The sequence below is a fragment of the Talpa europaea genome (genome assembly GCF_964194135.1).
Source record: "Talpa europaea genome assembly, chromosome: 14".
NCBI classification, from domain to species: Eukaryota; Metazoa; Chordata; class Mammalia; order Eulipotyphla; family Talpidae; genus Talpa; species Talpa europaea.
Window position 1 is genome coordinate 86961775 of NC_140082.1, and position 70629 is coordinate 87032403.

Consider the following 70629-nt stretch of genomic DNA (forward strand, 5'->3'; position numbering starts at 1 on the left):
GAACTGGGGTACAGCGTTTTCTTCCCAGGATGGAGAGAAGCCTCTGGCGTGAGCAGAATTGCCCTAATGCATAGCCCTTGCGTTTCTGTTGCTCCACAGCCCTGGTCTCCCCGCGCCCCTACCCAGCTCTCTCTCCCCCATCCTTTTGTTGCATTTTCACAAGAACTCTGTGAAGGGGTAGCTAGGTGTTGTCTGTATTTTAGAGGTAACAAGGCACCCAGGTCAAAAGGTCTTGTCTGGGTTCCCCTTGGGGACCAGGGGGTGGCAGGCTTCTGGGTCATTTGGTGCTAGAGCTCTTGCCTGGAGTTGGGGTGCTGGTGAGCACAGACACGGCCCCAATTATCATGACAGTGATTTGCTGTCTTGCCACCCCCCTCCCCCTGCTGGAATGGGGGTGCATGATGCTGCCTTTCCTTGAGCCCCATGCTGCCCCGGAGCCTCCAACGTCCAGTCTCCGTGGCGCTGATGAGTCTGCTGATCTGCTCACACTGTCCAGCAGCCCCACCTTGACAACCTCATTTTAGAAAATGAGGGCGCTTTGAACCAAATCAAAGGGGTGCTTTGCAGAGCCAGCCTGTGCTGACTCACGGCAGCTTGGCCTGGCGTGGGTGCACAGTGCTGCCCCTTTTCGATCAGTTCCCAAGGACTGGCTGCTCCCCAAGGGCTGGGCAGTTCAGAGCCACCTCTTGAATACTGGAAACAGTCTTTGCTGTAGTATTGGGGGGTCCTTCTTGACTCAATTCTTGGAACCCCTGGGGAGCCCAATTTCCCACCCGGGCTCTGAGGGATGTGGGGAGGCTGAGGAAGTGGTGATGCTCTTGGTGGATGCCAAGAGGAGGCGCGTGGAGGGAAAGCAAAAGGATGGGGTTGAAGGTGGGAGACGCGAGGGTGTCCGGCAGCCCTGGTGGAGCCGGGTGGGGCAGATATGGGCACTATTCTGGGCATTCAGGAGGCAGCACACATGCCCGCAGCCACCTACTGCCGTCAGCAAACGTGCCGATCCACGCGTCCTGGAAGGGAGCCTTAATTAGGCAGGAAGAGATTTATCAAACTGCAGCCCTTGGAGCTGCTGGTCTCTTTGCCATCTGGACAGATGGTTTCCTACCCTGTGACAGCAGCAGCAGCATGATTTATGAGGCCCCTCAGCTCCACCCCCTGGGCTAATAAAACCCCAAAAGGAGTGAGAATTTTGCCCGTGTAGATGGGCACATGGCCTGGGGTTCACGCTGAGCTTTGCCCCGACTCTGTGAAGGTCAAGCCAGCTCCGTGGAGTTGGGAGCTTAGGATGAGTTTTCAGTTTCCAGTGCCCCGACTATAAGGAAGAACAGAGAAAGCTCTGGAAGGGGGATGAGAAGACCGGGCTGACGACTCTGCCTGAGCCGTGTGCCCTGCTGCTGCGCGGGGCCTCAGTTTTATGATCTATGGGGGGAGGTAAGGATTTCTGTATCTGGCTTTTGGGGGGTTTTGGCGACACTCTGGCTGCAAATTAACCTCCGTAATTATAGAGCCCTGGACAGACATTAAGGATTGAATCCAACAAACGTTTATTGAGCGACTGCTGTGTGCTATGCACCAGCCTGGTGCTGTGATGGACACAGATGAATAAAACACGGTCCCTGCCCCTGGCGAGCTTACAGTCTAAGAACAGCCATCGGACGAGTGCACGATCACTATACTACAAGGCAGAACATGGTAAGCGCCGGGACAAAGGGACAAATAAAGTGCTACGGTGGTTCAGCGAGGGGAGCCCTGGGGCTGCCGATCAGGGAGGGCTTCATGGAGGATGTGGCTCCTGCGTGGCCTTGAAGGAAACAGAAGAGAACATTCCGGGGGATGAGCATGGCCAGAACAAAGGCACAGAGACAGGGAAACCCGGCATCCTGCCTTCCAGGAGCCGTCACTGCTCCGGGCGGACCTGGCGTGATGGGAGGGAACAATGGCGCCTCAGTGGGGCTGGAGTGTCAGGGCGAGGCCTGGGGACACCTCTGTGGGCCAGGGGCGCCTTTGAGGGACTGTGGATGGCTGGAGAGAACATGCAGAGCCAGTTCCGGGGAGATGGAGCCTGGGCAAATGCACGCAGAGGAGATCTGAGAGAGGCTGGCGGGGGATGTGTGGGTGAAGGTCAGAGATGAATTTAGGGTCTCAGGATTGGGTGGCCCAGAGGATCTAAGGGCTTTAAACAAAAAGGAGGCGGGGCGGGAGGTGATAACCTTGACGGTGGAGATGCTGGTGCTGCCAGGGCGGGCGTGTCCAAGGAGCAGCGTGGAGCCGAGCCTGGGCCTCGGGGAGTGTGAGAGACCCAAGGGGGTGGAGGCAGCTGGGGGAGCCTGTGGGGACACAATGAGGGGGTTGGGCAGGGACACCCATGGAGTTAAGTTCCGCCTTGTGAGGCCAGGAGAGTGGGAAATAAGGGTCACAGGTGCTCCTTTTTAAGGTCAAGGTAGGGGTGTCAATAAATAAATCATAAATACATAAATAAATAAATACATAAATAAGTGAGGAAGCGGCATTGGGAAGGGAGGAAAAAAATCTCAAGAACGTGGACTCCTGGCTAGAGAGGGGACAGGGGAGCCAAGTGTGTGGGGAGCCAGGGGAAGGGGGCCGTAGAGCCAAGTGTGTGGACAGCTGGGGCATGGGAAGGGGCCTCTGGAGGTGGCCATGTAGACTCGCTGATCCCCGAAACTACCAGGGGGATCCAGGTAGCACACGGGCCAGGCCTGGTGGGAGGGCGGGAAGGGGCTGCAGGGGCGTGTGTGCTGGTGGACCAGGAGGACTGAGGGCATAAGGGAGATGTTACTTGCGAAAAGATGGACGTTGCCTCCTCAGAAATGGGAGGAAGGAGATCAGGGGATTTTGACTAGAGTCCTTATTCCAGATGGTTCCATGTCTTCAGTGAAGCAGACAGTTGATGGTGGGGGTCGGTTGGGGGCTGGAGGCGAATGGGGGTCTGGCTGGGCTGATGGGCCACCTGCTCTGGGGATCCTGTGACACTGTCATTGCCAGGCAGCGGGTCAGGTTGCCACTAAGGGGACAGGCCCGGACTCTGTGGGCCACCCAGGCTGACTGGGCCAGAGGCCACAGTGGACCCCACTCATACGGAGCTCTAAGAGGGGGGAGCCAGGCTGCCTCCTGACCGCTAGTGCCCAGATGGGGAAACTGAGGTGCCTGAAGCTCCTGCCATCACTGGTCATTGCATTCAGGCAGCTCTGGACCCCAGATCTGGGGAATGGTGATGGGTGGAGAGCCCTGGCTCTCCAACCTTTCTCTGGAAGGAACTGGAAAACAGGCTGTAAAGGCTCCTCCACATCAACTCCCACCAACTGGAGTTTCAGGAACCAAGACCAAGATGAGCCAAAAAGCAAACAGGTTTTCCCTGGCCGTCTAGGGCAGGGTGCTGGCAGATAGAACTCAGGCAAACCCCAAGACCTGACGTTGGGACGCCCCACGGGACTCACCCCTGGAACATTCTGGAACCCAAGGCCTTAGGCCAATCCACCCAGGCCCTGCTGGCAATTCTGCGTGTCCCCCAGGCATGGCAAACTTCGGTAATGAAATGTCTTTCCAGGGCCTTTGAGATCCTTGAGATGAAAGGCTCTGGAGAAGTGTAAAATGTGATCCTAATTATTTCCACTTCTCGTGAGGCGTCCAAGCCACTCAGTTCCCACAGAGGCTGTTAGGGCTGTTGCTTTTTTAAATATTCATTTTATAATGCAAACCCCAAATCTGAGACTTCAAGTAAAAACAAGAACAACAAGAAAGCAACAGATGTAGGGCCAGACTTGGGTGGGGCTGAAGACCTGAGCCGCCTTCCACCAGCTCCACTTGCCTCCCGTGCGCCATGAATTAAGAGCCAATGTCTTGTCCTCGACTGCTGTTGATTAGTTATGTCCGGTCTCATCTGCTGGGGAGCAGATCTTGATGATTTTTCTTAACTCCCATCACCTTTAAGAGAATGGTTTTTTTTCCTTATCTTTCAAATACATTTTAGAACATGGTTATTTCTCAGCTGAGGGGATGCGTCCAGCCCATCACGTCGGCCAAAGCTTGTCTACATGACCTGTGCGTCCAGCCTCTGAGTTACTGGCATCAAGCCCAGATTTCCCGAGGGAGATTATGCCCAGTATTTGATACCACGTTGGTTTTGGATTTACAAAAAAACTGAATATTAATCTTAATAGGGGAGAAAAGGATCCTGCAAAATTTGAAAATCATCTGCGGGAAGGGGTGTGGACACTGGAACCTCTCCCTGCAGAGTCGAAAGCCTCAGTGTTGGAGCTCATGGTGGGAAAGTGACACAAGAGTGACAGTGACACAGGAGTCTGGCCGCAGAGGCCCCTGGTGAGCACAATGCAAGAAGCAAACAAAGAGTGTGGCTGCAGAGAAATGGAGCTGGAGTCCAGGGGCTGCATCTCTGTCGGGCCCCTGGAAAGGCAATTGCGGGTGTTTCAGAAAGGATGACATTTATCTTGACGGTGCCCTTTCGAGCTTTTGCTGTGTCGTCCCTGGTGGCCGAAGGGGACAGTCCAGTCCCTCCTGTGACATTGTAACAAGGCAGGAAGGAGGGTGCCCCCAAGGGTGATATCCCCAGGTCCCCTCCTTCTCAGTAGACTCAGCGGATTTAAAGCACACTGGCCACGGCCCCTCGGTCTGGAAGCTCTTCTGCCTTACTGTGGGGTGGCGCGCTGGCCCTGAACAGGAGGTTGTGATTTTCCAAAAACACGATTTTGAAATACCCCAGCTCGTTAGCATCTTCTGCCTTTTCCACCCCACGTCCTTGGTGGTTCTTGTTAAGCTGGAGTATGAACTGTCCACGGGATGTCTCGAGCCTTCGCGCCACCACTGCAGAGGCCCCTCTGGTCAGGGCTGGCTCCACTGAGGTTCACCCCAGGCCAGTGGACTCAAGTTGGTGGGCCGAGGCCTTCTGTTCAGATGTGGCCCCTGCTGCTTGTCTTGTGCCCGGCGGACGCTCCAGCCTCCCTCGCTCCGTGAGACTTGGGTCAAGTTGTCCTTCTGGGTCTTGCCTCACCCAGAATCCACACACCTCAGGGGCTCGGGGAAGCTGCCAATCATGGCTCTCCATTCAACCACGAGCCCTCAGAGGCCCCCCCCCCATGCGGGAGGCAGCCGGTCCCCCCAAGTCACATGACCGACTTCTTTTTAAGTCCTTCTGCCCGCCCCCCCAAAGATGGACCGAGTCTCCATCCAATGTGGGTGGGTTCTCCACACCTTCTTCCTGTGGCTTATCTGCCTAATGCTAGATGAACACCACACAGTTATAAATACTCAGGTCAATATATATATGCAGGTAGAGATATATATATATTCTGGTCACTGTTTTACACTTGAACAAAGAAAAACCACTAGCCTGCTTGTTGTAGAGTCTGCGCCGCCCCGACTCCCATCTGCCTGTGGTGTAGTCGGCAGGAAATGTGAGCCACCGAGTCCCCGGGGGCCCTTACGTGGCCCCATCACACTGGCCCACAGTCAGTTTCAAGGCCCCCTGCTCGTGCAGGCTTTTGAGGGCCTTGAACTCCAAGGGCATGGTGTGCGGGCTGGCCTGGGAGGTGTAGCCGTACTTGAGGCTGTCGTAATAGTGGTACTTGACGGGGTTCTGGTTCTGATCCAGCGGGAAGGGCCAGAAGCCGTAGAGGTAGATCTGGTTGCAGAAGCGCGTGGCCAGCGTGTACATCAAGAGGCCGGTGGTGGGTCTTTTGATGTGGACCTTGTTGGTCAGCCAGTACCTGAAAAATAAAAGGAGGAAAGAAACCAAAGGTGATGCGGGTTTGTGAACAGGCCTTTGCAGGAAGCGGGACGTGTCACGCTGCCCAGTGGCCACATGCCACGTGGGGAGCTGTGGAGACCAGCTGATTCCTGCTTCCCTAGGGGTGAGGGGGGATATTTTTCTAGAAGTCCTTCCTTTTGCAGGTGGTTCCTTCTGTGGCTCCAAAGGGAACCCAGCCATTCTGGAATCTTAAATCTCTTACAGAGGAGGTGGTAGCCTTTGAATTAGACAAAAGTTGTGGACCTCTAAGAACACACAGAGTGTCTGTCAGTTATGAAATATTTGATATTATGCAATGATGTTCAAGGCACTTTTGCACCCCAAGCTGTCTGCAGGCGGGGGTGACTTGAATCGTCCTTTCAACACTGCTGGTGGAGTAAACAAAAGGAATTGTTATGGAGTTTTAAAGAAAATCGGGGCTGGAGAACTAATCTAGCCTAGAAAATAGCTAGCAGGGGTTATTACTGAGTGAGTCCAGAATTCAGGGATGTGTAAGGAAAATAGACTCCTGGCTTCAGTGTTTCTATGGCAATAGGGAGTGGTGGGGACTATAGCATCTAAAGAGGTAGCCAGTTTTATTGTTGTTGAGTATGATCACGCCGCATTCTCTTATTTTTTCAGAAAATTGGATTGTTATGCAAATTCTCCAAAATTTTAAAGGTTGGCCACTAGTTTAAAATGTGTTTGGACACCTCTCAGATGTGTCAAACAGACCAGGTCTGTGGGCTGGTGAATCTGGGAGGGTTGGTGGCAGCTATTGCTGACACGCCCCAGCGTACACACGCCACCAGCAGTGCCCCTGCATGACAGTATCTCCTTGACATTCCCTCCTTGAGCAAATTCAGCCCTCACACTGGCCGTGCTCCATTTTTGGGGCTTGCGGCCTGTGTCCTGGGAGGCAGCCCTAGCAGAGAAGGCCTTCGGCAATAGGTTTCTTCTCAGGCCATGAGCACACCTGTGCCCAGAGCGGGGTGAGACAACCAAGGAGCTTGTAGGTGGACCTGAGGTCACACACACTCGTGCTGTGCCCTCCCCAGATGTGACTTACCCCCATGTGTCCCCTAGGTGAACACTCCCCTCTCCCCCAAATGAAGCACATGCCTCATGTCTTCCTGGAAATGTCCCTTTGTGCCCCTCACAGCTTAAACTGAATTCATCGCTCCCCCTTATGGTCATGGGTTTCCTTCCACTTCTGTTGTGCTTATCGGCCAGGCTGACATTTCATGGCCTCCCACATGAAACTGTCCTATGGTCTCCCCAGGGTCAGGTGCCCTGCCATCTACACCTTTGGAGGAGGTTCAAAGGCCCCTGGCTGAGTGAGTGGGCAGCCAAGGCAGGTGGCAGAGCCAGGGGCACTTGACAGACACTGCGAGCAGCCCGGCACCTCCCTGCATCGCCTGTAACTAGACTGGGGTCTGTGACCAGCTCTGGCCCATAGACCATTGCCAGAAAGTATATCCCCCCTGCTCTTTGCCTCACCCCTCCTTGGAGAACCTCAAAGCCTCTGGGAAAGGTGGTTTCAGCCTGAGATGGAAAACTGTGTCCCTGAATCACTGGCTGGAAGAGATCCCTGCCAACCTACATCACCCTTTGCGGGAACCTGAAATAGTCTGTTGCTCGGAACCTCGAGGCTGCAGCATGTGGGTCGCAGCACAGCCTGGAACTGGTGTTCGCGACTTGCGTTGAGCTCGGCAAATGTTTGACACAATGGAGCTGAAAAATGGGAAGACGCAGAAAAGAAGCGAGGGGCAGCTAGCAGACAGAGGGGGGCTAGCAGATAGAGGGGGGCTAGCAGACAGAGGGGGGCTAGCAGACGGGGGGCTAGCAGACAGGGGGGCTAGCAGACAGAGGGGGGCTAGCAGACAGGGGGGCTAGCAGACAGGGGGGCTAGCAGACAGAGGGGGGCTAGCAGACAAGGGGGCTAGCAGACAGTGGGGCTAGCAGACAGAGGGGGGCTAGCAGACAGTGGGGAGCTAGCAGACAGAGGGGGGCTAGCAGACAGGGGGGCTAGCAGACAGGGGGCTAGCAGACAGAGGGGGGCTAGCAGACAGAGGGGGGCCAGCAGACAGGGGGCTAGCAGATGTGGCTCCGTGAGGGGGGCCAGCTGGGGCCGGAAGAGACACTCCTGGCCTCTCCAACGGCTGCCAGGCTTTCCACCCGGAATTGCTAGCTGGGAAAGGTGTTAACAGCAAATGAGGCTCCAGAACGAATTGAGAGCTCAGTGGTGTGGCAGGTCCCACTTATTTCCTCCCGGCCTCCACGGGTAAACAGACGCTCCTGAGCGATGTCTGGCAGGGACGCGGGGCGCCAGGGAAGGAGCAGCTTGTAATAGAAGCTGACTGAGTTATGCAGGAACAAATCACTCTCGATTTCCCTTATATCTCCTCGGTTGCTCTGGCCAATTTAGAGACTGTGCGTGGCGGACTTGGAGGCTATTTCTTTCCTTGGGATAACAGCTGGGTGTCGAAACACAAACTAATTAATTTTGCCTTCCCAAATGAGGTCAGCTGGGTGCATCCGGGACATTGTATTGACAATGCACCTTTAATATCCCAGTCTTGAGATTTTAATTAGAAGGTAAAGTAATCTCAAAGAAGGCAGTAATTATTTTTCAAATTGGTTACCCCAATTGCCAAGACGATTAAGCGCTGTATTTTATGAACATGGGCAGCAGTAAACGAGGCTCGCCCAAATCATCTCCAAAGCACATTTCCTCTTCTCCCTGGAATCTAGGACTCGGGACGTGGTGCAGGTGGTTGCCAAGGGGCACCTGGTGGTATTTTCTGCAAGATCAGCAGCAAAGCCGGGCTCCTGGGCCCGTCACCACATCAGCAGCCTTGGCTCCAGCTGGGGGCCCACGGCCTGTGAGGGTCCCGTCTTTGGGAGGACGGCTTAGGGCTCTGGCATTGGGACACATCTTGGCATGAGGCTCATGTTGTGTTAATGGAGAGCTGGGGGCTTGCTCAGAATTTGGGCGGGATCAGCGTTGGTCAAGCCCTTGGGACAAGGGAGGCTGATTCCTGGTCCCTTGGCCTCCTTGCTTACTCGAGCCAGCGCTCTCACTTAAGTGAGTCAAGCTGACTTCAACTACGGCCATACCACAGAGAAATTCCCCAGGGACTCCAAGTCCACAGAGGAGTGTCCAGCGCCGGGGTGGGGCCCAGCCAGCCCTTCAGCTCTGGGTCTGAAATCCATCCCACACCCACACACCTGCCATTCACAACCTCACGCCTGGGGACTTCCTCCAGGATGATCCCTACATCTCCTGGCTGAGGCCTTGTCTTATGCTCTCAGCTTCCCGGTCACCTCCTGCAGGAAGCCTCCCGTCTGCCATGTTTTCTCTATCACAGCATTTCCAGCGGTCCACTGTAATTCCTCATTCGCTTATATTTTTCCTCCCCTACGGTCTTGAATTCTGTGTGCAAGGGGACTGACTTCCCAGACCCTAACGCAGCGCATGCTCAAAGCCGATGTTTCACAAATCTATTTAAAGAAGCCATGAATGAAAACAATCAATCAGAGCCCAGGGCTCCCTTGGGGGGCACTGGTCAGATTGGTGAATGAGCCCCGTCTCACTCTGCACCCAGGGCCTGCAGGGGGAGAGGCAGGCTAAAGCCATCCCAGGCAGCAGGCTGCCAAAAAAAAAAAAAAAAAAGGAAAATGCGTGCTGGTTACATGAGGGACTCCTGTGGCTGTGTGGGGTGGGGGCTCGGGGAGTCCGGGGGGCTGCAGTTCACACCTGGGCATCACCCAGCAGGGACCCCCTAAGGCCGCTGCCTGGGAGTGTAAGCCTTCTGGCTGGATCCTGGAATTTAAAGTGATCCCCTTCAAAAAGGAAAAAAAGGCATTATTTCCAGCCTCATTCACAATTAAAGGAGTGCAATTTCAAGCAACAATCAGATGCCATTTTCCACTGGGTTGGCAAGGATAATAAATGTTGATAATCCGCCACGTTGGCAAGGTTATGGGAAAACAGACATTTTCAATAAGCATAGGTGGGAGCATAAATTGGTCCCCACCTCTAGGGAAGGCAACTTGGCGAGAGCTACACAAATTAGCCACGCAGCGCCCCGGCTCTCGTTTTAGCAGCGCCGCCTCCACACCGCGTAGCCGCCGGGAGCGTGCAGGGGTTTATCCAAGGAGATCACAGGGGACTCGATGACAGTCATGAAAGACGGAAACACCCGCTCTGCCCACCGGTGGCTTCGGCTACATCCGTCATGGCCCAGACATAGCGGGGGGCCAGGCAGCTGGCGGGGAGCACGGGCGGTGTTCACAGGGCATCGCGTCCAGAATTGCCACCCCCCCTCTGAGTGCAGGGGAATTTCAGGAAGGACACACCTAGAAAACCAGTTCTGTGGTTGCCTCTGTGGAGGAGGGCTTGCTCTTCACGGCCAGTCCTTTTGAACTATCTGGATTTTCCTTTTGACTACGTGGCCTGCTATTTTAAAAATATAGAGACGGGCCATTAAAAATGACCAAATGTCAGTGGCTGCTGTGTCCTAACATCGCAGACCTCCCTCCTCTTCTGCTCCAGGGAAGACCGCCTTGGAACGGACTTCACACCTCATGGGCACCCCAGGGACTGGACCTCAGCCCCTGGGACTGGCCCCAAGGGGTCCCTCTGAGGATCTCAATGGGCATGTCTAGGAGGGGTCTGCCACCTCCCCCAAATCTCATGCTTTCCTCTCAGCCCGGGCCTGCCCTCGAGCCCTTCTTTGCCAGTCTGCTGCTCAAGCTCTCACGGGGGTGCCCGCTGGGTCGGTGCCATCCTCAGACTTAGGCTCAGCACTCCTGGTGCCTCATTAAGCTCCAATCAAAGGCTGCCTGTGTACCAGGCCTCCAGCGGGCAGCTGAAGAGCCCAGCTTTCCTGCCCCGGGGCCGCCTCCCCATGGGTCACCGCCTTGCCCATTGTTGAGACTGAATGGGAGCCACTCACTACCAGCTGCTGACCACTCCCCGCTTCCTGCGGCTGTTGAGGGCGACCAGGTGACCCTCTGCTCTGGTGCAGCCCTTCCTCCCTCCCAACAGCCAGCCAGGGCGCCGAGCCACTCTGCAGGCTGGCAATGCCCCCTGGAAGGGCTGCTCAGGCTGGGGTAGGAGGCGGGGAGAGGCGAAGGCTGGCCTTCTGCTCACACTCTGTGCCACGCTGTCCCCCCTACCATGCCCAGCCCATACCTGCCTCAGAGGGTCAAGAATCTTGAAAAGTCTTCTGGGTAGACACCCCCACCATGGATGACCCCAATTGTCAGGCATCCCCTCAAAGTTCACATGTAGAAGTCCTAACCTCTAGTACCTCAGAACGTGTCCTCATTTGGAGATGAGGGTCTTTACAGAGGTCATCAAATTAAATAGGTGGGTCCTAACCCACTATGAGTGATGACCTTACAGACAGGGATGTGGCCACAGACCCAGCACAGGAAGGCCACCGAGCGCGCAGAGCCAGATGCCAGCGCGGGAGGGCGGGACAGTTTCTCCCCCAGGGCTGCAGACTTCGCTGGGACACAGTGTCTGTATTCTTGGGGTGTACCCAGCAGTGGGCTCGCTGTTTCATAGGAGTTTCTATTTCTAATTTATTTATGAATCTCCATGCTGTCTTCCATAATGACTGCACCCGACTTTAAAGTAAGGGAACAAGATTATTCCGCAAACCGTTGGACTTCAAGGCATGTATGACTAAGCCCCTGGCTCGGACCCCAGCAGAGTCCTTCATCACCTTGAACCTCCTTGTCCTGACCTCCCTGCTCTTTCGCCTCTGCGCCTGTTTCTACCTCCCGGGGCCACAGCACAAGTCTGATCCCACAGGCAGCTCTCCCCACAGTCGGTGGCAGCTGCCACGGTCACAGTAGCTTAGGATGGCTGGTTGCCTGTCTCTCCTGTGTGGCTGGCTCGGGCTCCTGTTCTGATGGAGGTAGTGTTCCCTCGGGTAGAGACAGAGCAGGGCAGAGGGAGACGAGCTCCTTGCTCAAGGCTTCCTTGTGAGCAGTGGAGCCGTGACCTGAACTAGGTGTCCCTGTCCCCACAGCCCGAGGGTCTGGTGCCAGGACACGCTGTCTCTGGACTCGGTACTCCCCTCTGCCTACCGCTCTGCTCCCAGTCTTTTCTCATGTGGTTTGTTCCGCGTCGCTCACCGCTCACCCTTCTTCCTCTGGCGGTGGCAACTGAAACCTCTTGGCCACCAAGGCAGGGGAGCCCTTCCTCCCACTGCAGGGTCCACCCATCCAGACCCGCACCTCACCCAGCAGAGGGAGAGGCCACTGCAGAAGTCCATGGCCAGGCCCTGGCGCCCTCCACCCCCCCAGGCTAAAAGTAGAGCCGCCCTGGGCTCGTCTCTGGAAGTATTTCCTCGTGGGAGTTCCTGCAGAGGAAGATGTTACCATCTCAGGATTAACAGCCTGTTTGTTTAAAGGGCTTATTACTGGTGCCTAATGCTATTTTGACAGATGAAAGTGAGTCGATTATGGCTGAAAATAGAGCCGGCGGCTTACGTTTCCGCCAGGTGTTGCCCACTCCCCACCAGAGGGACTGTTCCTCTCCTTACCAAGGAGTCTCCCCTTCTCTGGTCTCCGCTGACCCCAAACCATGGGAAGGCTTTACTCCTTCCAGAAAGAATCATTTTAGTCATGGAGCCTAAAGACAGGAGGTGGGGGTGAGCAGGGTGGGTGGGGGCGTAGGCCCACTCTGACCCTGAGGGAGGGCCAGGATGCCAAGGGAGTTCAGACACTTCTACCTCCCCGTGAGCCTGGTCCACACAGTACCGCTTACTCCATCAGCCCCACACTTCTCTGTCTCTCTAGATCTTTCTTAGGGAGCCCAGGTTTTTGTGTCGATACCCACCCCAGTGGACCAGTGCTGGTCATAGGTGGGGGTGCCTTGAAAGTCACCTTTAGAAGGCCAAAGGTCACAGGTGTTCTGCTAAGGCCCCCATGAAGGGCATCCCAGGGCCTTCGGGTAAGTGAGGAGTCCAGAGTGGGCTGTCCTGTGTCCCTGGGGCAGGGCTGTGATGCCAAGTGGCTTGAGGGGAACTGGGGGGCAGGGCTGGACCCTGTGCTGGGCGGTCAGAAGCGGGCTGGGGCACCTCACTGTTCACATGCCCCAGATAGTGCTCTCTTCCTTCACCTCCCCAACAGGCCCGTGCTTCTCCCAGGCTCTCCTGGCTCTGGCAGGGCACCAACCGCCCAAGGGCTTGACCCGCCATCCAGGACGCTTCTCTTTCTCCACCCCTGGAGGGCCTTAAACAGAATCCACCGGCAAATCCTGTTGCCCTTAGTCCACACTTTACAGCAAGTCAGAATGAGCACAGCCCTAGTCTGAGCACAACTGACACTCCCCGGACCACAGCGACAGCGGGTCTCACGTGCTCCCAGCACGATTTCCAGCTACAATCGACTCACTTTCATCTGTCAAAATAGCATTAGGCACACCCGATTGCCTGACAGCGTATTCTCGGGGAAGGCCCTCTCGGCACAGTTCTCCAGGCAGGTGCTACCGCCGGGTTAAAACCCACCAGCCAGAGGAAACCCCTTTGTCCACCCTCCTCATTTCTCCGAAGCGGGGCTCAGGAAGGATTTGGTGAGTTGGTTCAAGGAGTGAGGGGTGCAGCAGGGCTAGACCAGGGTAGGAAAGAGACGCTGCCACCAGGCCCCTCTTGCCCCAGCATCCCCCCTGCCAGCTCACCCACGGACAGCGTGCAGCAGGCGCAGAGACGGGTAGGCGGTGCGCACGTTGACGTGGTGCTTCAAGATGAGCGCGTTGACCCACTCGACCCGTTCCTTGCCGCCCCTGGCCATGAAGGCGGGGATCCACAGGATGCTGCCGTTGAGGCTGTGTAGCCGCTGCAGCAGCTTCTCCCGCCACGTGGCGTTCACCAAGTCCTCGAAGGCCCTCTGGATGACCGATGGGTTCATGGTCACCAGGTCTGTCTTGAGCCCCACATCCCGGGCGTACTCCTGCACGGGGGCCAGGTTGCACCTGCCAGGGAAAAAGGCGACACGGTTCTGGGGGACCACCGCTTATATTGAACTCTACCCATCCGCTGCCTCTTTTTCTTTTTTCCTCTGAGAACAAGGACTCAGAATATCTTCCTGTACCTGCCAGTCCCTCTGGTTATCCCCCCTTCTCTGCAAATATTTACAGAGCACTGAGCACATACACAAAACTTCGGCACCAGTGGAAAACACCTGCCTCCTGCAGTTTAGGATCTAGTGGGGGAAGAAGAAGGAAGGAAGGCAGCCCACAGCGAACCAAAGCATGAGGCTGTTGGCAGGTGCGCCTGGCCATGCCCCTAGGTTCAGAATTCAGGTGTGAGGCTGTGTGATACTGGGCGACCTCCTCAGCCTCTCTGTATTTCCTGAGAGCTTCCTCATGGATAAGGCGTACCCGCAGCACAAACTTCCTTAGCCCTGATAGAGATCAGATAGCAAACCCCACCCCACCCCGGGAATTAAAAGAGCCACTCCATGCATAGAACCCAGAAGACAGCTGGACCACAGTATGAGCTCAATAAATATTGAGGTGCTCTGACTCTACCTGGAGGCAGCTGTGCCTCCACCCACTCCCCCTGCCACCTCCCACCGCTTCTCATCAGACAAACCTGCTCACCTTTCCTGGTCTCCGCCCCTCTCCCACTCTGTAGACTGTAGCGTTTTGAAAAAATGGGAACTGAGGCACGAGATGTGCCTGGCACAGGCAGGACCTGGCAGAGGGCAACAAAACTAAAACCACCTTGACTTTTCCATCGCTATGGATACAGAGTAAATACACAGTGCGCTCCCATGTCCTGAGACTTGGGAACTCTACAGAAAGGCCAGTTCCCAGAGCCCCAGGACAAGGCTCTCTTTGCATCAGAGACAGTCCCAATAGAAACCTGAGCTGGGTGCTGTTTGGGATGAAACTGGAGGCTCTGTGTGCCCTACTTTGACCAGGGAATAGCAAAGCCTTGTTTCTGAGTCTGTCTGGGTTGGGGTGGGAGGGGGTCAGGTAGCAGGGCCATGGGTAACTGTGCCCAAATGTGTCTCAGGGGACCGGACAAGAAGGGCTGAAATAACAGCAAAGCTGATGGTCACATACAAAAATCTGTTTCTTCCTTAGGAGCAACATTTCCAGGGAAATCATTTTCCAGATTTTGACTAACAGATAATACAGTTACCAGTAGAGTAACTTCCAACCCATAAGAGTTTTCTAAGTGTGGACCAACAACCGGTCCATCCAAGAGATTTTCTTATAACCTTTTGTTATAAACTCTTTTTTTAATATATTTTTATATTTTGTATTTTTATATTTTATATTTTTTAATATTTTTAATATATTTATATTTATATTATATTTATATATTTTTGTTATAAAGCTTTTTTGTAATATAAAGCTTTTTTTTTGTTATAAAGCTCTTTCTGGGGGTTAGCAAACTTTCTCCGTAAAGGAGCAGATAATCTGTGTTTTTGACTTTACAAGCTGTGCACGCTCTCATTGCAATTATTGAACTAATTCAACTCTATGTAGTTGTGAGAAAGCAGACTTTGAGCTTATGAAAATGAATTGCTGTGCCTGTGTTCCAATAAAAGTGTATTAAAAAAAACAGGCAGTGGGGGGTGTGGTTGTGTTCCAATAAAACTTTATTCAAAACACTAGTGTAGGGTAAGGAAAAATGTCAGGCTTTTCTGCCCTCCCGCCATCAGGATAGATGATGGATCCTTGCGGTCCTGAATGCATGCCTGATGGCGGGCACCTGGAGTAGGGTGTGGGCATAAGTAGATGGGATTCACCTGGGTTAAGACTGGGCTTTTAAGGGTGGTGTCACGGGGACGCCAGCAGAAGCCGAGAAAGAAGCCAGGAGCAGAGAAGCCAGGAGAAGAAGAAGAGAAACAGGGAGAATGCCAGAGAGCCCAGAAAGAGTGAGGATTTTCTGGGGGCTGGGAGGCCTCCTAGCCCCCCAGCACCCCTGCCTGCTGTGTACCGGGTAAATCCCAATAAAAAGACCTGCAAAAAGCCACTAAGGACTCTGATTCCTCCTTTACCCAGTCTGCTGGATCATAGGAAACCTGCTCAGTGACCATTCCTGCCCTCTACAACTAGGCTGTGGCTTTTGACTGTGTTCCTATAAAACTTTATTTATAAAAAAATAGGCAGTGGGCCTTGGCTGCCCAGGTTTGCTGCAGAGCAGTGCTGTTAGCCTCGTGGCTGCACGCAGGTGTGACTGGCTCTCTGAAATACACTCCCCCCTCCCTTGCGCCCTCCCCCCCTGTGATTGAGTTGCTCCCAGGTGCTGTCTGGACCTCAGGACTCTTGGAAGCTTCCCAAGCAATTCTAACACGCAAGCAAAGTAGAGAAGCGGGGCCTGCACTTACCTTATGACGAAGCTGTGCGTGTCGATCTCCCGGCCGCAGCCGCTGTTGAGCAGCACCCCCGAGTTGCCCACGATGGCGCAGGTGGCGAAGTGTTTGTTCTTCAGCGGCGAAGTCCGGGGCAGCAGCTCGTAGAGGTTCTGGGACACGTTCATGGTGCTGTCGCGGTCAAAGATGTAGTGAATGATGTCTCCCGGCTTCAGGGTCCCCTTGAGGACAGAGATGTCCTTTTCGGCATCCAGAAACTTGAGGATTTGCTTCCTACAGAAACCAAACACATGTGAGAAGAAAAACGTCCCGTCGCAGCTGCCCTCTGCTGCCCGGGGGTCTCGTGCCCGTCACCCTGGGCACCGCCCGGCCCTCAGGCGGAGCTGAGCCCGACCAACGGCTTCTGACCCTGGAGGCCATGTTGGTGATGGTGGGGCATGTTTGGTCGCCTTCTTGATGCTTTCTTCCTGTGAGAGGTGGTCTCTGCTGCGAAGGGACCCCATTAGGACACAAGGTGAGTTCATCAAGGACGGCTGGTGAAGGGCGGGCCAGGACTGCCTGGGCTTTGCACTGAAAGTCCCAGCACGGGAGACCCCTCAACTTGAGGTAAACCCAGACTGGTCCCGTGACTCCCACTTCCTCTCTGGGTGGGATTCATGGCCACCATGTCATGGGCTCCTGAATTTGGGACATGAAACCAGATGCTTTGTCTTCTGTACCTCATGCCTCAGTGGCTGTTTACGGCCATGGAAACCCTCCGGGCACGGGGCCTTCAGGGCGTGAAAGGGAGTGTGGACACTGAGGTGTGTGACCCACTCTGCTTTTGAAAAACTGAAAACACAGCCTGCTGTGGGCGAGCTGGGTTGTTTGTGGGGTATGGCTCCCTCACCCCCCAATTGCTGTCTAGTTTGGGGTTTTGTAAATATTTAATAGTTCTCCTGTCCCACAGGCCAGGGTTCCTTTTTGATGTTTCAGAACAAAGGCAATCAAACATCATTCCAGCTCTCCGGGGTGATTTTGATTTTGGGTGAAAGTTCTAGACTCGCCTAGCAAAGAATACAAATGGGATGATGTGTGGTCAGGATAAGGATGGGTGTCCTCTCAGAATCAGCAGTGGGACTTTACTCAAACCAGGCAGACCTGCCGCTAGGAACCTGAGGATCCTAGGTAGAGGTTTTACTTCTAGAACTATCCAAATCACCCCACAGATCTTCAGAAATGATTCAAGTCAGAAATCCGGTACCCAGATCAGCTGAACTTAATTTCGTTTCCTGCAGTGAGCCCCTATCTAGAACACAGTGAGGCTAGTCTTTTCCACAGAGCTCTGGAGGGACAGAATAGTCTAGTACTTTGCAAAAGTGAGAATTTGCAAGATGGCCACCCCGTAGAGTAGAGAGTAACACTGTTGCCTGAACACCTATGGGGTCTGAGATGTTCACAACCTGCGATTCCTCTAGCAGGATGTGTCAGTCACTTGGGGGACTAGAAAGAATTCAGGTTCGGGGTTGACATCTGAGAAATCCTGATTCTGAGAGAGGCTGGGTCTCAGCTCACCTTTGAAAGCTCTCCAGGTGACACTGCTTTGTGTGGGGCCTTGGGCAGAGCAAGGGGCTGCCAGAATGCTTGGCAGGGCCCCAGGCTCTTGTCTGCTCTTCACGATGGGCCTGCGGGAGAACTATCCTTGCTGAGGGGTTTCTAGCTCTTAATGGAAAACAAAGGCATTGGCTTTATTTACTGTGGTTACCAAGGATCCTGCAATTTGACGAATGAATATATTTTGGAAATTGCTGAAACCTTTGTAATTACTCACCCCAAAGTATTTAAGAGCAAAGAGAGCCCCCAGAAAGCCCATAAATAAATACCTCTGAGAGTAAATTAATTTCTAACTAATTATGAGAAATTACTATCAATTATTAAATTAAACATCATTCCAAATCACTCCCAAAGCCTTATTGTGAATGATATTGGTGATTAATTGGCAGGAGTTGAAGGAAATTCTTTTCCCTCTGGGGGGCGGCACAGTGCTCCTCTGTTGAGGGGGCTGTGTGCATGCAGGCCCCCCCACAAAAGCTGTCGTCTGGTCTTCTCTGAAAGGTGGGGTGGGGTGCCCCTTTCTCCACCTAATAGCTGGGCAAACGGTGAGTGGGGGGTGCAGGCAGGTTTGTGTGGGAGGGAAAATTTCACTGACAGGTGGTATGGTGGGGTGAATAGTAGCCCCTCAAATATGTGCCCATCTCCTAGCCCTTGGAAGCTGGAATGTGTTTTGCATGTGTGGTTGAAATATCTTCAGATGAGGTCATCTTGGGTTAGCTGGGTGAGCTTTAAATCCAGTGACATGTGTCCTTGGAAGAGACAGGAGGGGGGGCATGGACAGTGGAGAGGCTGTTTAAAGAGAGGCAGAGATGGGAGAGACGTGGCCACAAGGCCAGGAGCGCCTGGGCTCCCCAAAGCTGGGAAAGGTGGGAAGGAGTCCCCTCTGCCTTCAGAGAGAGCGCTTGGGCTTGACCCCAGAACTGAGAACACATGTCTGGGTTGGACCTCCACGCGGGTGGGCATTGTCACACCGTCTTTGGACGTGAGTGCGGCTTTCCCACTTGCTCTCGGGGCCTCCGGTCAGAGGTCTGTGATGTAGGCCTTTCAGGGGTATCTGGTGAGGGTCCACCAGAAGGCCCCAGAAAAGGTGCTGGCAAAGTGGTGGCAGAACAGTGGCACCTCCCTGCTCTGGACGTGACATTTTGGTGGCCGTAGTCAAGGTTGACCACTGTGTCCTGGCCCCTCCCCCCAGGTGGTCATGGCCTGGGAGGGTGACCCTGACAGGCAAGGCTTTCCCCATGCAGTCCTGGCTGTGCTGCCAACCTCGTTGCCCCCACTCCCCACCTCCGGCTTTGTGTTCCAGCAACACTGAACACAAACAGACCCTGCAGGCAAGAGAGAGCTGGCCATGCCTGCGAACTCCTACTTATCCTCCAAAACCCAGGGCTTCTGGGGGTCCTTTCCTGGCTGTCCTCTTGGTCCCATTACAAATTGAAGCACCGTTTCTTCCTTCCCCCCCCCCCCATTTATCAGATGCAGCGCCATCCACATGTGTACCTCGCTTCCCTGTCCTGTCTGCTTGCTCTTGCGTCAACCCCCAGCACATCTGGCTCATGTCAGCCCCCAGAACAGTGCATGGAAATGATGGGTTTTTCTGGCCAGCTGTGACCAGCCATGCCACCGACCCACCTTGGCTGGGTAAGTCAAGGCTCCCTCAATGCCAGGTGCCCAGACAGCTGACAGGGGTGATCCTACTGCATGGTCGCCCATGGTCACTGCCCACAGGGCACTGAAAACACAGGGCAGGAGCTGCGCTCCGGCAGCCAGACCTCGCCCTTGGCGGCCAGGCATCACGTCAGCTCCCAGCTCACTGGGCAGCTCTAGGGGCAGCCCTTAAGTCACCAGGAGGTGGCAGCTCTCCAAAGACACCCCTGCCCTGGCTGCCGCCACCTGGAGAGTCTCACCCCTTCCCAGCCCATCTGCAGGTGCTCCCGCTGCCTCCCGTGGAGAATGGCCGCTACACCTGCTGGGCGCTGGGCTCCTCGGGTTTTTATATCCAGTTGATCACTTACAGATGAAACCCACCTCAGCGGGAGGTCAACCTTTTATTTCTATCCTGATTTCTTTAGATGATGAAGAGCGGCAATTTGCCAGCTTGTGCTGCAGAAGGCCAAGCCTGCCTCTTGTCCTATAGGTAATTACCACTACCTGATCCTCAGAGAGAGAGTCTGGTTGTGTCTCCACTTGGCCGAGGCCGGCTGGATGTTGTGCTTCATGCTCTCATTACTTCTGTCAACAACAGCTGGTGATGAGGAGCCATTTATTACAACTTCAGCTCTGGAAGGAAAAAACAGAGGACAAGGGTAGACATGATCTGTTAGCATGCCAACGAGACGCCTAATAGTTTTGTTTTTGCACGGACCTGAATGTAAACTTTGTCGGAAGAGCAAAATTGCAGTTATTACCGAGAAGGGAAGGCAGTCTATTTATCTTCCAGAATGCACAGACGCTCTCCCTCAGGTATAACCTACATCCATTCTTGGAGACAGGACGGGGCGGGGGAGAGGGCCCGCATGTGATTAAATGGTCTTTCTCCCTGCCCCCGCCCAGGGAAACCTAGCAGAATAGTAATACTTCTTCAAGCTATTTTTGCAAAACTACAAATAGCAGTTGCATAAACAACCAAGTATCCTAGGCTGGTTTACAAACTCAATAAAGAGCAAAGAACACCTCCCCCCAGGGCAGTGCCACATAGCCTGGGCTTCTCCCTGGTGCCCACACCCTTGACAGTAGCCATCAGATTCTACTTCCAGTCCTGCCCTGTTCCAGGCAGTGGGTCTCCCACTTGCCTATAACTAGGGGGTGTGCCCTCCGTCTTGTCTGTTCCCCGGTGATCTCACATAGCAGTGAAATACAGAAGCCCCTGCTGAGACCCCGAGGGGGCCTGGTGTGGGAGAAGGAGCCAGCCAGCTGTCTGCAGGGGCAACTCAGGATTCTGGGTGCACTCTATCTCCACCCCATTCAGGCACACCTGGCATTACAGGACCAGCATGAAAGTGGCGGTCTGGAATCTATGCTAGTAGGTTTCTAAGAAACTAGGTTACAGTGACATCTCGGGAGGCAGCGGCGGAGCCAGCCTGCCCCTGCCGGATGCACACAGATGCATGTGGGCCGCGCCGGTCCCTCTGCGCTGACAGCAGCCTCCCGGTTAGAATGACAAGTGGGTTTGTGATGCTGAGTTCTGGAGCCTTCAAGAACTTGAGCCACGCATCTACCTCCTCTGCCTTTATCTTGAAATAGCCAAGTTAAAAAAGGTGAAATCCTGGCAATGCAATCTCAACCCAATGCCCCATTTTGCCTTTTGGGGGTACAGAAGAAATTCATTTTGGGGTGCACATTCTCCCTGCCTCCTTCTTCAGTGTTCCCGACTTGTCTGGCCGATGCCTTGGATTCAGATAGCTGTAACTTCTGCAGAGAGCAGACTTTTCAGGAGGGTGGGTGGATTTTCCTCTGGCGCAGGCTGGAGGGAGCCTTTGAGTGGAATGAGAAGGCCTGACCTTCAGCTGCACCCAGAAAGGGGGCCCACTGGAAAGTTTTCCCAATTTGTGCCACCACTTTGAGCCTCCATTTCTCCATTTGTAGAAAGAGGGTCTCAAAGAGGAAGATGTCTGGCTCTAAGTTTCTAGAATTCTCTAAGAACCACCGAATTCTCCTGGCCTCTCCCTGACTGCTGACTCCTGAGGCCCTGCTCGTGGCTGCATCCCTAAGGCCCTGGCCGTAGTGGTGACCCTCAGGAGCAGGGATTCGGCTGCTGCGCTCTGAGTTTCCAAGCTTCTCTGCAGCTTGCACCGGTAGGTTTATGTGCTAGAAATGCTTTAATATTTGTGATGAAGCACTGTCTTCCTAAGATCTGGCTGATGTTCTTATCAGGAATCAATGACTGGCACCTGGCATCTTGTGGCATCAGGTCGAGTCAACCTCAGGAGCTTCTTTCAGAAACTGGGCATGTGGGGCACCCCAGGCTCACTCAGAACAGAAGGTTCTATAGAGGAATTCCATGGGCGCTGGCAGAGGAGACTTGTACAGCATCCTGCACAGGGGTTTCCAGGCTTCTCTGGGATACTCGTGGTGGAGACAGGTCAGGGCAAGAGAGAAATGTTGGCCAGGATCACCACTTGCTAGTGAAAACTGGGCAGGACTCTACACATGGTCTTAGTGGACTTCAACCCTGGGGCGCATGGGAAAGGCACTGGGCTTAGATACCCCCAAGGCCACCTCGGTGTCCTGGATGTCCATGCCGGTGGCTGAGATCCTCCTCTTCATGAATGTGCCCTCTGGTCCCGGCACTCCCTCCACCCGATGACACTAGAGCCTCATGTCAGCCTTAAGTTGCCATGCCTACTTAAGTGGTCATCTTCTGTCGCCATGGATACCTCCACAGTAATAGTAGCGAGCATCCTTTGAGAATTTTAGTAGATCAGGCATCGGGCTAGAGCCTTCTATTCAGTAGTTCTAATTCTCGAAACATCCCTTGAAAGGGGGTTGCGTTATTGTTCTAATTAAAAAAGGAGGCTCAGAGGGGGGAGATAACTTGTCCGATGCCCAGCTCATAAGCTCGGGGACTGAGCACGGGTGTGTCTGACTCCCAAGACTATTCTTACTTCTCTTACTTGATGCCAATAAGACCATGCCCGCCCCAACCCCATGGTGCCATGGGGCACAGGGAATCCTGCTTCAGAGGAAGGGTCTTCTTGGGGGCATCGTTTTGTGTTGAAGAGGAACGTAGGGACCCATGGCCTTCTGTGTTATTCACGCCACATCTGCATTTCACCGGACATAGCATAAGCTCCATTTGAGGCTGTAAGGGGGCTGAGGTTGATCTGGAAGCAACGATACCAGGACAGAGGGGGCACTTTCCCAAGTCAGTCCTGTAGGGTCGGGACTGGACCTGTGTGAGGGACTGGACCTCATGTGGCTGAGAGACCTAAACGAACATGGAGGGGCAATTAGCAGCCCCCACGCCAAGCAGGGAGGCCCTCTCCATTCGCAGCTTGACCAAAATGGGACATTAAGAAAGTAAAACAAGGTTTTCACTTCGAGGCGTGGCCTTTCTGTCAAATAAATGGTATCTGCTTCTCCCGTCTGTTGGACCTTAAGCTCAGGTTCATAAGACTAGAGGCCAGAGCTATGGGCCAGTTGTTACTGGTGGAGAATGTGGATGCAGGGGCCTGGTCCCTCCGCAGCCAGTGCGAAGCCTGGGTTTGCTGGCTTGCAAGCATTTACTTGCCCCCATGCATGAAGCTGCAGCCGGCCAAGGGCGCTCATGAGGAAACGCCAGGATGTAGAGGGCACGTTCCAGTCAAGGTTAATGTTGCTGAGTTGATTCTATATATGTACACGTATGTAAGGAGTCTCAGCAAGGTCCTTGAAATGCTTTATTTCATCTTAATCTCCTGGACAAGTCACCCACTACAGTGAAATAGGGCGAAAGTTCTGGTTCCCTTCAGAGGCTCCACTGCTCAGCAAAAATGCAAGTTATGCATGAGCTCATTGGTGGCCCAAGCGCTTCGAAATGGGTGGGCTCTTATCCAGAAAACGACTCTTTCCCATCTGATTTTTCCATCTCTGCAGCCTCTAGACCTTGGGCCATTTCATGGGCTGTTCTATCGACAGATTCCCTCCCCGCCCCCAAGTGATTAGGGAAATGCAAAGCCAAAGTGAAATGAAACAGATCTATTTGCTAAGTAAGAAGGGCACCATCCAGCAAAGAGGAGAAGCAGATTAATAGCTGCCTTACAGCAAAAACAAATGAACACAAAATCTAATTTACAAACCTATTAGATTTGCTATGTAAGCTGTTCACAGCTGATCTGATTGTACCTCTGCCTCCAGAATTCCTGCAAGACAAAGGAAATGCATTATTTATAAACCACCCAGCTCTTGTTGGCAAAGCCCTCTTCAGTGGCCAGGAGATCCTGCAGCCCATTTGGAGCACTACAGAGGAAGGTGAGCTCTCTCTCTGGCCTCTGCAGAACAGGCATTGTGCTGGCCCAGACAGGAACCCAAGCATTCTGCAGATCCTCCCTTGTGAACATTTCAGTTCACCTTAAGGTTTTCACCTGAGTCGTGAGACAAATGCCTTTGGGATTCATCACCTATGGTAACCCCACAGCATAGCATGTCTCAGCATGATTCAGCATTTGCTCCCACGTGCTTTGGCATGACTCAGCGTCTGCTCCGGCCTTCCCTTTAGCTCACATGTAGCAAGATATTGTCACAGTTCACACCCTCTCCAAACTCGAGACACCACCAGAAGTTCAACAGAGGTGCAAGGTTGACTCATGAGGGCTTCCAACCAGATGTGATCACCATTTGCTTTTTGGTGGCAGGAGAAGTGACAGTAAATGCTGTCACTTTTGGGGGGAGCAGAAGGTGGATGAGTAATGTGGTCTTTTGTTCCATTTTTTGGAGGTTAAAAGTTCTTGGGGGTGAAAGCATACTATGGCCCTCTGTCGCCACACCATCCATTCAATTTTGTGGAATTCTGATCTAGAAGGGGCACGGGCCATGTGGTTCCTCACCCACCTTCACCAGCTTCCATCTGCTTCTGGTACCCAGCTCACCTGGGGCCCTGTGTGTGTCTTTTAAAAGCTGAGGTGAGATTAATTGTTTTTATTAAGTCATTCCCCTCCCTGCCCCCACCTGCCACCCCTTTATAGGATGTGTGATTTGCAGAGGTGTTTCGATATACAGCTCTCATTTATAAATGTTGGCTAGCCAAAGTTAAGGTGTTTATGCACTCCAAAAAACCAGTTCAAATCACTGAGAAAGCTGGGTGTTTGCAGGAGTCCTATGATTTAATGAGAACTCTTTGGAGCAGTTAGTGCCCTCTCTCCATTCTGCTTTGAAGTCTGGATGTTCTTTTTTTTTTTTTTTTTAAATTAAAAGAAAATATTCCATTTCCCCCTCCCCCCACTACCATCACTTCTATCCCCCTGTCCCTAATCTCAGCCATCACTACATCTGCTCTGTAGCAGTTTTTGTAAGTAAGCCATAACAGACTGTCAGATCGTCTGTTATGTAAGTGACCCGTGTTTGGCTGTGTCACTCTGACTTGCTTTACTAAACATCATTCCCTCAAACTTCCTGCATTTTGCTGTAAATGGCTGCATTTCATCTTTCCTCAGGTCTGAGCAGTATTCCATACTGTGGCTAGACCACATCTTGTTGTGGATGGGCATGTGGGCTGTTGCCACGTCCTAACTATTGTGAATAGTGTCACATACCTGCTTTGCATAGGATTAGCTTACTTGTAGATACAACATTGTGCATTTTTTTTCTGATAGACTGAAATGTCTTTCAATATTATTTGGCAGCAGGCAACATTCTATCCTTTGACAGCCTTGAGTCATTCAGTTCAGGCCTCCAAGGCCCCCAGGACACGCTGCTGTCCACATGTCACTGACTATTCACGTCCCTCCCACCCGGCTCTACATCAGCAGTCCTGGCTGGAAGACCTGCTGGGTCAGACAGCAAGTCAAGCGCAGTGACTAAAAGTGCATTCATAATTCACGACTAATGAAAAGCTAATGGAATAAAAAAGAACACTCAGAAATGTTGCATATAAGACTTGATAGATGATTTTAAAAATCACTATCAATGAGAAATTCAGTAAGTGCTTTGGAGTCGTCAGTTAATAATGGGGAGGTGAGTTTGGGGAGGGGGTATCAGTTGAGTGATACTCTACTCAAGATAGCAAAATAAACTTCAAATAAATTTACTAGTGCTCCCCAAACTCCAGGAAGTCTTATATCCCTGTCACCAGCTTGCTACATTTGTTTATCACCCACACTAGTATTCAATCAATTTAAAGAAATTGACTCATCTTTAAAAATGTAGCCTTATCCTAAGCAATCCTTTCTCTGAAAATGCAGGTCTGATAACGTGATGATGTACTTATTTGGGGAAAAAAAAACCACAGCCACTAACCCCAAAATATTTATCTGCAGAACTCCTAAGATCGTCGTACATGATCACCACTAATACTTGTAGCAACCTCTGGAAAAGGCTGAATTAATAGTTCAGTATTTAAAGAAGGCAAGCCCTAAGAAATGGGCTTATAAAAATGATTGGAAGAGAACATTTATCAAACCTTTGATGAGACATAGGAGAGCATGTGAAGGGTGTTTAAAATTCAGGGGTGGATGACGAAATCATAAGAGAAAATGTAGCAGATTTGACTTCACAATAATTTAAAATTCTGCCTAATCAAAAAGCAAACCTCAACAAACCCTCTTCGGCATCACCAGGAAATCCCCGAGGACCCAGGTGAGGCGAGCTCTGCGTCTGCTTTAATTTCATCTGAGGCTGGGTAAGGACCAGCACCGGCAGCGCCTGGCCCCCTGCATCCAGGAGAGCATAAGTCTGCGGTTCCCCGCAAAACTACACACGTCTTCATCCTCATCCTTCCTCCAACTCAGTTTTTCCCAACTCAGCTCTATAAATACTTGGGGTGCTGTTTCTCTGTTGGTGGGTCGGCTGTGTGGACACCGCAGGTCAATGCCAGCAGCTCCCCTCGCTGCACCCCGCAAGCTGTGCTGACCCAGGATATAGAGCCATCACCAAGTGTGCCCTCGGGCAAAACTGTCCTCACGGGAACCTCTGCTCTCACTTTGTCTTAATTGCAGTAACATAGTCTATAGTGTTACACAGGGTTCAGGTGTATAAACTTGCTCTCAACACCTGTGTGGTCTACACCGTGCTCATCGCCGAGAGTCCGGTTTCCATTCGTCACCTTACAACTGGCCTCTTTGGCCCGACTGATGCACATTGATGCCCCCTTCTCCACCTCTCTTGTTCTTGGCCTGGTGTCTGTGGGACAGTGGAGCCTCCTCATCCTTCTCCGCCACCACCAGCCCACCTACATCACCCTCCAGGCTAACCCCAAACCCAATACCGGTGCCTCCCTGAAACCGTCCCGATCATCCATTCTCAGCTACTCTTTCCTTCTCCTTGAGTATTCAATTCTGTTAACAGCATTTGTCTTCTTATTTAATTATTTCATGGAATCCTGGGTGGGAGGTTTTAAAGAATTCTTGCCATTTGCGTAATCTAAACTGTCAAAGAAGTCTGGAGATTTGGTTCGGGTTTCAGCTTCCTCGGGCTGCACTAGATTGCAAGCCCCTGGAGGGTGTGTGTTAACCACAGCCTTAATTTTCCCTGTTCTCAGGGCTTTGCTGGCCCAGGAGGGCTGGGCCTCCTGGGGTTAGCAGGTCCTGAGAGAGAACAGCCCAGGCGTGTATCTTTCAGATGCAAATCAAACAATCCAGAACCCTCATCCACATCATCTCTTTTATTGGGGTCTCACACTCTGGGCCACCATCTACCTGTCCTAAGCACGCAGAACCCAGGGCCAGACAGCTGGGACAGGCCCTGCGCCCCGGAGCCTGCTGGGTTATCCAAACTCACCAATCTTAAGTCTGCTTATCCTGCCCCACCTCCTGTGGAAGCTACAATCAAGGCTCTTGCCCGATTTCTACATTTTCCTCTGCTTCCGAGGGACCTGGTGCGTCCCTGTGTGTTCCTGGTGTGCTGGGTCCCATCCTCTTGGGATCTGGGACACAGCAAATGATCTTTTCAATGACAGTCATCTTTCAGCCTCACTGTATCACAAGAAAACATTAAAATGGGTGGAGGCTGCCTTGTTCACCTGCTTAGCTTGTACAACTTGGACTCAGTGAATCAAATCAGACTCCATGCTGTGGGGCTTCCAGAGATTTCCCTGCAGTTTGTGCACTGTGTCCCTATATATTATTTATATATGGAAAAGACATGATTTCATCTTTCAGAGACCCTTAGGATGGAGCAGGCCATCATTCAAAGAACCGCAGAATGCAAATATTTGGCTCAAAGTGAACCACGTAAATTGACAAGGGATTTTTTTTTTTTTCCTAACTAGGTTCTGCAGCCAATGTTACTGAAATAAGCTTACCCTCCTTGTGATGGAGGAATGCTCATACCTGCTTGGGGGAGTGACAAAAGAAGATGATCAGGTGAGAAAAGTCCACAAAGATAATTTGCAAAGTGCTGAAATCCTACATCTAGATGCCAAGATGACCCACACGTGAACACATACGGGAAAGCTCTCTAGACAGTGGGAAAAACTCCACCAACAAGGTACAATGTTTGTAATAGAAAATGTCCATTTGACCCTGCTGAGTCTTCTCAGCAGAGGTTGGCCATCCTAAAGGTCTGCGTTCTAGAATGCCAGTCTCCTTGTCACCACTGACAGGCAGAGTGTCCCCATTAAGCTAAGACAGTAACTAAGACGGTGTGTGAAAACAACACTGTGCAGTCAGATCTGCTGTTAGTCAAAAGCAATGAGCAAACCTAAAACCTGCATTTCTGTTTAGCCTTTTCATCCGAGCCCAATTATTTCTAGGTAAGATAACAGCCAGTGTGTTGTGCTCTCGGGGCTGCGTTATAACCTCCCACGTTCTTGGGTTCTCGCTGGAGAGCCGGGCTCAGGAAAAGAACTCGCAGGTGCTGACAACTTTAATGAACAGTCTGAATCCAATTGAAACAGCTGATTAGTCTTGAGAATAGAAGATAAAGTCGTACCCAATTTGTGAATTTGCAGAGGGTTCTTCCTTCATTGTTCTGGGGTGCATACATTTGTGCCTAAAAACCACTGGGGTTCCTGCCTGCTGACACCGCGGGGCACACTCCATGGCTTCTCAGATAGGTGGTGGGTAGAAGGACAAGAAAAAGGTGGACTCGAGGTCATTCGTTCCCATGAACAGAGTTGGGATTTCAACAGGGCTCAAGGATGGTTTTATTGAATTTTTCTAGAGTTTTAAAAAAATGTGGTAAAATAGCCATAACAGAAAATTTCTATTCTAACCCCTTTAAAGTGTACAGTTCAGTGACATTAAGCATATTCAGTTTCTACGGCCGTTACCACTGTTTAGAAGTTTTCTCTCACCCCACACAGAAACTGTACCCATTAAACATAAGTCCCTAATCTTCCTCCCCTAGCCCCTGGGCACATCGATTCTAATTTCAGTGGCTGTGAATTTGCCTGCACTAGCTGTTTGGGGGAAGAGGGATGACACAGCACTTGTCCTTCATGTCTGGCTGCTGCTTAGTCAAGGGTCCGTCCACGTCGAGGCGGGTGGCAGCCTGGCTTCCTGCGTGGCAGTTCCGTGGCAGCTCCGTGGCAGCAGAATGTCACAGAGCCGGGAGGAAAGGCCCCTCCCAGGGGTTTATGTCTGGCCCCCAACCACCTGTGACTGGAACAGGAGGGGAGGGGGCCTGAGGGGGGTGGGAGGTAATATGGCAAGGGGCCCAGTCTTGGTTGAGCCAGTGCAGAACCTCACCATGAGGCTGGCAATGGACGTTCCCTCTGGCCCTAGCACCATGGGAGAAATGGCACCCCATCACACTCCCCAAGAGGCTCTGGTGGGTCTCCGTCACTCTGAGTAGGGGATGGCTCCCTGGCTTGAGGACCCTGTGAAACCCCCAGCCACCTGGATGCCATCTGTGCCAGCTGAGAGCTGCTTCTGCCCAGTTCCCTTAGCCTAAGGCCTTTTCAGTAGATGCCACTGGACAGTCCTTGATGAAGGACTCAGGCCTGTCCACCAGGGTGGACAGCTGTTGCTTCCACATCACTCAGCACCTTTTAAACTCAGCAGCCATTCTGGTCCCATCCCGCGGCGGCTCCCGCGTCTGCTTTCTCTGCAATACGGGTTGGCAACCTTTTCTTCTACAGGACCAGGCAGCGAATATTTTAGACTTTTGCCTCTTTTAGACTGTGGGGAAAAATTGAAGTTCTCATGTAGATGCAGTTGCTTAACCAATGAGAGCGAGAACAAATATCCACAAGCTGCTTATTAATGAAATTAAAAAATAATAATAAGTGAGCACAATAGACTCCTGTTACCCAGATCCATTTCCTTGGTGTCAGTTACGGACTGTCGACCACGGTCTGAAAGTATTACGGTCAATAAAGGATCTGAGAGAGAGAGAGAAGCTTCACACAACTTCATTATAGGATATTGTTATAATTGTTCTACTTTATTATTGTTCTTGTTCATCTCTTATCGTGCTGAGACTATAAGTTAAACTTCAACTTGGGTGTGTATGTACATACTGGGGTTCATTACTCTTCAGACCGCTGGGGAGCTTGTAGTGTACACCCTGTAATGTACACAGGGGTTCTCCTGTGCTTTTTTTTTTTTTTTTTTGGTAATAGGCCTATTGAAGGTATAGTTCTTTTTTTTTGGGGGGGGGGAGATAATTGTAGCTTAATTGTAGTTCAAAGTGAGTGATGGGATGTTCTGTTGTCACAACAGAGGCTCCTGCAAAGCCTCCCCTCGCGTCTCTGAATCACTGTCATCTTCCCTCCGAGAGCCTTTGGGGACGGGTTTCTTGAAGCTCTCCCTTAGACCTACGCTCTGTCTACCCTGCAGTGCTGGGGAGCCTTTCAAGTGGCCGAACAGGGTAAGGGCGAGAACTCTGAAACGAGCCTCCCTGGGTCTGAATGCCAGTGGATCTGATGGTTAGTGATGTGAGCTTGGACTATTACTTAACCTATCTAGAAACTTCTACGTGTTTCCTCATCTATGAAATGACTAACAGTACTAGGTCACATGGTTGATACCAACAAATAAATGCAAGAGTGAGGACAGTGCACGCCATCCCGTAAGGTGCTGCTACTCCTGTTACACTTCTTTTTTTTTCTTTTTTAAGATTTATTTATTTATGCATACAAGAGCTGGGTTATAGACCAGAGATGTGGGGCAAGGGGTGAGAGGATTCACCTGAGACAGAGCAGGGAACAGAACAGGCAGACTGACTGAAATATACTGCTGAGGGGAGCAGCGGGCGAGACAGGAGAGGTCTGCTGTGCCATGTGGGTAGCTCCCTGGCCAGCTGGGGATCGAACTCGTGCTGCAGAGGCTACTGATTTCTTCATAGTGGGGTGCTTAACCCCTTGTGCCACTAGGGAGGCCCTGTTATGCTTCTTTTGATATGCTCCCAGCCATTAAAAACGTAAGACCATTGCTGGCTTCCGGTGAAGAGCTAAGAGCAGAATGCCCTCTCCCCACGTAGCAGGCATCCTCGCTGTGTTTCTCCCCAGAGCATCCTTCTAGCTGAGCTTGGCCTCTGCACTCACACTCGGGGCCCCCTCTGAAGCCACGGCTTCGGCAGTGAGGACCACACTGTGAACACCAGCGCACCCCCAGCAGGACCACAGGGCACGGCACCTCATCACTGGCATTCAGTACGCGGTATGACTGTAGGGGGCCCCCAGCAGCAGCTTCAGCTTCACAGGTGGCAGGCAGCACTCGGAGTGTGGCGTTGGCACCCAGTTTAGATTCATTCCCTGGGCTGCCTTGTCTGCCGCTCTGCTCCGGTTCCGCCCACTCAGCTTCTTGGCATCAGGTCAGGCTAACAGCTTTCCTGACGCGCTCAACAGCTTCTGTGCTGTCTTGTCCCGTAGAGAAGTCTTCTCGTTGCATAGGAGCTCCTGAAGCTCAGACACTGAGGCGCCAGCGGGCCCGGAACTCTGAACAACCCTCGGTGGTGGCGTTTCCACAATGGCACGATGTCTGGCCCTGGGCTTCTGTGGGAGCTGTCAGTGTTAATGGAGGTGGGAGGCCACGCCAGTGAGCTCAAGCTGTTTCTTCTCCACAACTCAACTCCGTTCTCTGCTGTCTTCTCGTTGTTCATGTTAAATATCAGCATGATTTGACTTATCCATTTTGCTTTGATTTCGGCAAACTTTTGCTAGTTAATCAGCTTCTGACAGTATCCAGACAGGAACCAGCTCACGCTAGGCTCCTCCTGTTGCTTGACTTCAGAAAACATCCCTGAGGACTTAGGGCTTTGATAATGTCCCAGCCACTTTCCCTAGTGTTTATGGAAAAGCACTTGTAGGCATCTGCATATCAAAATCCAGGTAAACAAGTCGCTGGATGCCAAGCATTTCCCACCATTCTTGTCCCCACCTTTTCTCATCATGAAACTGGCACCTTGAACCAGGCATGACCAGGCCATTTACATCCAGATCAGAACACTTTTGGAGTAAACAGAGGCACAGGCCAGAGGGGAGTCACCACCCAGGCTCACCAGTGCCTGCAGCTCATTGTCCTCCAGCTGCACACATTTTATAACCCAGGGACTTCTAAGAAATGCTGCGTCTCTTAGACTCACAAACCCGGACACCAAAGCAGCTAAAACTCAGAGGCAACCAAATCTGTCCTGCCAGTTGAGCTGGACATGGCGAGAGCGGTCAGCAGAGCACTTCCTCCTTGAGGCCATGGCCACAGCGCCTCTTTGGAGTCCCCCGCCCTCCTTCTGAAGACCCTACCTTACCAGAGACAGCACCCCTGGTCCTGCCAACACGGAGCTTCATCACCAGGACCCCAGACCCTAGTCAAGCACAGCACTGGGGGCCAGAGCATCTCTGCATTCCAAGGTGTGGGTGGGGTCCTTAAGAGGACCACTGGATGAATGAAGGCATCAAAGAGGGACAGTGTCCTGTGCCACAGAGAAGAGAATGCAGCTTCCAGATGCATGACTCGGGGCGGAAGGAGGGAAACCCGAGTTTCACTCCCAACCCCTCTGCCCACCTACTCACACCCACCAGGTGTGCTCCAGGCCCAGGGCCTTTGCACTGGCTGCCCCCTTTCTTCACTTCCCCTTGCTTCAAATCTTTGCTCAAATGTCCCCTTTGCCAAGACGCCTTCCCTGATGGTTCCATCTGAAAAGGCATCTGCTGTCCTACACCCCCAGTTTGCCCCCCTACAGCATCTCCTGTGCCTTGTCCCCATGTTCATGGGTTAAATGCACCACCTGCCTCTGCCCCTGGAGCATGGGCTCCGATCTGGAGTCTTGTGTCAGTCTCCTGGTTGCTGCACCCCCAGTGCTGAGCCTGGTGTCTGGACACAGTGAACGGCCAATGAGCACCTGCCTCCTCCTGTCCCCCGCTACGGCGGAGTGGCCGGCTGTCCTTGCAGCCAAACCAAGGGCCCCGCCTGTGCTCTGTTACATCCCTTCCTGCCTTTGAGTCTTGTTCTACCAACCATCTCGTCTCGCTTCCATGTACGCAGTGGCGCTTAACGACGGGGACACCCATGAGACGTGCGTAGTTAAGCGATCCAGCCCTGCAGACATCACAGAGCGTGACTGCACCTGCTAGATGCATCTCGGCGTGGCCCCTGCGGCCCCGAGGCGTAGCTGGTCCGTCCCTGCCGGAAATGACACTAACTGACACGTTTCTGTAATAATTCTGATACCTGGACCTAGGACCGTCAGGCCCTATTCCACAATCATACTCGCTCATTCAAGCCTTACAATCGCCCAGAGGTTGAAATGACGGTCCCTCTCTACAGGTGGAGAAGCTGAGGCACAGAGAAGGTGAAAATCTTACCTAGGGCTGCACAGCAACTCAGTAGGGACACCAGGGTTTAAACCCAGCGGGCGGCTCAGGAGTCTAACTCCTGATTCCTGAGCCAGGGTGCTGCTGGCTCATGCTGGCAGCATTTGTATGTGTGTCCACTGTTATCATCTGAAATACACACCCCGACTGTAATTCCGTATTCCCCTCAGCAGCTCCTCTCTCTGTCTTCACTTTGCAAACATTTTAAGGTCTCATTGCACTAAGTGGCCCTGTTCCCTGGCTTCACCTTCTCTCTCTGACACTTCTCAGTCTCTCTCTTACTGGAGCCATGAATGTTTGACCACTTCTTCGAGGGGAGGTCAAGTTGGGAGTTCCTGAGTCTGGGCATGGGGTGGCCCTGGACAGATCTCCTTCCTCTGGGGACGGGAGGATATGTTGGAAGAGGCACAAGGGATGAGCATCCCGAGGGAAGCAGAGAGGGGTCAGAATCCCCAGGGCAGCTTTCGGATTCCTCCTAACTCAGGAAATCCGTCCTTTGAAGCCGCCACTTCCTCACAGCACTTGAAGGTTCCATTTACAGTGACATAAAAGCCCTCCTTGACTCTCGCTGCTCCCCTGAGGTTGCCCCCACTTAAAAATCTCGATTTTTCTCTCTTTACATTTAATAGCCGGTAAGATCTTGTCCAGCATTAATTCCACGGTTTTTCTGACAAAGCATTAGTTTTATACAATTTCCAAATACAAAATGTTGTCGAATGCTTTTACCTCCCAAATGAAATAGGCTCCTGCCTCTCATAAAAATTTACCCTGTCAGAGTGACTCCCCCTCCATCCCAGGTGACGGTCACTGTCCAGACGGGCAGCTCACGACGTGTGGCTCGGAAGGTGGCAGGTTCAAGAGACCAAAGAAAAATATTCATAACCTGCTGACTCAAGCTCACCTGGGCCAGGCACAGTACTAGGGGGTGCGTTAATCTTTGTCTTCTTACTCGGTTTTAGAGGTAGGTTGCACAGACTCAAAAAGATCAAGCGACTCGCCCAGGGTCCCCTAGTGAGTACCCTGAGGTGGGGGAAGGGGTCCGCATGTAGCTGCGCCTCAGATGCTGTGGCAAGCTGGCCCCGTACCTTGGCGGGTGGGGACTTACCATCCAGTCGGGGAGGTGCCATCCCACCCCGTCCCTCATGCTGCCACCTGCGGACTCGCCAGGCCTTGAAAGGCAGTTTCTGGAGTGTGGCGTCAAAACTGCCTTTGAACATCAGGCTGTCTCAGGAACCCCCTCTTCAGTTTCCATGTGCTTACTCCAGAGATGAAGTGCCATCCCAGGTCATTCCAGGCCTAATCTGTACGGGGGCTTGCACAATTCTAGACCTTTGCACAATCAGAGGCCAGTATTTAAACCTCAAGGACTGGTCGTTATGGAATATCTACATTTCTGGCTTCTTTTGGACAATCAGAAGACCTGTCCAGTACTGAAGTTGGAATTGGTGAGGCTGAGAAGCAGCTGCTTTGGTGGTGTGGGGACGGGTTAGGAGAGTAGTATATGTTACTTTTTCCCCAAGTCCCCACCACTCCCTGTTGCCTTACTCTGAGCTGCTTCACTTGTTTATGTGACTGCTTGAACACGCAGGCATTCGAGTTTGTGATCCCACGATCAGGTTCAGCAAGCCTGAAGGTCCACAGGCCAGGGGTGCCGGATGCTCATTGATAAGACCAACCTCAAAAGAGGACCATCTCCTCCCCCAATGTTCAGAAAACAAAAGAGGAATCTGGGGGGCTTGTTCTCTCTATAATACAGTGTAAGGCTGCTTAGAAGGGCCTCAGTGCCACGGACTTGCAGTGAGGAGGAAGCTGGAGGCCAGATTTTGAAGCCGGCTCTGTCTGAGAAATTGTCTCCACATCAGAAACTGGGTGCAAGAGTGGGGCTGTGGGAGTCAAGCCTGAGCTGAGTCAACGCGAGGCCTCCAAGGAGCCAGAGGGCAGGGCCAGTCAGTCACCTGGGTCTCTATTCCTCACTCCTGATGGAAGAGGAGGGTCACACCATGTCAGGACAAGGGGAGAGCAAGGGGCCTGGGGGGAGGTCCCATCCCTCTGCCTTCTACCCCCCTTTACAGCAAGGTTTGGCCCTAGGGCTTTGAAGTTCCCAGCAGCTTGATAAGAAATGCAGGCATTAGGGAGGGTGGGAGGGGTGGAGGGATAGTTGGAACAGGGAGCCCCCTCCTTTGCTCTCCCTCCTGCCAGAAGCATTAGCACAGGCTCCCAGGGTGGGCTGGGCTCGAGGGCCTGGTGGTCATGCACCTATCTGCCTCTGGGGTCTGGGCTGGGGGCTCTAGACAGTGCCTGGGCAGACTGGCTCAAGGTGTCACTCGGGCTTTGTCTTGGGGGCCACCTTAGAGCCTCACCCTCTCCCCATATCTGCCATGTAATTCCTGTGGAAAATGACAGGATATGGGGCTAGGACAAAGGGTGCAGGCCTGACACCGCTCCCCCCACACCCTGACTTGGGGTTTAGAATATCCAGCGGCAGAGAATTCTCTCCCTGCTGGCCTCTCAGGTGACCACTGTGGTGGAATAACAAGTGGCCAGGAGATAGACTCTTTCCTTTATGTTTACTCTAGAAATTTCTTTTAATTTTTTTTTCTTTTTCTTTTTTTTAAAGATTTATTTATTTATGCATACAAAAACTGGGGTTCAGGCCAGAGATGCAGGGGGTGAGAGGATCCACCAGAGACAGAGTGAGGAACAGAACAGGCAGATGGACTGAAATACACTGCTGAGGGGAGCAGCGGGCGAGTCAGGAGAGGTCTGCCGCGCCATGTGGGTAGCTCCCTGGCCAGCCGAGGATCGAACTCGTGCTGCAGAGGCTGCGGATTGCTTCATAGTGCAGTGCTTAACCCCTTGCGCCACCAGGGAGGCCCTAATTATTTTTTCTTGGTTGTATTATTTCTTTATTGAGGTAACATTGCTCTGCAACACTGTATATGATTTAGGGGGAGAGGGTCGCGTCTCAGATGTGTGGAACGACACCCACCACCAAAGAACCCACCATCCTCCACCACAGTCCATTGGGCCCGGCCTTTGCGCTCCATCTCCCACTCTCCCCCTGCAGTAGCCTTAATTCTACAGCCAGATTTCTTGGGTTTGTTTTGCGCTGTTTCTTTGTTTTGTTTCTCTGTGTTACACATATGAGTGAAACCATCTGGTATCTGTCTCTCTCCTGACTTATTCACCGAGCACCGTCCCCTCCCGTTCTAGCCACGTTGTCCCGAATGGCAAGAGTTCATCTTTTCTTTTTATGGCTGAGTAGTATTCCACGGTGTGTATAGACCAAGCCCCTGTGTCCACTCATCGTCGTTGGACACTTAGGGTGTTTCCATCATTTGGTGATCGTAAGTAACGCTGCATTGATCGTAAGAGCGCAGGCATCCCTCGAATGGTGCTTTTGCATTCTGTGGGTAGGTCCCCAGGAGGGGAGTTGCTGAGTCGTATGGTTGATCTATTTCTGAATATTTTGAGAAACTTCTGTACTATTTCCACAGAGGCTGGACCCGCCTACATCCACGCTAACAGTATGTGAGGGTCACCAGATCCCCGCTTTTGGAAAACCCTGGCACAGGTAGGGCTGTGCAGAGCTGTGCCAGATGGGGAGCTGCTGGGCAGGAGTGGGGGCAGGGCAGCAGCCACCCCCCTTCTGGCAGAGGGGCTGGGAGAGGGAGAGCAAGTCTCTAGTTTCTTGACAGAAATGTCTCTGGGCCTAACACTGTCGAAAACTCAAGTAGCCAAAACAGAACCTGGCTGTGGTATGAGCCCCCTTCTGTCTTCACGAGGAGCATTTAAAATTGAGCTTCTGGGAGCATGCTCAGAGAAATAAGCCAGAAAGAAAAAGAAAAATACCGGATGGTCTCACTCATAGCAGGAATCTAGAAAACCTAAATAAGGGACCAGGAAAAAGAATAACTATAAGAAAGAAAATATCAAAATCAACAAACAACTATGAACCAGAGACACACTATTGGGGGGAGGGGCGGGGAAAGGAAGAATAGGGGACAAAATAAGGGGGGTGCAACTGTATGGGGAATATAAAAATAAAAAAAATTAACAAAACAAAACTGAGCTTCCTCACGTCTCCAGTGAGTAAACTGTGAAGCGTAAATGAGGTAATGAATATGACTAAACACTTGGCAGGTGCTGTTTTTATTATTGTTCTTTTCAGAACTTTTCCGAGAGAGCAGGCCCTGGCTGGATCTCTGTCTCCCCTGCTTTTGTTCCCTCGGCGCTTAGTGAGCCCTGCTGCGGGGTGGGCAGGCCTCAGGGATGAGGGCCCAAGACAGGGGGTCTCCAGTTCAAAGGACACAGGAAACATGCGTGCAAGAAAGACAGCCCCAGCAAGGCAACAGCCACGAACAGCTGTCCGCGCCCTGGGTGGCGTGAAGAGAGAGGAGACAAGGTGACGGAGGCTGACATGAGGGGGTGAAGGCATCCCCAGGAGCGGACTGGGGAGAGCTGTCTCAGAAGCCGGTGTATCGTAGAATCCCAAAAGAGACTTCGTGCCTGTGCTTGACATCCCGCCGTCCCCAGAGCACTCTCATTTCTCCTCTGTGACCACGACCCCCCTCTGCTCTTCCTTTCTGTTTATACCCCCAGCTCAGTCCCCCCCAGGCTGCTCCTGCACATGGTCTTGCTGGCTCCCCTGCTCCTGCTCGGAGGAGCCCTTTACAGTGTCTGCACGTTCCAGTGCAAAACATCTCAAGAGTCCCCACTGTCCCCAGCAGCTCCTCTCAGCTTTGGGGATTCCTTTAAGAATCCTTTAAAATGTATGGATCCTTTGCCCAGGAAAATAGCCACAATTTTAAGAGCTCCTGGAGCTCCTGAAACCCAACACAGACTCATGAGAGGTCTTAGGCCCGCAGGGTAATCCAGAGCAATACCCACAGGGTCAAGTGTGAGTTCCCTCACCCCCACAGCCTGCCTGAGCTCTATGGCTGACCTGGTGTTCCCCACCTCCAGTATCCCGAAGCCCCCTGCCAGCCAAGTCACGGAGGTGGGGACAGCGCCTGGTGGGGCACCCAACCTCTTTGCTGTGGGCTGGTCTCCCCTCTGGATCACCAGTCTCATCCTCTTTCCAGTTAAATCCACGGACCCTGCCTTCAGGTTGCACCCCGAACCCAGCTTCTCCAGAAAACATCTCCCTTGTTCCCAGCCCTTTGGTGCATCCATAGCTCAAGCCATCACTTCCATCCACACCATCTTGCACGCTGCTCCCGTGACCCAGGGGGCTTGTTGCTGAGGACAGACACTGCCCCTCCCGGCACCCTGTGCACAGGACGTCACTTGGGGTCATGGATCTTCCCTAAAGGTGAGGGAGAAGGCTTCCCGGGGCCCCCGATTCAGCAGTGACCGCTAGCGGCTTTCCACAGTGTATTACACACACTCTTGTGCTTTTCTCAAACACGGACTATTGAGCATGATTTATGTGGAACACCAGTCCTGCTGGAACAGAGCGACTCTCCAAGTGAGAGGGAAGGAATCATGAAGCTAAGGAGGCTGTTTTGCAAGTTTATCGAGAGGATGCAATGAGGTGAACGTGGCTCCCGCCGGGCCTGCATGCTCAGTATGCTAGTCTGCCCTCCTCATTCCTCAGACGGGCCTTTTTTCTCGTTCATGTAGAGCAGGTGGTAGGTGAAAATAGATCAGCACCTCTTTATTGTCAGGCTCTAAAATTTCAGGCAGGGGATTTTGAGGCATGGCAAAGGATTAGCTATTTCCATGGAGCCTAGACCCCAGAGAGCAGGGAAACCATGGAGGGACTCGCCCTGTGAGTCCACTTTAGAGCCAGAGCAGGACCTGCAGGTTGGTCTCACCCCCGTTTTGCAGGTGGGGAAACTGAGGCCCAAAGATCTTGGGGCCTCCCCAAAGGTCACAAATGTGGGTGGCAGACCTACCCCCAAAGCCCAGCTCTCAGAGCTCACTTGCTCCAGACTCAGTTCTCATCACACAGGGACTCTCTTCCCCCGAGACCACGGAGCCAGCTTGTGTTGGCCACATGGTCTCACAGGCCACAGAAACCAGGCCCCGGGGAGTGTCTTGCTGTCCTGTGGGGGCCTGTAGGGCCTGCTCATTGGGCTGTTTCTGCACCGCTGAGAACAGTGTATTCTGGCAGACTGGCCCATGGCCCAAGGGCGCTCTGGTTCCCCCAAACACTGCATTTGAGAGTCACAGAGCCTCCTCCAGGTGCGTCTCTGGGCACCGAGATAAAGGGGACAGGAATGGATCTGGCCTTCCAGGACAATCAGCTTGTGGAGAGGGAAAACAAGAACAAAAGTAAGTACACCACCACCTCGTCCGCATAGAAACAGTCCTCTCCAGTGGCTCGTCTCTGCCTATTTCCAAGTCAGAAAATAAAAACGCTACACAATGGGACTCTGATGAAGACTAAAACCCTGAACGTCAACACATTTTACTTTATTTCATCTCAATTGATCTCCACTCCCAAATGTTGCAGCTTCAAAAGGTAAGATTAGGCACCATTAAGCCGGCCGGCCCAGCATTGATCTGAAAACCCTCCTCCACGCTCCAGGACACGGAGGCTTCGGACCCTCATTAATCTTCCTGCTATCGGCCTGATCTCGACCTGCCAGCAGCCAGCTCACCTGATTCCCCATTCTGCCCACATCCCACATCCCTCCAGTCTGCTGGCGTCTGTGTCCAGGCCGCCCTGATGCGCCCTGCTGGGAACCCTGACTTTAACCCTGGGCTGGCCTTTCTGGAATTCCTTTCTGGCCTTCCAATTCCTCCCTGGAATTGGAAGAGGAAAGCGGTCTTCTGCAAATAAGATGGCGCTGGGCGGATTTCACGTCAGACGCTGTTGCAGGTAGCTCCTATGGGCCACAGCCATTTCTCTCCTTGGCCGTGGAAATAAACAAATGACAGCAGATGGGGGTGGCAGGGATCTTCCTCAAGGGGCCAACCCCCTTCTGCCCTCCCTTTTCGCCCTGCCTTCCCCAATTGCATCCTCTCCCTCAGGCACTGTGCAGGGAGGCCAGCCCGGACTGGAAACTATCCGTCTGGCCAGTGGCTACACGTGGCAGGCCAGGAAGGGGCCCTGCAGGGGCGTGGAAGTGTGAGGAGAGAGCAGCGGGCGAGTGGGGTGTAAGCTGGAGGTGCTGCTGGAGGTGGGGCTCTTGGGTCTCAAGCAGCCCTAGCCTATTGGGTCAACCACGAGATCACTTCATTGGACGACGCTTCCCTGTGCATGGGGCAGTTTACCTGCTGATACAGCGAGAAACTGTATTTGCAGCCAGGTGCTTTTTGGAGGATTAACTCACTTACTCCCCGTGAAGTTTCCCATGGACCTGGCGAGGCTTTGCTGCTGGGGGTGCAGTTACCCAAGCGCATCGTCACCGCAAGGGCCCCTGTCATGTTCAGGGTCTGCCTTCCTGTGAGCTGCTAATTTCACTTTATTGACTTCATACTTTCCTTTTAATCAACTCACTTAAAGATGTAAATGAATTTATCATAAGAGGAATGTTTGTACCACTACCCTAAATAGAATACTAATATCCCTTGCCTCAAATAGAAAGTCATGGCAAAAATAAATACAATTAAATTCTTGGCCTCCAGCCTGGCCGGAGGCTGTCTTTATCTGAAGAAGCGGATTGGTTCTAAAAGGCTCCCCCATACTTGCCTTTGGTCACCCCTAGAGGCCTTGCCTCTCCATCATGCTGCTTTTTTTATAACTGCGAGTAGAATGTGGAATTGGATGGCAGGTTGGGCGGGCCACCAAAACCACTCAGGACCCCCAAGAAATCTGGGGAACTGTTAACCACATGTGCAAACAAACTGTGAAGTGGAGCCATTTGTCGTGTGAATGAGCACATCCTAGCCAAGCTCGAGTGGGGACCTCAATAAAAAATCTGGGGGAGATGGAGTGCTCAGTGCTGCCGCCTTCCTGGTCAGTGCTGCCGCCAGTGATGTCCCTGCCCAGGCCAGGAAGGACACACACCGGGGGTACTTACTGGCCCTTCATCTGAACTAATCATTCAATGAGGGTGCATTCAGGCACCATCCAGAATCCACTGAAGGCCACTCCCAAGTGTCCAGCCCCGGGCGGGTGGTGCAGCAGGAGGGTCCTGGCTGCCGGCAGGGGTGGACCAGTGAGTCACCTGCCCTGTCCCTTAATGGTTCATTTTCTCCGCATGCGCCGCCTCCCTTCATTATTTAAACTCCACTGGCATTTACCAAGAAGGAGTGAATTAATCCTGGGTGTCGCTCCTCCGAGTACGGCCGGCCACTGCTGTTCTTGAAATTGGACCTCGGGAAACCTGATAACCAACCAATTCTCGCTGGGCAGAGCCCGGCAGCCTGCCCTCGCCCTGTGCCCATGGAACACTGTGCCCAGCGCGGCGGCCCCGCTGTTTTGGGGAGGCTCGTTTGACTTGTGAGTGTTCCTAGAGTCTCAGACGTTTCCAGGTTCCCTTTCACAGATGATTTGTGTGGTATGGAGCAGGGGACTGAGCACAGGGTGCAGGAAGGCAGAGCCGGCAGCTGCAGGATCCTGGGACCTGAAAGGATTAGGAGTAGCCTGGGCCCAGGAGAGGCCGGCCTGCTGGACCTCAGCCCCTCCTCTCCTCCTGTGTGCCCTTTGCCAGTCCTGGAGCCCCGCTGGGCCTCTGTGTCCTCATCTGTAATTGTGTAAACAGCTCTTGGCACAATGGCTTGAATAGGGTCAGCCCCAAGAAAATGGGGACCCCTGGCACTTGCCAGCTCCCTGCAGAAGCCCACCCCATCCTGGCCGTCCCACCTGGACAGGCCCATCTTAACCGAGGAAGAAGCAGACTTCAATAGCTCTTGTCTTTCCCCAGGAGTGTCCTCCTGGCCTTAGTCGCTGGTGTTTCCTCTTCCTCAGCGTCTCTCGCTGTCTGTAGCGAGATGGTCAAGCAAATCCCGTGCTCTGGATTCATTCTGATGAGACTGGGTGGGGGCCAAGGAGGCAGCTGGAGGGGAAGGGAGGCTGGGACAGAGAGCCCCGTCCTGATTCCACAACAAGGTGACTGGAGCTGTGACCCTGAACCGTGTGGTTCTTTGGGGCGCTGTGCCCCACCGGGCCCTGGCTTTGGCACGCGTCCTCTCGTCTCCTTCCGCATTGCTGCTTCCCACATTCTTTCCTTCCACGGGCCTTCCGGTTTCCAAGCTTTGCCCTTTGGACATACGAGCACACGTCTGTCCCCAGGGGATGTCATTTGGGACACCATTTTGGACAGTTCTCCTTGTTCCTTGGAGCCTGGGTTCAAATCCCAGCTCTGCAACTTACGTACGGTGTGACTTTGAGGTATTGAACTGCTCTGTGCCGCAGTCTCCGCTTCTGTAAAATGGAGACAGTAACTTTGATTGCACGGGACTGTTGAAGGCCACAGCGGCAGGCAGAGCTCCCATGCTTGGGAAGGTGTTTAACTCAACACACACGTGCAAAAACACGACGGTTGTTCTCCTCTGCTGGCGGGCCTAGCGGGGCGCTGTCTCAGGGCAGGGATGTTTCCGGAAGCCATCCCCTCGCCTGCTCTTCAAGGTAAACTCCAACCCCAGACTATGAGATCGCCAGGATGGGGAACACTCCTGAGAAACTGGGGCTGGGAAGTCCTATGACCAGCCCCTTCCAACTGAAGGGAGCTGTTGCCTCTGCCGGCTACTGTCGCCCTCTCTCAGGAAAGGAAAGCATCTTATCACTGCAGAGGGAAGTCGCACGGTGTCTGGGAAAGTTGGGGGGCTCTGCTGGGGACATGATGACGTGAAAGCAACATGCACCCTGGCGGCATGGGCCATCTCTGCTTCCTTTTGGACGACCACCCCTCTTTGGACGATCACCAGTAGTCCCTGGGCTGGTCTTTCCAACCTCTGGCCTTTGAAGGGCAGGAGGAGACACGATAGGCCTGGGCCTTCAAAAGGGACCAGGAAGCAGAGCTGAGGCCCTCCTTGTGCCCCCACCATCACACAGAAGTTACTCCAGCTTCCTTCCACTCGGCCATCCCCACTCAGCCACCCGCTGAGGTTTCTACTGTGGCAGGAGGGGCCTCCCAGCCACGGTGACACTCAGCCCTGTCTCTCCAGCTGGTGTGGCCCCCTTCGCCACTCTGACAGCTGAGGCTGAGAAAAGCCTGAGGCCAACAGGTCCAGCCAGGGCACCGCAGCCTCTGAGCTGACTGACGAATCGCAGGCGACTGGGGAGAATTTAAAACCATCCCAGCTGCCACCCGGGAGAGTGACTAATCTCCACACTTAAGGACAAGCCCCAGACTGGCAGTCACTCAGACACTGGGGACTGCTCCTGGGGTGCAGGCGGCACCCAGGCGACTCCCCCGAGGCTTCTTCTGGGGAGACAGAGCCTGTTTTGTATCCTGGCAGGAGAAAGCCACCTGCCACTCCGGGCTGCTGGCCTTCCTGTCCTGCCCCTCCCTCGGTGTTTTCACCGAATCTTCCCATCTGTCTCTTCAACTTGCTATTGCTCGAGCAGCCGAAAGACAAGAGGTGGGTGAACTTGTCTCGGTTCCTGCAGCCGCCCCGAGTCTTAACCATCCATCACTCGTCCCTGGCTTGACCTGTTTCAGAGACAAAACACCACTGCCAAGTGCTTGGTGAGGGAAATCTCTGACACCACGCGGCGCATTTCTCGCCCCCTCAGTGTTGCAGGTGGACAACGTCGGGCACCCTTTCTGGGACCCGCCCTGGAAGGAGACACCTGGTCCAAGTCGCTTTTGACCCAGCACTGAAGCCCCGGAGGTGGCGAAGATGGCGGAGCGGCCACCTCCTGCTCCGCAGAGGATGGCGGAGGGCACAGTGGCGCTGTGGTCAGTGGCAGGCCACACAGGGCTCTCTGGAAAATAAAAGCTGGACAGAGGCGTGGAGGGGGCTCCACATTTTTGCTTTTATGTGAACCAGGAATTGGAAACACTGCACCACCACCCCCTCACAAATTAGGGAGGGCCTTTTGATTCTACCCCTTCACCCCCCAACGTTCTGACCATGTGCCCTTCACTGTTCTGTCCCCTCCACATCAGACCCACGTGCTAGGAAGCCACAGGGCTTTCTGAGCCAGGCGAGGGTCTTTAACTATTACTAGAAAGGCACAGACCTCCGGGGGCAGAAAGCCCAGATATTGATTTTTGCCAGGCCCTGGTCCTCGTGTGCCATTCAGAGATTCTTTATGGGCTTCGTTCACTAAACCATATGCTGTTACTAGGGGCTGGGGGTGAGGAAAAGGAGGCATAACTGGTGAGCTCATGTCCACAGGATACGGGCATGATGGGGTGTGGGGCTACACATGGGGGTCTAGCTGCCTCAACCTGTGGGTGGAGGGGCATGGGCCGGGGAATGCTTTGCAAAGGAGGGGATTCTACCTTGAAGGAGTCAGAGGAAGGAAGGGCAGTGTGTGCACGGAGCTTGTTCCAGAAAGGAGCCGGGGGAGAAGCAGGTGCAAAGGCATAGGGGCGGGGAGTCACACCCGGCATGGGGCCTTGAGAGCCACACACAGTGGCTGGAGCCCAGGGCAGCTGCCGCTGGGCATGGGCAGAGCACGTCCTGCCGGGACGCTGTGCTAAAAGCAGCCGCAGCCTTCATGGAATTCCACTGTTGCTGAGAAATATTTCTAATTTGCAAATGTACCACATCCCCAATTTGTAAACCTAAACACTTTGAAAAGCTAGCAACCCTGCTTTACAAGGGGAGAGAGGCCTTGAGTGGTGACTATGGTTGGATTATTATAGATGAGTATCTATTTACAATTTAAATGTGATGCTAGGAACAGTTGGCAACAAGGACTTGGAGCGAGTAAGTTAAAACCAGACCTTTCTCTCCTGTTTTATCCTCCAATCATGTTTACACTTGAGTGATTTACATGGGGACCGGGGAGAGGAATGGGCTTCCCCCCAAGTTACAGAGTCCTGAGTGACTATGCATGCTCTTTCAGGAAGCCTGGCCTGCCACGCCCCAAGGTCACGGTCTTTCATACCCCCCTGGACTTAGCACTCAGGGGCACACCTCATCTTACCCTGGGCTGATGTCAGGGGTGGCTGCCTGCTCACCGATCGCATCTCAGCTGATGATCAGAGCTGGCTCCTCCGGCCTAGTCCCTTCCCAGATGGGGCCTGATGTCTGGCTGCAGTCTGCCGGGACCCTCGGCCATGGCGACCACCCACTGGTTCTGACCAGTCGGATGCCATTCCACCAGGTTGGTGTCCAAGAGGGACCAGATGTTAAATATCTGAACTGTCAGCCCTGGCCCAGGCACCAATGCCCAGTCGTGTGCTTGTAGAAGTGGCAGATGCTCTGGCATCGAGTTGCTTGGCATTGCTTGGACCAGAAGGATAGTTGGGGGAGTTGAGCTCTGCATTCTTCCCATCCTCCTCATGGGCCTTCTCTCTTCTAAACTACGGAGGGGGAAACTATGAAGGCAGAGCAGACTCCCTGGAAAGTGGGTCTTTGGAAGAATCCGGGGAATGAATTAGGCAGGCAGGGGCAAAAGAAGTCAGAGGACACCGCTGTCCAGCAGAATCTTTGGCTCCTTGTGGAGCTGCATCACTTGTTTCATCCCTGGCAATTGCCACACCCTCTCTGCGCCTCAGTTTTCTTGCCGATAAACTGGACTTTGACACATAGCCACTGCCCCCGCCCCCGGGACTGGCGGTTTGGAGGGACAGCGCTGTGAAGTAGTATCTGGCACGCAGCGCTCAGCTGTTGGTGGCCCTGGTAGGTGCCCATTGGGTCACCACGGGGGTGTGATGCATTAAGGTCTACAAAGCACTGGGAACAGCACTTGGCTCAGAGCAAGTGCTCAATAAATGCCAAAGATGGCAGCATCTTCATCCTCACTACTGTCGTGATTATGGTTTTTATTACTAGTCACTTTCTCTTTAACCAGAGGCCCTAACCCTTATGGACCAAGGCGTTGGTCACAGGTGAGGAGACCAGTGTTCGCTCATCCTGTCCTTCAGTCAGTGTGTGATCTTGCATACGTGATGTGACTTCTGGGGTCAAATTTATCCTAATTGTACCAAGAGGAGGTTTCCTGGGGGGGGGGGTCTTGGCTCGCTCCCCTTCCCAAGGTCCTGTGAGCCTCTGTGTCAGGGTTCAGAGCTGCTGCAGGGGCTGGACAGCCAGCCCCACATTCCTTCTTGGGGCTGCACTCTGCTAAGGCTCCCGGGGACAGTCTGGGACCTTTTAGCTTACAGCTTGGTCTGAGGATTCTCAATCTCGGGGCATAAAGACACGGGGCCATTTTCGTACCTCCCCTCTCTGTAGCTGAGTTGGAATATGAATTGGCTCCTCCTCTGGGCCCTTTGCAGAGAATTGTCTTTTTACATTTCCTTTTTGCATTCAGCCTTAGGGAGGCATTTCAATAAACAAGTAAGTGAGAAAGGGAACTTTGAAAATCATCCCATGAGAGAGGGACTGTCCCTCAGAAGCAGTCCCTGGAGGGGCGCCATGGCCTCCCAATACCTGAGCAGACATGAGGCAGAACCTGCCGTCCAAAGTCTCGTTGTATAAGAAAGGGACTCAAGCCCAAGAAAAGTGAATCCCAGTTTTGTTGCTCCAGAGAATACATGTAATCCCCTCTTCTACTTCTCATTCCTAAATTTGGAAAATTTACTCCAAAACAAGCTTCCTCCTCCTTCCTAACAGATCTCAGGGCCTCCCAGAAGCAACTGTCCTTCCCTAAACCACCGTTTTCTCGCAGGGGCTGATGCTGGCAGGTGATGGGCGTCTCCCCCGCACAGGTGGGCCTCTGGGAGGGGCAGCTGGGCAGGGCTGGGCAGGTCACCATGGCCTGGACAGGACCCAGGGCTGCCAGGAGGCATTCAGTGAGTAGACAGGGTGCCCCTTCCTGGCCACTGTTCCAGGCCTCCTGAGCCCTGGTTGGCTGCTCAAAGTTGGGTGGCCCCCAGGATCAATTAGTGACTCAGCTTGAAGACTCGCTGGGAAGCAGATGGAGGGACTGTTGGAATTGCCACCCGCTGCCCCGTCCTGCCTCCCAGCCTTGGGGGATCCCAGACATGCCTCACTCCTCTGAGTTAGACATGTGTGCGCCAGAATATCGGTGAAACCGGGGGCGTGGGGTCTCATGTGGTCAACATAGGGGAGAACCTGAGGACAGTGGCGCCAGAACGGTCCGTGTCACAGATCACACATTTGGCTTTTTGGACAGTTTTCCCCAGGGTCGGCACAGGCAGCCCGGCCACCCCATCCCATGGAACAGGTCCCGGGCACACCCTTAGTGGTAGAGTTCTGGCATTTCAATATAGACATCACCACCCTGCTTAGCTCAGGTGTGGGCGTGCATTCCTGGGAACCCCACTGGAACAGCCTAATGTGGGGCCGGACCTGGAAAGTGCAGCATTCAGAGCTAAGTGATTTGCCTCTTGAAAAGTCCTTGTCCTGTGGCAGGTACTGGATAAAAGTTCAGGGACAGCAAGGGATGTGAGCAGCACTGGTGTTTTCACAGCGCAGCGATGGGCAGCTCTTGGTCCTGCCCTCCCACATGTCAAGGTCAGCAAGTGGTCTGGGCCAGGCTGCTCCCACCTCTGGGAGAACACGCAGAGGCTCAGTCCTCCATGGCCCCCACACCTACCCTGCTGGCTTTTCAGTCCCACCCACGTTTATTTAAGCAAACAGTTAAAGAAAGTAGCGAGTTTCTCTCTCTGCGCGTGGGAGCCGCTAGCAGGTTGTGTATGAATGGAAACGTATTTGTGAAAGTTTTCTGAGCTCTTGGGGAAACCCAGGGGGAGGAGGAGGCAGCAGAGGCAGAGAGCGGCCTTCTGAAGCGCCCTGGAGTCCACAGAAGGGATTCCAGGGTGGCCGAGCTGGGGCGGGGGCGGGCAGCGAGCGAGACCTCACCGGCTTTGGGTGCTTAGGGCCTTAGCATCTTGGGCCCAGGACCCGCGTTCCCTGCTTCGGGGATCAGAGCACGGCGGGTCCTCAGCCTGCGCTGGGAACGCATGAAATAGGGGACGCGAGAAATAACAAATGGGACAAAGGAGGGGCCGCGCGGCGCTGGACTCGAGTGGGGCGCTTGGGGCGCGGGGCGCGCACTGGCCACAAGGAGGAGGGCATCTTCTGTTCCCTGTGTGACCTCACCTTCCCCCTACCCAGGTCAGGACGCTCTCTTTGGGGCCCTCAAAACCTTGGCTGGCTGCCTCCCCACCTGCCCGCCGCCAGTTGCAGGCTCTTTGTGGCGCCTCCGTGGAGAGGAGCCGGGCAGGGCGCACGCAGCCTTAGCCCCCACCCACCCCACGGCTGGCTGGCGCGTCCCAAGCTGCAAGTACCAGCTCGGGCAGGTCTAGCGCCAGGGCAGGGGCTCGCTGTCCCCCCTCACCTCCTGACAGTGCCCCAGGAAAGCCAGGGGAGTCTGCGCGCCCAGGGGGGCCCCCAAGGCTATTGAGAAGCGGTAGGACTTTGCCAGAAAAGGCTCAGTCTTCGCACCGAGAGTGCACGGGAAGGAGGGAGCCCCGCGGGATCCACTGAGTGTCCAAAGCTGGGGTACGGCGAGGTGGAGGGGTATCTCAGCTCAACCCCACGCGCCCCGCCTCCAGCGGTGCCAGTCTGCGCCCCAACGCCAGGCGCCCAGGCCGACCCGAAGCGAGTGGGGGTGTCTGTTATATTGGGGACACTCCCCTCCCCGGGGGCTCGTGCAGAACCCCCCTCTGATCCGGCCTGGGGATCCCCTCCCCCCAGCGCAGAGCTCCCCGCGCGCCCCCTGCCCACTTTGCCAAGGCGAGAAAGCGGCCGAGCAGGAGACAAAGAAACTCCTGCCTCCGCCACTCTCAGCCCCTCCGCCCGCCCCGGACACTCCCCGGCGCCCTCCCTGCCCCCCCCGCGACACCCCGCACGGACGCTCAGGGGCCGGGGGCCAGGGTGGGAGACGCAGCTCCCCGGCGCGGGACAGCGGGAGCTCGGGGTGCGCCCGCCCCGCCCGGGATACACCGAGGCAGCCGCGCCCCCGCCCTGCGCTGCGCTCCCCAAACAGTCCCAGGCCTGGACACCGCCGCCCCCAGCCCAAACCGCCCCCCACCTCTCCAGCGGAGTGTCGGGGGGCGCGGCGCACACAAAGCAGGGGGCGGGGTGGGGGGCGAGTCCCCGGGAGGGCGAGATCCCGCCGGGCTCGGCGCTGCCCGGGCGCAGCTATTTACCCGATTTCTTCTTCGATCTCGGAGATGTCAGCGAAGATGAGGAAGACCACGAGCAGCGTGAGCGCGGCCAGCATCCAGCTCCGGAACTGCAGCTGCATGGTGGGCTCGTGGCGGGTTCGCGCCCGCCGCCGGGACCGCTCGGGCCGGCGCTTGGAGCCGGGCTGGGGGCGCAGCGGCGGGCGCCGGGGCCACCGCGCGGGGGGCAGACACCCTGCGCTCCGGGCGCTCCGGCCGGCGGCGGCGGGCGGAGACAGCGGCAGGCAGGGGTTGCTCAGGCGCGGCGAGCCCGCTCGCTCCCTCTCGGCTCCCGCCTGCCCCTCCCCTCCTCTCCCCTCCCGTTCTTTTCTCTCCCCTCCCCTCCCCCCGCCCAGCTCTTGCTCTGGCTCCGCGCGCAGTTTGACAGCTTTGCTCCACGCCTCTGCTCGCCCCCTCCCTCCCCAGTCAACTCCAGTGTCCAGCAGCCCGCCTCTGCCTCTGCCTCTGCCTCTGCCACGCCGCCCGGCTTCTCGCCGCCGCCGGGGTGAGGCGGGAGCCTGCCACTCCCGCCCGGGAAGGCCGGGCTGGGCACCGCGTGCGTCCGGGTGTCGAGCTCACCCGCCAGGGCAGAGCGCGCACGGCCCCGCGCGCCCTCCCCGCGCACTGGCGACCGCCCTCCCTCGCCAGCTCTTTGTCCAGCGCCCTGGCTTCTAGCAAAGTTTTCCCGACACAAAGACCAACACCTGGGGACCGGGACAGCCCCCAGCGCGCGCGAGGAGGCGCCTTCAGGCGGTGGAGGTTGCCCAGGTTGGCCAGTGGGGGCGGGAGGTGGGGGCAGAGGACAGGGGAAGAAACATCCAGGCCCGGCCAACTTGGATGGAGATGCCGATTGCAATTTGTGGGCAGGGTGCTCAGCCCACGAGTGACGGTTCAGCCCCCTCCAGGTCTCCATCTGCACACTCGCGACTAGTCCCAGAGGCTGTCGAGTTGCCCAAAATCACGCCTTGATGCGTGGCTCCTGCCCACAATGGCAGGTTCAGCACCGGCCTGGCCCGGGTCCTGGCGCGCTCCTCTGGGCCAGCTTTGTCTCTCAGGTCTTACCCTCTCCTGGCAAAATCAATACCTCCAGACTCCTCTCTTGATCCAAAGGTCTTCTAGAAAATCCAGGCTCACATGGGGTGACGACCCCCGGCCGGATACTTCCTAGCCTTAGAAAATTTTAACACAGCTTAGCCTGGGCTGGCAAGGGCCCGTGAAATTTTGCTCAAATTAGACCATTATCTAGGATTTTCTTTTTGCACTAATAGCCCTGAAATCAGGAAATGTAACTTCCCAGCAATATTCATCTTGTTTATTAAGGGTCTTTGGGGCTTGAGTTTGGGGGGGGGAAAGAGCTTCCCGCTCAAGAAGCTCTAGGGAATGCCCCGATTCCCCAAAAGCACTGGCCGGTGGTGGAGAGCCCCAGGGTGCTGGCTGGCCAGGCCCTCCCTTCCCCAGACCCGGGGCAGGTAAGAGGCCTTTCTGATTTCTTTGTTCCTCGGCCTTTTTGTGTATAGGAAGGACGGACAGGAGGGAGGCTTCCAAGCGGACCACTCTTGTTGACGTGGGGAGCCAGGGTGAGCTCTCCCCAGCAGAAGGCGTCCCCATCACTCTGCCTGCAGAGCAGCTGATAGATACAGCAGAGAAATGGGCACGTTCTGAGTGTGGGGTGCATCTGCCTCTTCCCCAGAGGAGGCGTCTGCACATTTCTTCCCCAACCCCTTGCAAAGTCCCTGCTCCCCGGCTCCTTCCACGGCAACCGCTCCAGACCAACACACGCTGTTCCTGGGGAGAGAGACTCGGATGCGGAGCAGCAGGTTGGAGGTCACTCCCTGTCCGTGCGAGGTGGGAGAGACCCCAACAACGGTTGCCCACCACCCATCGCCACATTTTCTGAGTGCTTCGATCTTTCCCTGTGTCTTGCTGGATGGTTGGCTTAGGAGTTGTGGGTTTTTTATTTTTTTAATCATGTTTTCTGATGAAGGTTGGGGAGTGGTGAGGACATGGCACTGGCACGCCTGTCCCGGGGCTCGATATTTCAATCACTCATCTTTCACCCTGTCACTGGGGTGACATTTATTGAGCACCTACCCTGTGTGAGGAGCTAGAGATAGCAAGAGGAGAGAGACGTTTCCTGCCCCCTAGTGGCTTGGGGTTTGGGGGGACAGACTATGCACGTGGTGGGTCGGGCTCCAGCAGGGCTGTGGACTTCTGCCCAGCTTCTAAGATCACTCAAGACAGCAAGAAGGACTGGCTGTTGGCTCTCCCTTTGCTTCCCTCCTGACTGCACTCTGACTGTGCAGAACATCGGAGGAGGTTGCTGTGATCCTAACGCAGCCCAGGTCCGGCAGCCCTCGTGGCTCCAGCCACTGTTACAATGAAATCTCCTTCCGTTTCCTGTGAGGTGACCTAAGTGATCACCCCAGGCTCGGCACCGTCCTCCCTTGGGCCCACTTGAGACGGGTCATTCCGAGTGGCCAGAGAAGTGGAAATGTATAGAACAATCCTTTTAGAGTGCCCTGGAGACCAAATCCAGAGTGCAACATCCGTCAGCTACACCTGCTGGGAGACAGAGCTGCCTTCCTCCTGCCCAGGCGCTCCTTGCGCTCCGAGTCGCAGTGATGGGGTTTTATTTGGAGGTGATAAAAAATAGGGGGCCCCAGCCTGTAAGCACTTGGGCTGGGATCCCCAGGGTCAGCTGCTGCTTGGGAGTCAGCTTGCATTCCCGGCTCCAGGCAGCTGCCTCTGAAAACTGGGTTTGCTCCCGGGATCTGGGAAGAGGGTGATGGAGTTCGCAGGCAGTGTCACACCTATGGCACTGGAAACGGCCACATGGACTCAGACTGGGATCAGCCCCCTGTGCCACCCCCATTCCGCCCTCGCCGTCCTGATGCCTCTGTTTAATGCCTTGGTTTTCCAAGAAACTGGAAGGTTCCACATTAATCACTTCTTTTTTTTTTTTTTTAAAGATTTATTTATTTATTTATACAAGCACTGGGTACAGTCATAAGCGCGGGAGGGTGAGAGAATTCACCAGAGCCAGAGCGGGGAGCAGAGCAGGCAGAAGGACCGAAGCACACTGCTGAGGGGAGCAGCGGGCAGCAGGAGAGGTCTGCGCGCCATGTGGGACCCTCCTCCGGTGGTCGGGGAGCAGCCGGGGATCGAACTGGCGCTGCAGAAGCTGCGGGCAGCTTCGCAGCCCAGCGCTCAACCACTGCGCCACCGGGGAGGCCCCCGCATTAATCACTTCTTTAGGCCAAGTCATTAAATGTTTGGGTAAAAGGCAGGAGTTCTGTGGGAGTGGCAGCAAGTGACAAATCATTCCCACTCATTAACATTTTCACTCAAATTAATAGAGCATAGTAGCTCCCCAGGCACTAACCAGGCCCCGGGAGGTGTGTGTTAATGAGGGTGAGAGGAGCAAGAGCTGCAGAGCCCTGAAGGGCCCCCCCAAGTCACACCCAACCATCGGGCAGCCCTTTCTGGTCTCTGACACGAGCTAAGGGGTTGCTCCTCCTTTCAGAGCTGAAACTCCTGGAAATCCCAAAACTGTACCTCACGTTTACACATCTAACCAACCCCCTCTCCAGAAGCCACCCTGGGGCATAGTGAGTTAGGAGCACCCTAGACATGACTTCTTGGGAGTGATGAGAAATCTGGCAATCCTTCCATGAGGCACTGTCACCTCCATATTGCAATTGAGGAAACTGAGGCGCCAACGAGGCTGAATTGCCCTAGATGGCCAGTGGCAGGAGGGAATTTTAATTTAATCATCACCCTGGGGCTCAGTGACTTCCAGGGACATGGGGTCACCAAGGTCATTCGGCACTTGGGGATCCCAAATGTAGGTGTAAACAGGCACTGCCTGTGATTCTCACTGTATCTTCTTAGTTCTGCATGTCAGGATTCAGGGAACAGATTTGTCTTCACTCTCTGTACACCCTTATCGTTGGCAAGACTGTGATCACAAAGCTCAGTTTTCATCTTTCCACGTGCAATAAGACTAATCCTTTCCATCCAACCTTTATCTTAATAAAAAATAAATTTCTTGTCACACATTCCGACTTATTCCCCAACATCCACCCTTGAACTCGCTCGCAAAGCAATTTAGAATATTAAAAACAAAATAAGAGGGGTCTGCCTTGCTTTTCCCTCATCTGGGGTGGGGGAGCCGGGGCGCCTCTGGGGTGTGTAAGGACTGGGGTATCACAGCCCGATGGCACTAGCAGGCTCTTGCGTTTCTGCACCTCCAGTAACTGAGGGAACCACAGTCTCGCCTGAAATTACACTGAATTTGAGTGTTCTCACAAATGTAAGGTTCACCCCTTCAAAGTCAGAATCTAAGCTGGGAACAATGTGGAAAAGTGACAGGGCGCATTTGCATTCCATTTGTAGCTTTTGTAAATAGCAAAATTGTATATTAGCCAAAGAAAGAAAAGAAACATCCCAGGCAACTGCTGTAAATGTTTCCGGGATTATCAGCAGGAGAATGTTGGGAGGGACCGGCTGGAAGGCCACAGTGATAGCGGACAAGGAAGGGAGAGGGTTGGATTTCTTTTCTGGGACTTTTCCTCCTGCTTCAGGCAGGATTAAAAGTGGCTTTGAACCAGAGCATGAAGTCAGGTATCAGGTGGCCAAGATAAAGGCAAAGGAATGTCCCTTGTGACTGTCACGAGAGCTCCGTTGAGAGTGTCCCGCTGACCTGAGTCAACACGCCCACCTGCACCCGGAGTCAGCCTGACGCCCTCCCGCAGCACCCCAGGAAGCTGGCCCTGAGCCTCCCACTCTTGACTCAGTCAGTCCTTCTCAGCCTCTGTGAGAAGGTAGAAGGCTGGGCAGAGAGGGCGTGCGGGTCTACCCATTTACTTATCCAGGATAAGTCACCTGCGTGGTCTGGAATGATGCGGGGGGCCTCCGTTCCTGGGGGCAGGTGGGCAGTTTCTGCCCTGTGGAGCTTGGGGTTCAGTGGAATTTGACACATGCAAAGCCCTGGGGACCCGGAGACCACGAGACTTCCCACAGCCCACCGCTGGTGCTGAGCTGAGGACAGGCCCAGCTCTGCTGTCCCCCTCCTGCTGGGGGTCCGTCTTATTTCCTGCCCACTCACCACTTCCTTGCGCTTTTCATGACCCTTCCTTGAGATAGCAAAGGCCCAAGGGGTAGGCACCCCCTTCCTCTTTGGTCCCACACTATCCACCAGGACCAGTCTCAGCCCACCACCGTCTAGTCACTGAAGACACGGCTGGGGCGGGGTGTGCCTGCGCCCGCGCAGCTGCAGTCTCGAGGACATGTGTTGTGGACACGGCCTCCGAGGGCAGGCCATAGTGAAAGGTGGAAAGTTCGGTGATGGGTGCTGCGTGTGTGCTGCCTTTGTTTTTCCTCTAATTAGTCTAAATTTATAGGCTGTACTGGCGGCTCTGGTGAAGAGTCAGCACGGGCCGTGTCCAGGGCACCAGGGGTCGTGTGGCAGGAAGCCGCCGTGGTCGCCACGGCTGTGAGCATGCTTGGGTTTTTCTAAAGTGAACTCCAGGTGGCCTGGGCTCTGGGTCACCGCAGCATTCACCAGAGGGTTAACGCCCAGGGGCTCAGCACAAAACGAGCTCCCCTGCCCCAAGGCCCCAAGTGGGTTTTTGTAAAATGTTCCTTCGGGGGGAACCCCTGGTGGTGCAGCAGATTGAGTGCAGCGCTGTGAAGCTGTCCGCAGCCTCTGCAGCACGGGTTCGATTCCCGGCCGGCCAGGGAGATACCCACATGGCACGGGAGACCTCTCCTGTTGTGCCCACTGCTCCCCTCAGCAGTGTGTTTCAGTCAGTCTGCCTGTTCTGCTCCCCACTCTGTCTCTGGTGGATCCTCTCACCCTCCCGTGCCTCTGGCCTGCACCACAGCTATTGTGTGTGTGTGTGTATGTATGTATGTGTGTATATATATATATATATATATATATATATATATATATATATATATATATAAATCCCTTCAGGAAGCCTCTTTCTCCCAGTCAGGCTTACACAGCCAGCAGGGAGCACTGCAGAGCATCGGGAGAGCAGGGGTTTTGGCTGCAGGAGTGTGTTAGCTTGGATGAGGTTTAGCCCAATGCCAGTGACATATTCAACATGGACGTCTCTCTGATGTGCGAGTCCCCAGGCAGCAGCCAGGGCGGGCTCAGCCAGGTGCTCCCTCCCAGCCTCAGCATTCAGTGCCTTCAGCTTTCCTCTCCACCATCCCTAGTGCCAGGCCTTGTCCCCAGGACCCATCATGTCTGGTTCCAAGCAACAGCAGGGAGGAAGAGAAGATAAAGGATGAAGGAGAGTTCCAGAAACCTGCCTCACCATGCTGTTTTGTACACTGCTTCCTCGAGTACGCTGTGAATGGCCACACCTAGCTGCAAAGGAGGCTGGAAGCACGTCTTTGCCCTGGCTGGGAAGTCTATCACGGGAGAAGGGAAGGACACCCGAGAATGAAGACCAGGGTAGGTGTTTCCTCTCCTGCCTCGAGCTCTGCTCACGAGTTCTCGCTAGCCCTGCCCTACGATGAGCATGTGCAGAGAGGACTCGCCTGGGGCCACAGACAGCTGCTGTCACTGTCACACGTTGGTGCGCCTCTCTATGTCTTCGCACGGGACTTTGCTCCCTTGATTGCGTTGCCATCACCCTAGGGCGACAGCGCAGCGCTTTCTATGAAGCACTTTGCAGACTCTGGAATGTGCCCTCCCAGGGCTGGCCAGTCCTTGCGATAATGAAGAGCTTGCTGGGGTGTGTGCCTCTCTTATACACACCAGCCCACGGGAGCTCACACCCTGGCACCACCTTTGTGGGACTCTCATGCTCTGGGCCACTGTCCTGCTGTCCAGATCACCCTAAAGTCAGGCACCAGACCCCTAGGCCCCACCCACATACCTCAGAGCTGCTGAAATGACCCAAACCAGCCGGTCCTAAGCCTGCCACGCCCGTTCCTCCCTATGGAAACCACAACAAAGACCCTCGCCCACACTTACTCTGCCTCCTGACAATCCCTGGTGCTCCTCCGGGTGGTCCTGCTGGCACGGTGTGACCCCTTGGGAACAGGAACTGCCATCTTTCCGTGGCAGTCGTCTCTTGATCTGTTGGGCTCCCCAGAGCGGAGTAATAACTGCACCTCCCTGTACAAACATGAGCTGCAGCAGTGCTTCTCGGATGTCTTGGGGTGCAGGACCAGCATTCTCTTTTAGCAGTGTGCAGTTTAACCCTGTGCTGCTTGTCGCTCATGGTGGGGACCCCAAACCCTTTTCATCAAAGGGAGTCACTGGTCACATGCACAGAGGTCGAAAAATGTGAAATTGCTATAAAGATTTCTAATTCCTGGTCTCCAGCTTCTGTGCCTTTCTCAGCATGGACCAGTGTGTCCAGTCCCCACCCCCCAGTGCTGGTGCTGGGCCCCACTTGCAGCTCCTCTGCGTTAGTTGATTTTGAGATCACAAAGGTCACTGTCCAGAACTTAGCCCTTTGTGTGAACTTGATCTCTTGGTCTCAGCTTCCTTGATATTAAGTGGAGAAGGTAATACTTAACTCATGAGTTTCCATAAGAATGAACAAAGATAATGTATTTTTTGTGCTCAGTAGGATGCTCGCAAAATGCAAGTGCTCATTACACATGGGCTTTGATGTATTATTTAGGCTGATGCAAAAAACCAGAATATTTCATAGCTGGAGAGTGGTTCTCTGCGGATGGTGAAACTTGGAATGATCTTTACTTTTCTCCACATTTTCCTGTTTTGTATATTTCCCACAATAATCATAAATTACTCTGTAATCAGGAAAAAGTTATTAAAATTTGTTGTGCCTGTTTTCTCTACACAACATTTTTTTTTCCTGCCAGAGTTTAATATTCTTTCTCAGTAGCCCAATAGAAACACACATATTTAGTAAAGAAAATTGGTTTTGCAAACAATTTCCAGCCTTCCTTTGATGTCTCCTAAACATCTACCTAATATTCACATCGCGATTTCCAATGAAGGAAGCTCCACCTCAGACGCTATGCCCAAAGGCTTTGGAAGCCCTGGGGAGGCGTTGGCACTGTCTTCTCTCCTCCTTTCGCCCTGATGCTTCCCACAGTCGCCTAACCTGGACTTCTCAGCTGATGGCACCACCTCGCAGCCAAGTCCCACCTCTCGGAGCACAGGGTGACTCAGTCTCGTGAAGGGAATGGAGGCAGCTTCAACCCTGTCCGAGGTCCCGAATACCCTGGTGTTTCCCTGAGCTGAGGCCAGAGCTTGGCCTTTGTTTAGGCTGCTGTCGGTGGTTTCGAGCAGGCAATGAAGCCAAGGGTATGTTCAAATGAGGGTGGAGTAGGACAGTGACTTAAGGATCGTGACCGAGACACGTTCCTTTGCAAATCCTTGCAAAGTAAAGGCTGTGGCCGGACCTTCAAGTCATTCCACATGCACAGCAACCCTCGAGAAGGATAATAACCCTCCCCTCGAAAGCAGCAGTGTGACTGCTCCACTTTTTGCTGGGAAGAAATCTATCGAGATGAAGAAGAAAGTGGCCATTTCAGTTTCCTGCACAGCATTAAAATAAAGACTTGTAAGATGCGAACTCTTCCAAACTCTAAGAGGGCATTATTACTTTTTTTTTTAATCAATAATTTTTTAAATTTTGTATATTTTTTACATCAGTTTTCATTTTTGCACAATGTATGCATTTTCATCTTGGTTATCGTCCCTGTACAATTCCCACCTCCTGTGTTTTAATCCTACTCCCTTCTCCCACCCCCGCCCCGTAGTGTGTCTCTGGTTTATAGTTGCTTGTTCATTTTGATTTTTACTTTATTATAATAGGTCTTCTTCCTGATCCCTTATTTAGGTTTTCTAGATTCCTGCTATGAGTGAGACCATCTGGTATTTTTCTTTTTCTTTCTGGCTTATTTTGCTGAGCATGATCCCTTCCAGCTCCATTCATGTTGCTGCAAATGGCATGAGCTTATCTTTTTTGAATGCTGAGTAATATTCCATGGTGTCTATGTACCACATCTTCTTGATCCAGTCATCTATTTTTGGGCATTTGTGTTGTTTCCATTGCTTACCTATTGTAAATAGTGCTGCTATAAACATAGGGGTGCAGGTGGAGGGCATTGTTACTTAACATCTATTGTAGTTAACATTTTTGGGGAAAGACTATCATCACGACCTAGTAGCATTGCACATTTTCTGTTAGGAATTTTCTCTGTGGTGCGTTGGAATCCCACTTATAATTGAAGCCTCAAGTAAATGTTTACCAACAGGGAGATAATTTCAACAATTCAAAATGATTATAGAGGGCCTCCTTGGTGGTGCAAGGGGTTAAGACAACCTATGAAGCTATCCATAGCCACTGCAGCAGTTTGATCCCCGGCTGGCCAGGGAGCTACCCACATGGCGCAGCAGACCTCTCCTGACTTGCCTCAGCAGTGTACTTTGGTCAGTCTGCCTGCTCTGTTCCCCACTCTGTCTCTGGTGAATCCTCTGACCGCCCCCCACATCTGGCCTGTACCCCAGTTTTTGTATGCATAAATAAATAAATCTTTAAAAAAATGATTATAGAGATCTGTGGCTGTGTACCTGCTTTGTGTCAACGTGTTATTGGTAATAACTATGATTTATTTGTTTCCAAGACCTTGGTCAGTAACTGAACCCCCAGCTACAGCTTTGATGTTATGCAGTTTTCCGGAAATACATCGAGATGTCCGTAAGTGCTGGGTCACTTGTTTGCTCTGAGGGGAGTTTAGTAAATTTCCCTGAGTGGCCTTGGAAGCAGCTGTTGCCTCCAGTCTACCATCACTGGAGGCAGATTGGCTCCTCCGTGAGCCTTTAAGTTATTCAAACACTGAGTCAGAGAAATGACATGCGGTTTTTCCAAAATAGCAGCTTCCTGGGTCCCAGAGGGGACAGGAAGGCCTGTTTGACCTTTCAGTTTTCTTCCAAAGGGAAAAAGCCAGGTCTGGCATCTAAAAGGGCCCCAGGAAGGTTCTTATTCTTCTCTAAGTCCCAGGAGATCCTCGGTCAAGCTCAGTTTGCCAAGGCAACCTGCCTGCTCACGTCCAGCGTCTGGCTGTCTGTGCAGGTTGGGAAGGTTGAAAAGGAAGGGCGAACCCATGACAGAGGACTTGGGGGCCTTTCTTCACCCGCCAAGTCATTCTTTCTCCCTTTCCTCTGTGCAAGTGACCCCCAGCTGGCCCTGCGGGGGGAGTTTTGTAATACTCGTTGGGCGGTTTCTTAGGTATAAGGAGCTCCACCTGACCTTCCAGCAGGACAGACCATGTTTCCAGCACCTCTTCCCACCTCTCCCCCCTGGGTGGCTAACTTCCTGGCTCCCCCACTTCAGACAGCTTTCCTTTTCTGTAGTGCCACTCGTCTCAGAGGAGGAGATCTCTTGTGGCTGCAGGCTCAGCAGAGGGGATGGCAGGCCCCACTCCCTCCTGTACATTCTCTTTGCCAGTCGCTGGGAGGAGAGAGTCCTTCCTGCAGGCCCCAGTGCCCAAGTGGGGCCACTGCTGGCCATGGCAGAGGTGTGGTGACAAAAGAGAAAACAAAAGCAGAACTGTCCTCATCTCAGGCCCCTCAGGGCACGTGTGGAGAGAGGAAATCAGTGGCAAAGATGAAGCTCACAGGAGAAAAAACTTTTCTCCATTTCTCCAATAGAATTGACCACAAATAACAATAGGGTGGAATTCATTGGGTCGTATGCAAACATTTTTGTTATCATTTCCAAAGCATAGTGAAACGCGACAACTACATTCTTGATTTTGCTTCAGATGGCAAAGCACCAGCGAGAACCCAGGACTGCAGTGGGCAGCCGGCACTGTGAGAGGGGAAAGCTTTGTATGAAGCAGGAATTAGCGTTCCGAGGCACTGTGGCCGTTTGGAAGTTTAAACTCTGAAGTGTCAATAATATCGATGATTCATCATCATTTGCTAGATAATAGAAAACCATTTTAGTCCTGCTCTCGGTAGCCAGTGAAGAAAGGGGTCCCACAGGGAGTGGTTAACCACTCAACAGTCACAAAATCCAATGCAAAAGGTGTTTTGAGCGAAGAACGTGGAGGGGAGCATAGCTTTGATGTTTGTAAAATAGTCTCAGCAGAATCAATCCTCACTCTGCTTTCATACAACCTGTGAATTTATGGGCCGTTTCGCAAAGGGAGGAATTTTTCTCTCTCTGGATCCACCATCGGATTTCTTTCATGTGGTCAGCCCTGGTTGTTTCCATTTCCACGGTGATGCGCTCTTCTAGAATTTGCTTGTCTTGCTTGTCTTGCTGTGATAGCCGCCAGGGGGCGCCGTGCTGGAGGAGCTTTCCTTTTCTATAGTGCCACTCATCTCAGAGGAGGAGATCTCTTGTGGCTGCAGGCTCAGCAGAGGGGATGGCAGCTTTCCAGACAGTGGCAAAGACGCACACGTCTCCCAATGATCAGCAATGACAAGTGATAATAGATCGACGGCTTGCGCTGTGCCTGGCGGGGGGCCTGCAGAATAGGCCAGGGCCAGGCAGGGGCTGGGGGGGTAGAAGGGGGACAGGAGGGGGGAAGGAGTAGGGAGGTTTTGGGGGTGGTAGTGCTCAGCAGAGAAAGCTAGGGGATGAGAAGAGAGGACACTGCCGCCTGGAGGACAGGCACCTTGCATTTTGCTTATTGACCCAAATTAGACTCACAGAAGCCAGTTTCAATCACCACGTCTGGAAGTGAGATGGAAAGTAGACCTAGAATCTCTGGAAATCAGTCTTTAAGGCAAACAGGTCGAGGGGAGGAAGACGTGGGTCACCCCCATAGCTCTGCAGAGGGCCTTTCCTCACTGCCCGTCTGGTCTTGGTGAGCAGGTGAGTTCGCACACGTCTCCCAATGATCAGCAATGACAAGTGATAATAGATCGACGGCTTGTGCTGTGCCTGGCGGGGGGCCTGCAGAATAGATGTGCGTTGCTGGCTGTTGTAATTGAAAAGTTAAAAATATCAAATGTTCCCACTTTCCTGTGTTATTCTGACACACAATGAGACCCAGAATTTGACTTCCTCTTGCCGCCCCTCCCTGCCAAAGGAAGGTGTGTGGAAGAGACATGGGCTTCCTCCCGTGGGGCGGAGGGTGATTTGGAGCCAACACCTTGTCCTCACAGCTCATGCTCACCCCGAGGTGATTATTAAATATCTTGCCCCACAAGTGCCCATCCCTGTCCTCAGCATTCTGGAAGTTGTGAAATAGAAGCCAGGCTTTCCTCCAGAGTCTTTACCAAAGATCCATGATTCAATTATGGGGTGACGCTTGTCACATGTTGCACAGAAAGAGCTGTGCCCAACCCCTCATTAACTTAATGGATTCCTGTAGTCAGTCCTCCAGGGATGTGGAGTTAAAGCTACTGAGACTCGCGGCAAGTGTGGGTGTATTTATAAATGCGTCTCCCATTACTCCCAGGCTCTGAGAGCCAGAAAGCACTTCTGTGCAGCAGGAGACAGCCAGCACTGTGTCCATGCACTGCGTCTCTGCACCGCGTCCCGTGCCCACCCACCCATGCTCTGTGGGACACCTGGCTTTGCTGGCCAAGAAGAGAAAGCTTGTTCATTTTGTGGACTCTGTCCATCTCGCGTCCTGGCTCATTTGTCGGTCTGTTTCTGTAGTAAAGGCGTCTGCTTTCGGGTCACCTGGATGAGCTGCTGGCTTTGCTAGGGGAATGTCTTGTTCCCTGTTCAGAGGCAATAACTATTTTCCACTGTATTGAACTGTTTCTCAAGTGCCCATCATGGATAATAAACCCATAGCCCAAGTGGAATCTGAGCCACAAAAATATTTTCTTGGGTCAGCACAGTGTTAAAAAGTGTTTTTGGAATCTGAAGGCTTTTAAAGGGCCACAGACTTCCCAGTTCTCGACAGAGACCTCCACTCCCTGTGGTTTCACTTGTAGTCTGGCTCACACACTGTGATCTCTGTCTGGCGCCAGGGGCATCTGAGAACTGGATTGCCATGAAACCCAGATCATTATTAAGAAGAGGAACCCAGAATGTTTGTACTTCATTGAGGATGGGCCAACACCTTCTCATAGAACAGATTTTCAATAAATGGGGGATACTCCTGTATGTGTTTCAAAAGGGAACATTGGAGCAAGTTCTCTGGAGGGCATCTTGCTGGTAGAATGGAAACCCTGCTGTATCAGGGACCTATTGTAGAGGGTGGACGGTGGTCCGTGAGAATGGGAGTATGCAAGTATGCAGACCCTTGCAGACCCTCCAGCGGGAGGCTGTCCTTCCTGCTCATCAGCTAGCCCTGGGGCAATAGCTTGATTTACAGGGAGAAAGGAAGGCCGCTCGTTACCCACAAGCCCATCAAGTAGAGAGCAGTTAAACACATCTCATACCCTAACAAAATCTTTTAAAAGAGCATGCTCTTTAACCCAGCAATTCCACCCATTTCTAGAATTTTTTCCTAAGGAAACAGATAAATGAGTGTGGAAGTGTTTAGCTATATTAGTGTTCATAACAGCATTGTTCATGGGAATGACAAATTGAAAACAACCTAATATCTGGCAATAGGAATTTCTGACTAAATCCTGTCTTGACTATTCAGTGGAATACTATGCAATCATTAACAACCATAAATAGGTGACATTTATGTATCTAGAAGTTAATTTGCATTTTAGTAAGTTGAAGGTTATGCAACAATATGACCCTACTTTTGCAAACATAAACATGGACATATTTGCTGGGTTCCTTGGTGTCCTCCAAGTATGGCGCCCATGGATGTCTTCCTCCTGGTGCTCACAGCTTCTTGTGTGTAACTTGTTTCTAGCCAATGGAATACAGCAACGTTGAGGAGAATATTGATTCCAGTCACACAAGATTGCAACTTTTGTCTTGCTCTCTGGCTCTCTTTCTTGCCTTCCTGGCTTGTTCACTTTAATAATGTCAACGGCCATGTTGAGAGGCCCACGTGGCCAGGTACTCAGTGCAGGTACTCAGTCGACAGCCCATGGGGGAACTGAGGCCCTCAGTTGAGTAGCCTATAGGGAACAGAATTCCACCAACGATAGCCGAGTGAGCTTGGGAGTCAATTCTTCCCCAGTTGAACTTACAGATGAGACACCAGCATTGGCCAGCATCTTGACTGTAGCCTGTGGGAGACTCTACAAAAAGAGTCCAGCTAAGTCCTGGCCAGATTCCTGACCAGGGAAACCGTGAGATATAACTGTGTGCTGTGTTTATCTACAAAATTTGTGGTTATTTGGTACATAACAATAGGTAATTAATATCCAGGGTAAGAGTTCCTGAGAGCTAGCCTGCAAAATATGGGGCATCAGTATGTCTGGGTGGCATAAATGAATCATTCTTAAGATGTTTGAGAGCTACAGATCATTTAAATGTGAGCCTGGCAGGCTTTTATATTTTATTCTCATGAAAAAAGTGAGGTTTTGACACTGTCATTGAATAAACAGAAGGGTGACTTTACAGCTTACAATTTATTGGGCTGATTTCAGGTACTTAGAGCTATCACATCTCTGAGACATGCTCTATCTTTGCGGTGAGGGTTGCAACTTGGGGTGACTTCAATTCACATTTTTTTCCTTTGTTTTGTTTCGGGTTAGGTTTTCTGGACTCAGGCACTAAAACGGTTTGGGTTTTAAGAGGTTTAATAGGAGCCAACACTGTGAAAAGGAGGGGACTGAACAGGATGGGGCAGGAGAAATTTCCCTGTGGTGCAGGCCTGGCAAACCTTCATGCCACCTGGGGGGGCTCCGGAGCCAGTGTTGCCCATCAGAGCTGTCCTGAACAGAACTGAGATGGTCAGGCCTGGATAGCCTTGCCCTGGAAGACAGTGTATGGAGGAGTGACCTCTGGGTAAACAGCTGTCTGTCCTTGGGACACCCCTGGAAGGTGCTGACAGCTGGAGACTGTCTCCTGACCACACCTCCTGCCTGGACAGCGTGTCCTTCCAGGAATGGGTTTGGGCAGCTTCTTCCCAGGCTGTCCACATGGCCAGGAGGGAGTGGACGAAGAGTTGGACCAAGGGAGGAGTCGATTGTTCTGGGAGCCTAATAAAGTCTGCCCCAGCGCACAGCAGGCTCTTGACTAGTTTCCCCCATTGTGTGGAGAAGGCCAGATTTTTAAACTCCTCCCCTGGGTCACTGGATGTGTTAGCCTAGTAAAGGGGTACGCTTAGGAGAGGTCAGTTTCTGTAGCCAAGGCAACCCCCAAAGTGGGTCTTCCCCACGGTCCCCCCAGGGGCCCTGGTGGTTCTGGGACAGATTCGGGTGTACTCGCAGAATCGGGGGCCCCTTTCATTTTATGTCTCGCAGCTGCGCCCAGGAGCTCCGCCACTGTCCTCGCCCTGCAGCTGCTTCTCCACACCTGCTGCTGTAGCGTGGCACCACCCTTCCCTCCTGATCTCTGCCATCTGCTAGGTGGGAAAATATGGTATTTTGTTGTTTTAAATGTAAATTCTCTCATGCCGTGTGAGTGAGCCTTTTCCTATGCTGCTTCTGCGAACAGTCCAGGCACAGTGGGGACTGCTTGTGGGTTTTAGGATGAATGTGGTCTCTTTGGTATTAGGGAGAGGAAGGGTTCTGTGGCCAGGGCATTGACATGCATTCAGATTAAAGGGAAAACACGTTATTTGCCCAAATAATAAAAAATCAATATCAAGGAAGAGACCCTCTAGTCAGGGACTAAGGTTCAACCCTGGCATCACAGGTGTGACTTTCAGAAAAGCCTTCCCCTGTCCTGGCTGGAGCCACCACCCTCCTCAGAAACATCGCCCTCCCACCAGGTGTAGCACCATCCCACCAGATGTGCGGGGCCGGACTCCCAACTCCCACCACTGACCCTGTATTTACTCGTGAGGGACATTCTGCCCTTGGCACCATCCCACTGAATGGGAGGTAAAGCGGCGAATAAAGACAGAATGATAACATGCATCTTCTTGCTTATGGTTCAGTGGGAACTGGGAGTTAGAATTCTGTGTCTGGCGATGTATGAATTACACACTCTTTAACCCAGGGTGCTACTCCCGAAGAGAAAAGAAGCCTCCTGAATCTAGGAAGCGTGTCTAAACTCACACCCCGGGGGCAAACACACAGGGGCTGGGGGTTATAGACGGTCCAGTTAAAGGGGTCAGAGAATGGAAGTCAAGGATGGTGGCATTGGCGCGGGGGAGAGGACAGAGGCACTGGGCTAGAGGTGGTGCAGAGGCAGAGGGACCTGTCCCGAGGGTGTGGATATGGCCCCGGTAGTCCGGGCTTGCTTGAACTGTGACAGCTTCCTCGTGATATTAGTGCTCCCTGGAAGAGAGGGTGGGGTTGCCCCCTTGCTACCCAGTGGGCTTGGGAGAGCTACATCAGGTGAGTGGTTTTTAAATGGTGCTCGGTGAAGGTAAGTGAGACCCAGATGGAAGGGCGCCTGAACAGAAGCAGCTCTGCCCTCATTCCCTGTGCACACGGTGCTATGGAGAATGCGATTTGCCCAGACCATGATTTGCCCAGTGCTGCAGACAGGACAGCTGATGAAGTTCTCTGCCATTAATGAAGACTCAGAGTCTAAATGAATTTGCAGTGGGGGGAGGCTGGGGAGAGCCATGGAGAGGAGCTCTGCCTTTCACTCTCCCAGCCCAAGCTTTTATTGAAGATATGAACAAAGGAACAAGAAAATAGCACACAATTGTGTTTTCGCTTATACAGATGAATAAGTTGCTGCTGAAAACAAGTTTTCCTGGTTAGTGGGGAACATGCGCACAAGCCAGCACGTCCTCAGAGAACAGGAGTCAGTTCTGGGAAGAAGTTCTGTCTGCAGAACTTCTAATGTCCTGGAACTCCGTGTGAAGAGTAAACAGGTGTTCAACAAAAACTCCAGCTCCCTTTAGGCAGCAGGCTCCCGACAGCCCAGGACACTCTGGGGTGCCTCTTAGGTGCTGTGAAATCTGGGGGGGTGGTTAACATAGGTCAGTGCATTTAACTTGGACGGCTGCCCCACAACTCCCACTTTCGCAGGTGACAAAATTGAGATTTAGAAACATGTGACTATCCCCCCCTAAATTCACAGGTTGAAGCCCCATCCCCCAATAAAATGGTTTTCAGAAATACTTAGGTTTAGATGAGGGCGTGAAGTTGGGGCTTCCTGGTGGGCTTAGCACCCTATCAGAAGAGACGCCAGGTTTGCTCTCTCTTGCTTTCTCCCATGTGAAGACAAGTCAGAGGATTTCATCTGCAAGCCAAGCAGAGGGCCCTCACCAGAACCTGACCATGCCGGCAACTGATCTGGAACTTCGAGAACATAGTGTCTGTGGTTTAAGCCCCGAGTCTAGGTATTTTGTTATGAGCGAACTAAGTTTATGTTATTTTAGCCTGAGCTGACTCATTTCAACCCGTGTCTATCTGCTTCAGTTCTCGTGTTCATTCCAGCACACTCTGCGCTCTTTCCAGAATGATCTATGATTCCATTATGCTGTTCTGTTAAAATATCACACAATAATGGTAAAATAAACAACGACAACAAAAAGTTACAAAATAACAAAGCCTCTGCAAATTGCCCTGAGAAATCTGTGATGTTTTCTGGGATTGATTTTGGTGTTTAAACATGTCCTAAGGATACGTTCGAAGAGAACGATTTCCCTTCCTTTGAAAGCGAGCAGTCCATAATCAATTAGTCCATCATCCGCACAAGTGCACTGATCACATGTGGTTCTGGGTTCTAGAAAACTAGTTTACAGAAACGATTAGAAATCATTTAAAATCCTCAAGCATAGACTGTCCCTTTATGGAGAAGTTCTTTCACTCTTCTGCATTTTTTGCCTTTGGAAAACAGACTTGGCTAAAAGCGCAGACAGGCTTTTTCAAGGGTGATTGTACGTTTGTCAAAACATCTGAGCCATGCTGAGAACTTCTCCAGGATTTCATCACATTCAAAACAGTATAAAAAAAATAAAACTGAGCCTGACTTTCCTTCTTTGTAAGCACAAGGGACTGAGCACCAAGTTCATTCTTCATCTTCCCTCCAGAGGCCTGTTGGGTTGAGGCCCTTTTCTGCAGGGGGCTGCCAACTTGGGCACCAGCTGAAGGGAGTCTGATCCCGGGGTCTTCGGTCCTGGTCATCGAAGCCCCACCTTCGTGTTCATGCCACACAAGACCTTGTCCAGCCCACCACCCTTTCTCTGCGCCACCTCCAAATTCTTGCCTGAAAGTCACCTTCTGTTCTCTGCTCTTTCTTTCTTCCTTCCAGCCATGGAAGTTCAAATGAAGTTCAAACCTGACATCGCCAGCCCCCGCCTACCTCATCACAGGTAAGCAAGGTGCCAGCCGCTTTCCCTTTGATTAAACACAGTGACTTTTTTTAAAAAAGTATAAAACTACCACCTATTTGGAAATTCATTTTAAAATTACATAAAAATTTACTACTAAAGGGAACTATCCTATCCTTTTGGTTTAGATTAAGCTTTTTCCTCTGTGAACATTTAAAATGTAAATATGAAGAAAGTATACACTCATATCTGTATCGTGTTTTTTCTGAAATGCTACAACATGAATTTTTTTGGGTTATTATGGTCGTGCCATGTTTATAAATTTCTGCACTGCTGGTGAAATAGGAGGCAGTCTGCAGTGAGAAAGACTAAAAGCTTTCAGGTCCGACAGACCTGTCTTCGGCCACCTCCTGCTCTTACCCGTGACTGTGATTTTCTTCCTCTGTCTCTGCCTCAGTTTCCTCGTTTCTCGAGTGCAGTGATATCCTCAGCCTTTTATAGAAGCATGAGGGGAAAGTGGGGAGCAGCGCCTTAAGGGCTGGCATTCTCTACCTGGCTGCCATTTTCACTAAGATGGTGGGGACTTGCCAGCCTGAGCTATCTCTGTGGTCACCACACACTGCGCCTCTCCTGTCGCCTGCACCGTCAGTGCATCCACGTGGGCCCATGAGGCGCCTACAAACTGCGTTTGCTGCCTTGACTGTGGCTTCTCTGGTAGCCGGTGCTGTGGTTAGGGAGCAACGATGTCACCGTGTCAGTCAAGGCCCATGCTCTGGTCCCTGAAGTGTGCAGGAGAAGGGGGTGTTAAGATCAGGGCCTCTGGACGCCCACCTGTGATTGGAACACAAAAGACATCAGTGCAATTTACCTCAAATTAGTCCAGCAAAAAATTCTTACAAGATGGCTCCTGCAAGCCAGACTTCCCTCTAAGTGGGGGACAGTCTAGGTCTCCAGTCTCTGGAGAGGGAGGATATGGACAGTAAATACCTTCCAGGCAAGTTCAGCCTGGAAGGGATGGTGATGAGAAGCAAAAAAGAAGCTGGGCAGATACTTTATAAAGTCTCAGTGGTCTCTCCAGGGAGGTGACGGAGCAGACCAGAGGGAACGAAGAACCCAGTCAGGTGACTGTTTGACAGGTCGGCCAGCCCTCCTATTTGCCCAAGATTGGGGGTTTGGCACTTTCGGTGCTAAAACCAGGACAGTTACAGGCAAATGGGAGGGTTGGTCACCCCAGCGAGGGCCTCTGGGCAGAGGAAGGGCTGGGGCAAAGGTTGGAAAGAACTTGGTATGTTTCAGGGATATTCAGGCCAGTTTGACAGGCGCGTGGCAAAGCAGGGGAGCGGGCTGGGGGTGAGGACCGAGGGGGAGGCTGAGACTGGATGGTGCGTGATCTCCGCGCCACCCACCAGGAGCTCAGGTTCAGGGAGATGAGACCGGCAGGAAATGAGGAGAGAAAGAGTTTTAGCGCCAAGAGAAGGGAGCCTGTGTGTTCTCCAGATGGTGCCCAGGGGGCACATTGTCTATGTCCTCCATGCCCTGGGGACCCACGGTGCTAAAGCTCTTCTTGCCTCCCTCCTAGAGCCTCCTCGCGTGTGTGGGCACACAGGGTAAGCGGGTTGCTCCATCACAGCCACAAGCCTTAGTTCTGGAGCTGTGGAAGATTTGGCTCCAGTGGCTCACAGCAACCCCCAGAGAGGTCAGCTTCCTTCCTGCCCACTGACGGTCCTGATGCTTCTCTGCACGACTCCATGGGTGCCGCGGTCAGAGGAGGCAGGGCCTGGTCTTCTCCTCAGTCCTCTTTTTCCAGATGAGGAAACACAGAAAGGATGGGTTTGTGCAGGGCAACTCAGGGAGGAAGAGGCTGAGGGAGAGTAGCCCCCAAAGGGAGGGCAAGTGGTTGGGAAATTGGTCTTGACATTATTTTTTATTTTTATTTGTTTGTTTGTTTGTTTGTTTATTTATACAAGCACTGGGTACAGTCAGAAGCACAGGAGGGTGAGAGAATTCACCAGAGCCAGAGTGGGGAGCAGAGCAGGCAGACTGACGAAGTACACTGCTGGGGGAGCAGCGGGCGGCAGGAGAGGTCTGTCGCGCCATGTGGGACCCTCGCTGGTGGCTGGGGATAGAACTGGCACTGCAGAGGCTGCAGGCAGCTTCGCAGCCCAGCGCTCAACCACTGCGCCACTAGGGGAGGCCCCCTGGTCTTGACATTGAACCAGGGTGGCTGTACCTGACCGGGGTGGGCGACGCTACCCCTTCCTTGGGTCTCACTGGGGCTGGGTTAACAGGAATTTGGTCTGGAAGACAAGGGGGCAGACCAACTTCTGATTTTATTGCTTTCAAGTCAAGGCCACAACAGGGATATTCTGGGCGCCCCAGATTTAGGGGGCGTGCATAAAACATGTGACGAGTGTTGGGAGAGAGGCCACATGGAGAGAGGAACTGAAAGCAAGGCGCCTGGATGGTGATTGGTGGAGCTGACAGCGTAAAGGTCAGAGAACTGGCTGGGCCAGCGGTGCAGAACATGAGAGCTGAGTCCGCGTCTCCCAGGGCTGACATGTACCAATAACACACTTGCTGGATTTTTACTATTTTCTCTCCCCTGCCAGTAATCCCAATGCTGTGGTGCAACTTCTCACATCTTATTCCAAATACGTAGCCTGGCAATGCCTCCTTAACCAGGGTTCACTGCCTATCTGTGGGTCAGCCTGGGACCTGAGTTGTGCCTTAGAAGGGAGAGTCCCATCCTTGGGCCTCCCCGGTGGCACAACAGTTGAGCGCTGGGCTGGGAAGCTGCCCGCAACCTCTGCAGCACCAGTTCTATCCCCGGCCATAGGCGAGGGTCCCACATGGAGCGCAGACCTCTCCTGCTGCGCCTGCTGCTCCCCTCAGCAGTGTACTTTGTCAGTCTGCCTGCTCTGCTCTCCGCGCTGGCTCTGGTGAATTCTCTCACCCTCCCACGCTTCTGACTGTACCCAGTGCTTGTATAAATAAATAAATAAATAAATAAATAAATCTTAAAAAAAAAAAATAAAGAAGGGAGAGCCCCATCCTAGCCTCACAGCTTCAGGGCCCTCACCTTTGTCCCCATCCTAGCCTCACAGCTTCAGGGCCCTCACCTTTGTCCCCATCCTACTCCATACATTTTGATTTCACTGGCTTGGAGTGGA

General features: G+C 52.9%; 1 protein-coding gene across 2 annotated transcripts; it reads right to left on the minus strand.

Annotated features, from left to right (window-relative positions):
• Nucleotides 1–5455: 5455 nt before the first annotated feature.
• On the minus strand, nt 5456–49320 carry ST8SIA2 (ST8 alpha-N-acetyl-neuraminide alpha-2,8-sialyltransferase 2; the record flags this gene model as incomplete). Of its 2 annotated transcripts, XM_084253376.1 has the most annotated exons (6): nt 5456–5741; nt 13461–13754; nt 16127–16384; nt 19853–19981; nt 23479–23541; nt 49223–49320. In XM_084253376.1, 6 exons carry the CDS (start codon nt 49318–49320, stop codon nt 5456–5458), a joined length of 1128 nt encoding a protein of 375 aa, XP_084109502.1. The 2 variants fall into 2 exon arrangements, with proteins under 2 accessions (XP_084109502.1, XP_084109503.1); XM_084253377.1 differs by lacking the exon at nt 23479–23541.
• Nucleotides 49321–70629: the final 21309 nt, after the last annotated feature.